Source organism: Sinocyclocheilus grahami, unplaced genomic scaffold (genome assembly GCF_001515645.1).
Source record: "Sinocyclocheilus grahami isolate Dianchi unplaced genomic scaffold, SAMN03320097.WGS_v1.1 scaffold558.1, whole genome shotgun sequence".
NCBI lineage: Eukaryota > Metazoa > Chordata > Actinopteri > Cypriniformes > Cyprinidae > Sinocyclocheilus > Sinocyclocheilus grahami.
This window is the reverse complement of record NW_015505737.1, coordinates 248,057-320,145: the sequence shown is the minus strand read 5'-3', so window position 1 is coordinate 320,145 and position 72,089 is coordinate 248,057. Positions and strand designations below refer to the sequence as shown.

General features: G+C 36.5%; 1 protein-coding gene across 4 annotated transcripts; it reads right to left on the bottom strand.

Moving 5' to 3' along the window:
- Positions 1–31,957: 31,957 nt before the first annotated feature.
- On the bottom strand, positions 31,958–61,160 carry LOC107556196 (zinc finger protein Helios-like). 4 transcript variants are annotated; one of them, XM_016239249.1, is made up of 9 exons: positions 61,032–61,160; positions 60,818–60,946; positions 56,104–56,152; positions 48,781–48,885; positions 44,824–45,018; positions 42,736–42,903; positions 37,832–37,969; positions 35,795–35,923; positions 31,958–34,652 (listed from the first exon to the last, which is right to left on the bottom strand). In XM_016239249.1, the coding sequence occupies exons 3-9, from the start codon at positions 56,135–56,137 to the stop codon at positions 33,925–33,927; spliced, it is 1,497 nt and encodes a 498-aa protein (XP_016094735.1). In that variant the 5' UTR covers positions 56,138–56,152; positions 60,818–60,946; positions 61,032–61,160; the 3' UTR covers positions 31,958–33,924. The 4 variants fall into 4 exon arrangements, with proteins under 4 accessions (XP_016094735.1, XP_016094738.1, XP_016094736.1 ...); XM_016239252.1 differs by having other exon boundaries at positions 44,836–45,018; XM_016239250.1 differs by lacking the exon at positions 61,032–61,160 and having other exon boundaries at positions 60,818–61,014.
- Positions 61,161–72,089: the final 10,929 nt, after the last annotated feature.

Genomic DNA, 72,089 nt, shown 5'->3' with positions numbered 1-72,089 from the left:
TCTTCACTTTGCCATTAACTTTCATTTCACGTTTCTCCATTTTACTCTCATAAATTGCGTAAGCATTCACTTTTCTCGTAAACACTTTCTTTTCAGTGTCTTTTTTCTTCCCTCTAAATCTTTCATTTGCACTCACATTTCCCATCTCTTCTATTTCCCCTCTCTCTGATGTCTCCTTACAAGCTGCCAAATCACCTATAAACGCTCATATCCATAAGAGCTTCATTAGTGGGGACAAAATGTGTCTGTTGTGTGCAGCACAATGAAAATCTGGCTCTAAGAGGGAATACAAACATTTAATTATACAGCAATGACTTAAAAAACAGAGAGAGGAACACTGAAAGAAAGATAAATAAATTAAAGGTGAAGTGTGCAATCTCTGCACCACGAGTGGCAGGAAACGAATCTGCAATCTTTTTCAGATTTTTAAAGTTAATAATTCTAAAGCAAATTCCATGAGTTAAGGGTGGGACTAAATGTTGTTGGCAGATGGGGGTGTTTGAAATGTGTTTGAGAATTGCAATTTGGTGTTATTAGTGGTGCTGAAATTACACACTTCACCTTTAACTCATCAAGTACTTACAAAATTAATTTTGACTGTCCATTCCAGAGATGGACAAAATATTGAAAATCTTAACTAACAGAACGGTTACTTAATGGTGATTAAAAAAACTTTCCAAAAGGTGAATCATTGAGGAATGTACTTGATTAGCTGTGAAACTGGGTTCAGACAAAAACAATTAATTGATTCAATGGCTGACTTTATATATTTATCCAAGTAAATAAATAAGATAATAAATATAAATGAATCAAAGTTGAGTAAACTTCTATAGTGGGGAACAGCATTTCCATTTCCCCCAAATTCAAAATAAACCCACAATACTGTTTCTATGAATTTTATATAGGATCAGGAAGGGGGAGGAGGGGGGGGGGGGGGAGGGGGCTGTTGAGAAATTGATTACCTTAGTCAGAATAAAGAAATATGTCATTTTCCATCACTTCCTCGGGCGTTGTATTAGTTTAGAACAACTCATACAGCAGTTTTATTATTATTATTATTATTATAAATGTGTATTATTATTATTGTTATTTTATTATATAATACCAAGGTAATAAAATAAAAGTACATTGTTATAAATGCCTATTAAAATAATTAAAATAATTCAATAAAAATAGCTAGTTTTACTAATTACCAATAACTGTGCAAATGTGTCATCACAGTCTGTGAAAAAGGAATGAAGACATGTACCAGTGAAATATTAAACATAATAAAGTAATACTTTAAATTTATTTACTTTTTTTTGCTTGTTTTCCTATATTAATAACTGTAGAAATGCATCACCGCAGTCTGTAAAAAGGGTCCATAAATAAACTTTATTAAAAGAAGACATGTACCAGTAAAATATTCAGCGCTAATCCATTCATCCACATATTTGACTGCTCCTCTGTTATTTACTCACACACATTAGCAAATCAAGATTAAGTCCAATCGTGTGCCACAGTCATTTTGAAACAGTCAGTATCGCTCAAAGCCTTCCTGTAATTACATTGTAAATGCAGATTAGCACTGAATATTTTAAAAAAGGATTACAGAGAAAGAGTGCAAGGCATACAGAGAAACTGGCCCTTTAGCAGCCCCTCACAAGAAAGAAAACATGAAATGCTCATTAGAGGGAGGTGCATTTCGTTTATAGCCAAGAACACGAGTCTGTAATTATTCTTTTATTTGTTAAGTTCATTATTCAGGAGTTCGGAAAAAGCGAAAGGGGAGGAGGGCGGGGATTAAATAAGGAGAAACAGCTCACTTAGTTGTCAGCGACCTCAGAGGGAACAACAAGGGAAAAAAAGACAAGAAATTGGGGATGCACAATTAACTTTAATTCCATACAATCGCTTTTAATTCCACGCGCTGCAGTAATGAGTGCGTTTTAGCAAAGATTAGGCCTATATCCATTGTCATACTAATTTCTTCCTTTTGTGGCATGCACAAGAAAAGGGATGAAAGAAGTTGAAAGGAAGAATTAAAGCAGATGGAGGGAGATGCCTGGAGAGCAGGACAACTCTGTATTAAACGATTGGCAGTGTCAATCAGAGCCAATGTTTCGCTTTCTCCATCTCTGTCCTCACTCAGACGAAAATCCTCGGAATGGCACTTATTAACAGGCCCTCTGCTGTTCTTAATTGTAGGCTGACAAAGCCTGTCTTTGGCTTTGGGAGAGAGGGACAAAAGCAGCTCTCAAACATCAAAGTTACGGACGTCTGAACAGCTCATGTACATCTGAATAGCACTTTGTATAATGAGTCAGAGCACTGAACGTTATGAATTTTGTCAGTGCGGAGAGGTGGAACTTGAGTTTGCATGAAACAATAGTGAGTGGCTGTTTGCAGCTGATATGCGTTGCGCTGTTTATTGCCTGCTTGGCTGTCACTCTTTCACCCTTGTCACTTAAATGTGAACAGAACTATTATTAAACTTGACTGTTCATCTAAACTCTGACTCACCAGAAATGGACAAAAACTACAGTCTGCAAATCTGAAAATTAGCGGGAATGTTTAAATTATATCAACAGCAGTGTTGGCTACGACTTTTGGCACTTTTTAACTTGTTTATTGCCGCAGACCTGAATGAGACCTACAGTAAATTGTGTGGTTTGTCAAGAAGATTCAGTTTTAAAGCAACTGTATTGCAAATTTTGCATGGTGGACGATAAAACAAGTGGGGGGAAAAATCCCATTGACATTGAAGTAGAGACCAGAGCCATATGAAGGGATCAACTGTGACTTGGTCCATCTAGCAACCACTCAGAAAACCCTAGCAACTTCATGACAACCTCCCAAAATCATGTTGGCTTTTCCCCCCAAAACAAACTAGTCATACTTTCATACAATAAAACAAACAAAGGTTCAATACAAGTCTCAATCGACAGCACTTGTGTCGCAATGTTGACTGTCACAAAAAATAATTAGCACTTGTCCTTCAAAAAAAAAAAAGCTAATTACAGTGAAAATTCCCTAACAAACCTTTTCTGTGTAGTTATATCCAATTTTAATACACCATAAAATGACTCTAAAATGATGATTTAAACCGCTTTACACTTCAAATAAGTTTTAGCAGAATTAATGTTAAGTGCTAAAATTCTGTTTTATGACCTTTAAAAATTGGCCCCATTTACTTGTGCCTCACCATACTCTGTATTATTTTAAAATAAATATTTTTGTTGTTGTTGTTGTAATCAAAATTATTCCATAAGCACTTTGATTGAGCTTTACTTGCACTGAACATTGCCGTACTCTCAGGCCTTGTTTACACTAGTGCGTTTTAGTTTTAAAACGGCATTTTAAAATGAAAACGTTCCTCGTCTACACAGGCGTTTTCATTGCGTTTCAGAAACATTCTCCGTCCACACTAAACAACCGAAAACGCATATCACATGACCATTCATGCAGGTACAAAATGAGCATGATGTTATTGTTCACACGGTCGTCAAGGATACTCAGAGCGAATGTGGGACAGCCACGCCAAAAAGTCTCAGTTTTGGTCCGTTTACACTGAAACGCAACCCCAGAGTGTTCAAACTAAAACGGGGTCTGCAGCGTTTTCGAAAGCCTCCGTTTTTGAGGGTTGAAAATGCCGGGTTGTGTAAACGACAGGGGTAACTGTAGCAAAAGTCATGCGTGTAAACTTGGCTTCACTTTCTTAGCAGAAAAGGATATTTTGGATTTTCAGAAGAGACATTTTTGGGCACAGAGGAAATCAAAAGATACAAAGAAATGCTCAAAAACATACAGAAGGTGTTGTCATGCTGCAATCGTTCTACTGCCTCTCTTAGCTCAAAATAGTTCGATTCCAGCACATTTTCTTCAAGCTGAGATTGCTTTTGTTTCAATACATCACTGCTGAACTTGTGAAGATGGGAATCAAGAAAACAGCTACATGGGGTCGATCTGGCAATTACTGCTGTACTAGATAAAGAGAAAGCATCCCTAGCCAGCAGAGCTGTGCAGTCCGAGGTTAAATGATTTGAACTTCTGACTTACCGTGTAACTGACCTAGAAAGGAAAATAGCCGACTTCTGTCTGATGTGATTCTCTTAGATACTCAGCGTATGGGAAAAGCTATTGTCAGAATGAACGTTTTGTCTGCAAACAATTTTGCATTATGAATTACACATGAGTTGCCATGTCCTTTTACCCATGGTCAAACACTGCATGTATGAATACTGATAGCGGTTCAGTAATGTGTCGAAGCAATAGAAGATTGTAAACACAGCACGTGAATATAAATTCACACAAGAAAGGCCACAATATAAACACATTCTATTATTTTCTCTCTCCTTCTGTATCTCTCCTTTATGGACACTGTGCGTTATCTGTAAGTGTTAAACTTCATGCTTTATAAAGGCATTTCACACTTCTTGTTGGCACTAACTGTAACACAATTCTGCTTAGTAACTGCTAAAAGGCCATGTAATTTAATTAATTCTAGATGCTGAGAGAAAAAAAAAGTAGTTTGATGAGAGTACACAGGATGTGTTCTAGCGTATTTTTTATTTATTTTTTGGCAATTTTGTAATTGTTGGTCTTTGTACATCTGTCAGATGTTTTTTTTTAGCACCTCACACCTGGGTAAAACTGGGTACAGTTAGTTTTGTTTGTATATTTATAAATAGAGAAGCATGCATATAAATTTGTGTTACATATGTTCTCTCTTTACATAATTATATATGGAAGAGCAAATTTAGTGTTAATGTTGGGCAGCAGAGTAATAATATATCTAAAAATGTGCATGTGCCTCCATATGTCAGTTCCAGCTGATCTAGATATTTAATGCAACACATCCTGTGTGAACAAGACGAACACCATAAAAAGTAATCTTGCTAGAGAATTTTTAAAAGTATAAATCATAATTCTGTCATCGTTTATTTACGTTCATGTTTCTCTCACTGTGCAACACGAAAGAAAAATCTCTGTTTCTATATACAATGAAAGTAAATGTGACAAGATGTTTCTTTTTGGGTGAACTATTCCTTTAAGAAGACATTACCATCTAGGAATGATCCTTGTGCCTCATAAAAATCTCTCAAAGGAGCCAGAGGGCAGCTTTTGTTGGTTAAATCAGTGTAGAAATATATGACAAGAGATAGAGAGAAAGTGACAACGAATAAGCAATGCGTTTTGAGCCTGTAGCAGGTCTACCATGATCAAATCCTCAAACAAATCATCAAATTCCCATTAGCCTCTGGAAGGATGAGGCAGCGCATGTACAGCAGCAGCAGCAGTCAGTCAGTGCAGCTCCAGTGGGAGAAAGAGACACATTCAGAGCCAGAGCAGATAGCAACATGCTGCGCAAGGACCCGCCTTCGCTTGGCAGGAGTTGGCGCTCCTAACAGAATCAAAGGCTGCTTTTCTTCCCATTGAGGCACATGGGCTCAGAGGTCAGATTGCCTTTCTTGGACCAAGATGGAGAAAAACTGAATAAATGGGCTTTGTGAGACAATGGGTTATTTCTAGCGTATTTTTTATTTATTTTTTGGCAATTTTGTAATTGTTGGTCTTTGTACATCTGTCAGATGTTTTTTTTTTAGCACCTCACACCTGGGTAAAACTGGGTAAAGTTAGTTTTGTTTGTATATTTATAAATAGAGAAGCATGCATATAAATTTGTGTTACATATGTTCTCTCTTTACATAATTATATATGGAAGAGCAGATTTAGTGTTATTTTGTAATTGTTGGTCTTTGTACATCTGTCAGATGTTTTTTTTTAGCACCTCACACCTGGGTAAAACTGGGTACAGTTAGTTTTGTTTGTATATTTATAAATAGAGAAGCATGCATATAAATTTGTGTTACATATGTTCTCTCTTTACATAATTATATATGGAAGAGCAAATTTAGTGTTAATGTTGGGCAGCAGAGTAATAATATATCTAAAAATGTGCATGTGCCTCCATATGTCAGTTCCAGCTGATCTAGATATTTAATGCAACACATCCTGTGTGAACAAGACGAACACCATAAAAAGTAATCTTGCTAGAGAATTTTTAAAAGTATAAATCATAATTCTGTCATCGTTTATTTACGTTCATGTTTCTCTCACTGTGCAACACGAAAGAAAAATCTCTGTTTCTATATACAATGAAAGTAAATGTGACAAGATGTTTCTTTTTGGGTGAACTATTCCTTTAAGAAGACATTACCATCTAGGAATGATCCTTGTGCCTCATAAAAATCTCTCAAAGGAGCCAGAGGGCAGCTTTTGTTGGTTAAATCAGTGTAGAAATATATGACAAGAGATAGAGAGAAAGTGACAACGAATAAGCAATGCGTTTTGAGCCTGTAGCAGGTCTACCATGATCAAATCCTCAAACAAATCATCAAATTCCCATTAGCCTCTGGAAGGATGAGGCAGCGCATGTACAGCAGCAGCAGCAGTCAGTCAGTGCAGCTCCAGTGGGAGAAAGAGACACATTCAGAGCCAGAGCAGATAGCAACATGCTGCGCAAGGACCCGCCTTCGCTTGGCAGGAGTTGGCGCTCCTAACAGAATCAAAGGCTGCTTTTCTTCCCATTGAGGCACATGGGCTCAGAGGTCAGATTGCCTTTCTTGGACCAAGATGGAGAAAAACTGAATAAATGGGCTTTGTGAGACAATGGGTTATTGCTGTGTGGGCAGGCTTTTGTAGCACTGTGGCCTCTCATTTTGATGAAATAAAAAGGGAGCGAGTGATGCTCTGCTTCGACTGCCACGATAAAAGTAAATACTTCACCCTTCTTTGTTGATAGGGCTTCCTGTCTGTGCCACACCATGTAAACATTTACATGTACTGTGAACTTGAGATGTGGCTGCCTGGAAATAAATATGCAATGCTTTACAAACAAGTCTGTCATATCATAAGCCACAGACGGAGTTACATTTTATAAAGTATATATAAAAAAAAGATTTGAGTAAACAACAGTGTTAAAAAAGCAGTGATTAAAAAGCATTCCATTAGGGAAAGACAGCAAACTCAAAATGTATTTAATAGAGTGGTGAAACTTTTCCAGAAAGCAAGGGAAAAGGAGAGAAGATTCCCGTGGGATACTTTGGCCTCATATGGGCCTGATCAGAATAGACGGAGGTGAGGTAAGAAAACGTACTTTCCCACAGTCATCAAAAACTGAATATTTTTTCCAACTGAATACTAAAAAATTAAAAAATCTTTATTAGTTACATTTAGAATAATATTTAACTTAATGTCTTTCCTTGATTTAAACATGCACTTTTTCAAAGCAAGGTTTTTATGCAATCTACATACAGAAACGTAATACCTAAAATGGTGTTAATCTAGTTCAGTTTGGCTCAAATTTAAGGATTTTTTTCTCAACATTAAGAGTATATACAGAGTACACTATATTATTCACTTCTCATGCTTGTTACACAGCTCCATTGTAACAGGGAATCCATCCAAGAAAAAGATCAGATAGAGAGAAGGAGAGTTAAATTGCTGAACGATTAATTTTCATCAGCAGCCAGTCTCACTGACGGGACTTAATCCAAAACTAAGCCGATTAACAAACTGATATTTGTGTTCCTACTATTCCCCACAAGTCTTGCTACTGGCACGGCTCCTAAATGTCATGGAAGAAACTGATTTAAATTCACAGCCGTCTTCAGACAGACTGAAGCGATAATCGATACAGATCACAATAATGAGTAATAGAGCCAACTAAACAACAGCACACTGCAGTGGTCAGATCTCTCATCATCATAATCATTAATGCTTTTATTAACTCTGCAATCAACAGAAAGACACACTTCAAGATTTGCACATATTACAACCTGCAACTGATGAGAAACAACAAGAACTCCCGAAAATGAACATATTATTGACCAAAACAAGAGTACTTGATTTTAATATTTTTTTTAATATATACTTAACATTAAATATCTTATTTATCCATAATATTCAACTATGTATTTATGCAATTATAGACTGTTTTTAGACTTACTTATACTTTATTATATTTGGGTAGTTAAAACTGACATGCTTCAGTTTATAGGCTAAAACTGTCATGCATATGAAAAGTATATGTCATATGCCAAACTTCTTTTAATCACTTTTAATTATATTTTTACCTTCACATGTTCTTTTCAAATGCAGCCTTGCCATTGAACATTTTGAACTACCCAACAATTGTTCAGTGTAAAACAATTTCAGTTAAAATGGTTGTTGTTTTTGTTAAGGTTAATGTTCTTCACACCTGCACTTTCAAAACAGTTCTTCTGAAACTTAAAAAGACTTGTCATCACAAAATAATTTCTGCTACTGTTGCAAGCAAAAGCAAACAATCCGGAGCTATACACTATACCATTTCTTTTCGAAATAAATGTGTTATTTACTTTTAACTACTGTAACTTTGCAGAATATCCTACAATGGTGTTTTTGTTTTACCTGTAAACCCATTAACCCATCGCTCTCCCTTCAGGCTTTTAAATTGATTTAATCTAAAATAACAATTGGATGATCAGCATCGTGTCTCCTCCGGCAGCGCAGCGGAGCGCAGAAGCGCGTCAGGAGCGCGTGCCTTTGCCAATGACACTGAGATCAGTACTGAACCATAAGACCTGATTACTTTGTGCTCTTTACCTGCTTTCGATTAGACATCTGAAATGGCTCGATTTTACCCGCTCGTTAATATTCAGTGTGTCTAATCGTAACAAAAAAGAACTGATTAGAGGTGAAAACGAACAACGCAAACCGCGCATAAAGACACAAGAGAATCCTTTTAAATAGCTTCAATGTTTTCAAATTCATCAAATGGCGTATCAAGTTTTCTTGGATTCTTTTAATGAGGTCAGTTCAGCTCGACTGTGATAGAGGATCGGTGGCTAGAGCATCATTTATACTACTAAATCGATATTGAGGTTTCATATATTGATGAATGTACCTATTGTGGATGGATCTACGTTTGAAAATTAAGTCACGATGACTATTCATCAATGGATGTGCTTGCGTGTGTGTGTGTGTGTGCATGTTTATGTGGTTTGAGGACACAAATTTGTATAATAATATGGGTATGACATAGGTATTACAACGAGAAGGTGTTTTATGAGGACATTTTCAGTGTCCCCGTAATTCAAAAGGCTTATAAATAATTCAGAATGAGTTTTTTTGAAAATCTAAAAATGCAGAAAGTTTCCTGTGAGGGGTAGGTTTAGGGGTAGGGTTGGTGTAGGGCAATAGAAAATATGGTTTGTACAGTATAAAAACCATTACGCCTATGGAAAGTCCCCATAAATCATAAAAACAAACCTGTGTGTGTGTAAGAGAGAGAGAGAGAGAGAGTGTGTATGCATTTTATTTTATATTACTGCATACTGCAACTATTGTTTTAATAACACTGTTTTTAACGTCATATTATATACTTGGATTTTAGATTATTTGCATGCATATACATAAGAAAAACTATAATGCCAATAAAGTACAGAGAGAGAGAGAGAGATTTGTGATTCAGACTATCTCGGTTCATATACTACCACCATGTGGAGATCTGAACACCACATTGATGTGTGTTCAGTTTATTCTTAAGTCATAAAACATATTTTCCTTTCAAACACAGGGAGTCAGTTTAGTTGAGTACACTTTTCAATAAAAACACATTCGAAACAGACCATGAGTTCCCACCATAATGACACAATAAAACAGCTTACATAAAACAGTGTTTTTGCATGTCTACATCGAAAAATGTAAAGGGTAAGAAATAAAATATGGTGCATCTGATTGCACGCTGACATTTCAAGTTTACGTTTTCTTTCCAGCCCCCGAAAAGGCAACTATAAAGCAGTCACACGCACCAGAGGTTCGACTCGAGGCAACAGAAGTGACTTTTCACATGCATGAGAAGCAATGACCACTCAAACTCTTTTTCAGACAGTGTACGGGCTGAGAATGACAAAACAAACGTCCAGTGAGACTTGAATGCCCCTTTCAGTGCCACTTCAACAGTGCCATTCTGCGCTATCAGTGCCACTGCTCCAACTGTATGCCAGCCTATTTCACATCAACACACATAGAGACTCTATGCATGAAATCTATGCATCATTGTGGTGGTGTATGAATGGCACTCATTTACCATCACAACAACGCACGCACACTTCAGGATTTTATTGTTAAGAGAGATTAACAGGCACCAAAATGGTTCCTCGCACCAGAGGATGGGTACTGCGAGAAGCTTCCACAAAAAGTAAGCAGAGGTGCGTGCGCGAGACGCATAAACACCTTTGCGCACGAGACGATGGTCAGTCGTTTACTCACCTTGCTGCGAGTCGCTCAGACGGACCGCCACAGAAGTGAGGTTACTTCTAAAACTGTAAAATTAACAGTATTTTACTGTAAAATTACATGAAATATCTGGTTAGATATTTTACAGTTTGTCCCAGTTTGTCCCTGTACCTGTAAGTTCGGGAACTTACTGTTAACCTATTAACAGTTTTTTTCCGTAGCGTTTTTTTACAAAATTTTACAGTTAAAATTACAATTATTTTTTACAGTGTATATATATATATATATATATATATATATAAAACATAATCTCCATATTATATAAAGTGTATACATATATACACATACATACAGATTCATATAGATAGAATTAAATATTAACAAAAAAGCCCATTAATTATTATATATACATATATGTATATATATATATATATATATACTAATATATATATATATTTTATATAATCACACTGTGGTGGTGATTACAAGAAACCAGGAACTGGTCGACCTAAAATATCTTATGCACTTTCATTTTCACTTTTAAATTTCATTTTCACTGCACCCTTATTCCTGTAAACTCTTTTCACATTTCTGATGGAGTCAATTTGACAGCTCATTCTGCTGGAGTGTGGCGTAGCTGCATAGTTACTATAGTTCTGACCTTTCACCACAGGAGGGAGTCATAACCACACCTCTGGGGTTACGAGGGTCAGAGCCAGCAGGAGATCAAGCTGTTTCCACCCAAGCATCCAGCCCTGCAAATGACATTGGCTTTTTCTCCTTCTTATCATTATATGCAGACGACAAGCTCTTTTAAAGAAGTAACTAAGTTTTTAAAACACCGGCTGTCACTTAACAAGACACTTTCCTGTTCTCATTTGTCAGCTCAAGCCCAAACAACACAATTAAGCGACAAAATATTCAAATGGGCTTTTTTGTTTCTTTATTAAATCTGACAAATGACAATATCTTCCAGACGCTCTCAATCGCATAATTCATTCTCCGGATTAGGAGAGTGAATAGCAGAGGTTCCGCTGGTTGGCAAAAACACCCTTGATGCCGGGTGTAGAGCTTATCTAATACATGACTCCATGATTTGTTTAATGGATGAGAGTTAGCTGTGAAAGGACCGCCAATAAAACCTGAGCCTCCAGAGGCCCTTCCGTGTATAATGATTCCAGACACACAATATCCAAGTAATGAAGCGGCTTTATCAAACTAGGCAGAGCTTATTTCCACCCAGTGTCCTTCTCTCCCCTGCTATCTCCCATTACACTTGCTGCATTCAAACGGCATCGACGCTCAACAGCCTGCCACAAAAGACCAACAGCAACATGCACCAGAGAATTGGGCTAGTTAATTTCGGGAAAAACTTAAATGATTCACATTCTGGAAATACTATTTCCTGACAGACCGTCAGAATCACTAGAGATTATATCAGACTGTATTATGGCTACATGGTTCAGGGTACAAACTGAACTGAAATAATAACACAGGTGTTAGTTATAAAAGCAAAAAAAGCAGTCCTATTAAAGTATCAATCTATGTAAAAACGCATTGCATCACATAAAACATAATGTCCTTTAAATATAGGCTGCACATGAAGCGGGGTTATCTTATCGAGTAAACTCCATATAGAAATATGTTTGCATTTAATTTCCTGTCTGAACAAACATTTCACTCTTTAAAGAAATAGTTCACCCAAAAATTTGAATTTCAAGAAATTTAACTCACCCTCAGGCCATTCATGATGAGTTTTTTTCTTTATCGAAACAGATTTCAAGAAATTTAGCATTACATCACTTTGCTCACCAATGGATCCTCTACAGTGAATGGGTGCCGTCAAAATGAGAGTTCATACACCTGATAAAAACATTGCAATAATCCACAAGCTGTACACACGACTCCGGTCCATTGGTTAAAATTATGTGAAGCCAAAGCTGCGTGTTTGTTATAAATAGATCCATCAAGATGTTTTCAACTTCAAACTGTTACTTCTGGCTTAAATACGAGTCCTCTAACCATAATATTGCTTTCTCCAGTAAAATGTTGTCTCGTCTGAATCAGGAGAGAAATATGCACAGATCAATCACCATTTACAACAATTCTAAACAATTACGTCAGTGGATTTTGATGTGAGAGGACAACAGGGACTTTTTCACTGGACACATTACTATGGATTATGGACTGGTATTTTGGCCTGAAATGACGGTTTAAAGTTAAAACGTTTGAATTATGAATTTGTTTCTCACTTCACAAGATGTTAATTGATGGACTGGAGGGATGTGGATTACTTGAGGATTATTGTGATTTTTTTTTTCAGCAGTTTGAACTCTCATTCTGACGGCACCCATTCACTGCAGATGATCAAGTGATCTTGGATGACCTGAGGGTGAGTAAACATTCAGCAAATTTTTATTTTTGGATGAACTACTCCTTCTAGTAAATCAAGTCCATCTAGTAAACTCTATAGAGTACTATAGTTGTGTTTAATTTCCTGTCTGAACAAACATTTGACTCTTTAACTGAACTGAATCGGTCTACGATGAACTGCGGAGAACAAATGATCCGTTTTTGAGAAAATAACTGAGCTGAATGACACAGAATTAAATTTACTATCTCAGGCCATAATCGAGATCAATACATCACAATGTACAAATTACCAACTTATGACATAATTATGCTCTTTTGAATGAGTCTGCATTCAGTAATCTAAATCTGCTTTAAACGTTTGATGATCTGTTCCTTTTTTAATGGCCCGGAGTCAATTGACAAATTGTCGTCTTTAGGCAGCTTAGATCTGGAGTCGCTGAGCAATGAGAAGCATTACCGAATTACACACACACCATTACGTGGCCACTGCCATCACTAACCACCCTCATCAGATCTAAGAAGAGGATTCAGTGACTGTGTAATTGTTTTCCATTCGGTGAATGCTCTCTGCTACCATCTCATTGCAAGAGTTTTCTGACTCAGGTTCTCGCTGTTTTCATCTGATCAGACCTTTCATAACAAACATTTACCCACAAAACACATACAGAGATGTATGAATGTATTGCTGTGTGAATAAGAGAGTCTTTGGTTTAGCTAAGAGCTGATTAATAATAGCAGCCTGTGTGAAGATGTTGTCAATTGGGTTTTAAATTACTTGAACAGAGAACGGAATCATAGGCAAACAGACTGATGAAATATAATTGTAATGATTCGTACGCCTTCTCCAAAAGCGCTTCTGCTTGTTAATTTAAGTGTGCTTTAACAGCGATCTTGTGACTCCAGACCATTAAGATGATGGCAAGATTTGCTATAGGATGCTGCCATCTTCAGGACCACAGAGGCACTAAAGAGAGGGTGATAAATGTGGCTCAAAGTCCACAGATTATAAATACTTAACATTAAAGGAACACAAATTGACTTTACTTTCCACTGTGAAAATGTTTTACCTCCAAAGAAAGAAATAGTTCTTTCGAAAATATGTATAAAATGATGAAGACTCCATATCAAGCCATAGCAATGACCAAGAAAAAAACCGTTTGTGTATGTTTTAAAGGAATAGTTCACCCAAAAAAAGAAAAGAAAGAAAATTAGCTGAAATTTTGAGAAATTTTGGCCGGAAGCAATGGTTTAAAGTTCAAATTCATGTTACAATGAACAAACAAACTCATCTACATCTTGGATGGCCTAAGAGTGAGTACATTTTAATTTTAGGTGACCTATGTGTTCAGGGTACCCCCACACTAAGCCAAGCCAAATTATATTTTATAAAGAAATTATAAAAAAAAAATAAAATAAATAAAATTCCATGACCTTACATACTAACAACAGAAACACAGAGACATGATGTACAGCAAATAAATAAAAGAAAATTCACACAAAAATCTGATACTTTGTCCTTATCCACTCGCAAAAAAAATCTAAAGAAATTTCTAAAACCTAAGCCTCATAATCTTGCTCTCTGCCAAAACTCTGAAATCTCATTTTAAGCATTTAATTTAGACCTAAATAAAAATGCTGTGGCATGTTTGACATCAATGATAGATAATTAAAAAAATATATATAATAATAATAAAAGCATTATTTCTAGTTAATTTTTCATTAACAAAGTGCTGGTTTGCATATGAAGGATAGAAAATTATTTAACTTAGATTAATTTAGCTTTTTAAATATTTTTCAATAAATTAAAAATATTTCACTTGGATCTCAAATTTCAGTGTTTCTCACACATAGGCAATCTACTGTATGGCTTCAGAAAGCTCAGGAGATAATAGTGCAATGAATCATATGGACAATTTCTCATTTTGTCTTCCATGCAAAACAAATAGCAGCAAACACTAAAATTAAAGATTCCAATAAATTATTGGCAACTATGGATCAATGAAGATCCTTTAACATCAACAGACCACGTCCCCACCAACAAAAAAAAAAGGTTCTTCTATGCCATTGCTGTGAAAACTCCCTTTTGGAGCCTTTATTTTTTTGTATGAGAGTGAGTAAATAATGACAGAGCTGTCTTTTTGGATGTTCCTTCAAAACACTATGCACTTCCATATTGTTTTGTGAAATGATGACATCTGCTGGACACTTGGGAACAAAACAATCCACTAGTTTGGTAATGGGGGGGAAAAAACGAATGAAGAAAGCCGGAGACTAATATTTAACAAGAACAGAAAACAAAACAAACCAAAAAAAGCCTCTGCCACTTGGAGGCAGCATCAGTCTCAGAGTGTTTTGTACATGGCTTCAGCTGGTGTGAAAACATGCACTCTGCATTTTGAGCAGACACAAAAATTGTACAATGCAAAAGACAGAGACAAGTAAACACCGAAAGTTCAATTCCAGCTTGTTACATAATTAGGCTACACCAGTTGCTTTGACATTAGGGTAAAGAGGGCCACTGAAAAGTCATGCACGTATCTATTTCTCACAGATAAAAGGTCTGAGAAACCTGCTCTGAGTCTCCATAAAAAGACAAGAGTGCAGTCCTGCGGTCTCGAGCGGCTCGGGGTATATGGACCTGATGGTTCACATTCACAGCTATCACTATTTCTGTACTGATAGAGCAGGAGGTTAACACCATGTTCATCATGTGTGCACGCTCTCGTATGTGTCTGTATGTACAAACGGGATCACAAGCTTGACTCTGTACGTAAGGGTATGTATTTGTAAGCGTGAGTACGTTTGCACGTTTGCACGTGTGCATGAGTGATTTTGTCCATGCACAAGTGTCGTTTCTGTACACTAAGACTTTCCACTATCACACAATTAAGTCACTCCCACCACTTAACCACCAGCAGCATCCACAGTCTACACAATTTCCTAATTATTCAACCTACATCTCTTGTGATGAAAGAACCTTACAGTCATGCTCATACAGTCAGTTCCTCGAAGTGGAGGCCATGGTTGAAGAAACGGTCTGAGTTACCAGCTAACAGCACATACAAACCACAGTCTTCATACTGCATGTTCACCACAGATCAACTGTTCTTTTATTTTATTATTGTCATTATTTATGAACTTATCGTCATCATCGAAAGCAGAGAGAGGGAATGAGCTATAACATTCAACACTGACTCACATGTGAACGGGAATCCAAGGCCATACGATTCAACACCTGAAACTCAAGTGAACTCGGTTCGTTTACTATCTGCACTATGTGTAGTGAGTCAGTCAAATAATCTGGTTTGGGGTTTATTTTACCTCAAACCCTGAGTATCAAGCCTCTGCAATTTATTAAGTCTTAAATGCACTATTTTACGTTTAACAGACGCTACAAATTTCAGGAAAATGAAAGATTAAAGTTTAAAAAGGGCCAGATGACTAAACATAGAAGCTCTCCATTCAAACAGTAGCCGAACGCAGGTGACGTCATCGGAATATTCCCAAACTATATTGTGACTGGTCTTCTTTCTAACATATATTTTCATACTGGATTGTGATTCGCTTGTCCTCCTTCTATGTGAACCGGTTAGTTCGGATAGCTCGTTTCAGTAAATCGGTTAAAAAACGATTCACCGGTTCTTTTGAATCCACGAGGTCAATGCCATTTATTTTAGTAGACAAATTGCGGTTGTATTTTATATTTAGCACTATATACTTTAACCAAATTGATCATGATCAATTATCAGTTTGTTTCTACCTGATGGTTTTCCTCCTTCCTTCCTAACAGGTTAAAGGCACAATATGTATGATTTTTTTAATTAAAATATCCAAAAACCACTAGAACAGTGTTATATATTAAAATTAGAAATAAGCAATTTTAACTAGTGACACGGGCCGTGTCTATAGTGTCAATGTGTCGCCTGCCAATGACGTCATAACCCCTCGATTTCCGGTTTTGTTTTGTAGAAAACACGGAAACACCAAAGACGCTTTAATGTGTTGTGCGTTTTAATAGACTGGTGACGACCGCACAGAGTTGCATTATAACTGAACTTTCAAATGTATCTAGTATGATAAACCAGCGCTGCTTTTTTTCCCACATTCGCACGACCGGAAGGAGCGGAAGCGTTCAACTGTGGCATAAATAAAAGCTCTGCTGCTTTCGAGCCATGTGTCACGCTCGTTCAGCGGCCTCGTTTCGCTTCGACAGCTTTCAGTCTCACCCTGCTTCATTCTACTACGTTAATAAATCATTAGCTCATCCATGAACATGATTTCTGCCCGAGTGCCGTCGGATTGCATCGGCTGTGGGGATGAAGACCACAACTCCCATGATTCCCCACTCAGTCACGGAGTCATCTCTTTATTTATTTTGAATACACGCCCTCTAGCGGCGAAAATTACATATTGTGCCTTTAAAGTGCACAAATCTTTTGTATATTGTTCAAGTGAATCATTAACATGAATAGCCTTAAAACAACAATTCATTCAAATCAAACATCACTACTACAATGTAAGGCCTCAGGAGGCCTAGTAGGTGGTTGTGTGTATGTGTAACCCATGCCATGCATGTGTGTTGATTGCTCTATCCATCTGTCACTTCCAAGTCAGATCAAGTAGGCTATCATAGTCACTATCTTTATTATTATCTTTGTAGAATCTGAAATAAATATGGGGTCTCCTTTAAACAGTGTTTAAACAATTAATTGCTTCATATTTTATGTTTTTTGGGCTCGGATTAACATATCCATCTCTTGCCATGCCTCCTCAAAAAATCCCTCCTCAAATGTTTGAAATCCCGATGTGCTGCTGATAGTACGACATCTGGTTCCTTCTGTCAGGGCAGAAACAATTGCTTTTAAATAATACTCCACCCAACCTGTGTGCCTGTGCCATTTGCTCAAGTGTCTCAGATCTGACCTGCCATAACCTCTCACTGATCGCGCCATTCACAGACAACCAATACCAGCCCACACACTACTTTATCCACAGTTACCTACTACCAAAAGTCTTCCTACTCATTACAGTACAGTGGAGAAACAGCGGTCGCTGTGACATTTGGAGAAGAAGGCAAGATGCCAAATGAAAGAGGTAAAGTTTGTCACACCATACGCTTATGTGGGCTAGACAGTACAAGTGATGTAATCATAGAGCTGCACGACCAAAAGGTTGGAATTTTATCGAATTTACGTTTCTTGTGATCTTAAAAAACCTTTTGATCTCAAGGCTTTTAAGGCTGTAATGTTTGAAAATAAATAAATAAATAAATTGTACCTACATATGAATTTCTTTAAAAAAATTAATTATTGAAAACACTGAAACTGATGCAGATGGTGAAACAAAAGCAGTCAATAAGTTTCAACATGAGCTCCTTTGAAGCTGTTGATGAAGCATAGTCCACGATGGAACCAGGGTTATTATAGTTAGCAAAAACGAAAACAATAATAATTATAGAGAGAGAGAGTGAGAGACTAATAATTAAAACTGAAACTAAAAATAATAATAATAATAATAAACCATATACAAATAATAAAAAATACCTTCAAAAATACACAAACTTACTAAAACTTTAACTAAAATGAAATAAGAATTTCAAGTATTAATAAAAACTAGTATGTCAATAATACTAAAATAATACTAGATGGATTTCATGAAATGATTTGTGAGAAGCCCAGAATGTTTTTCAAAAAGTAGTGAAAATCTAAAAGCTAAAATACAAAATACCAGGTTTTATTTATCATTAGTTTAATATTTTATAATGGTTTAATATTAATTTTATTTAATTATTTTATGTTATACTAATAAAAAAGTAATATATATGAATCAAGTTAAATTTAACTTTTAATTTATGTTATGTTGACATGCTCCTGGAAATGCTTCTACACTGTTGTTTTTCATTGCTTATTTGTTTTTAATTAATTACATTTTTAATGTTACTCAATTCAATATTATATTTTAAACTTTACATTAAATTAAATATTAATTAAAACATTTATTAAATTGTTTTGTGTTATTTTGACAAGTGTCTGGAAACGCTTCCACAGTGTCAGGGATGTCTTTGAGATAAGGGTTTGCTGAGTAAGTGACAGCACACTCCATACAGAGATGTGAGACCAGTGTTAGGCCTTTGGTTGTCACAGCTAACCGGCTCCTCAGCTCCTCTGTGGTTACGTTCCACTGACCTTTTCAGTCCGCAACGCTCAAACGCCTGCTCAGGATGTGAGAGTGTGAACAGAGCAAGCAAGTCTCTAACACTCAGATTCTGAGGCCTAGTGTTTGCCTAGTGTATAGCACGATACCGCGCGCCAGGGGTCTGTGTGATCGAACAGAGGTCAAAACTTGCACTTCATGACATCCACCCATGAATTCTCACTCCTACTTGCATCCTAAAATACCTTCTGAATGTCATCAAGGGGTTGTCAGATGTGTTGGGAGATGTCATCTTCATTTTGTTTCCTGTTTTCACTTCAGCTATTGACAGCTGTGCACCCATTTTTATCAAACCACTGTTTCACAGTTTTCCTCCAGTTATCTGTCTCTCTCTCCCCACACATACAACTCCCTCCAGCCTTCTCTCACTTTCCTCCACCTCTCCACAGATGTCTCTTTCCACACATCTCCTTTCAGCCGGGCTCCACACAGGTGCAAACACACAAGCCTAGGTTTTTCTGCCTGTGCCGTTGAAGTTCATTCCCTCCTCATGCGAGTGCAAAGTTCTCTGCGAGCTTTAGGGTTCTGCAATCATATTTTGGTGCTCTTTTGGCCTGTTTTGCCCTAAATGGGTCCTGCTTTGGGAGTTTCCCCTTGGCAGTGGCTGTATGAATTTGGTGAGTGGTAGGAAGGAAAGTGGAAGCCCCCCTCCCGCTCCTCCTTCCTCCTCTCGCTTCAGATTGCGACCTAGCCTAAACACAAACCAGCCAATACCCATGCAGAGGCCTTTGCAGCAGCCTCTTTCTCTCTCTCCTTCTTTCTCTGTTCTATTTTCTTCTTATTTTTCTTTCTTTCACACTCAGCACAGGAAATAGCACTCCTCAGCCCCTTCAGACAAACCAAGATGGAGGTGTAGCATCCCCATAGCTAGGTGAAGGTGATATTACAGGGCAGAGAGCGTCAGGCAATGAGTAGTTTGGAGGCAACAGTCCTCTGAGGTGCTCATGTAGCATTTACTTACCCTTATGATGTTGCAAGCAACACTGATGTTGAGAAACAACAGAAGATCTTAGGAAGAAGGTCTGAGCTTCTGTTTTCCATGCAAGTGGATGGTGATTTAAACTGACAAAATTAAAAAGTGAAGCTATGCAACTGTCACCGGTAGGCCACAAGACAATAACAAAGTGACCAATAGAATATGTCCAGATTAAATTAATTCTGCACATATTCATATTCTATAAAGATTTTTTAATGGACACAAAGTAATTACTTATTCAAAATAAGTACCTACTCAGAGAGTATGCGATTTTGGGCACAGCCAGAGAGTACCAAAAAAAAAAAAAGTGATAGTGATAGGGAAAAATTATGATTTGGGAGGAAACAAATATTGTTCAGTGTTTTTGCATTCTCACACAAAAGTTGCATTCCTCTTGTTCCCTGAGAAACTTTGTGTTCACTCACAAAAGAATTGAAGTAAAGTTTTTCCTCCCACCTTGTATTATTTCCATCACAATAGTTTTTTGAGAAAATGCAGTTTCGCAGGGGACGCAAATGTTTTGGAAGATAATGGAAACACTTTGCAAGCAAACACGAAGGCTGAATCCAAAATTGCATACTTCCCTAAATATTGCAGGCAACAGAGTAGTGAACAGAGTAGTATGTCCGAATTCAGTGTTCATAAAACAGTACGCAAAAAACAACTTGATGACCTACAATTTCCAGCAAGATTCTAAAGTGGACGTGTAATGGACACTTTACTATCCCATGAGGCCCCTGGAGAGGACTTGTGAATGACAGTGAAGCGACACAACAACTGATGCTGGTAGGTTACTTGACAATGACAACATTACGGATATTGTATGTCTGGATATTAATACTATTTTTTTTACATATTTTTTAATGACCACTCAGTAATTATTAAAAAAAAAACTTACTTAGAGAGTATGTAATTTAGGACACAACCAGTGATTTTCATTGGAACGCAAAAAGTTTTACGAGAGAACTCAAAACATCCCTTTAGGGGCTTCGTATGTCCATACAACTCATATGATAGCTTTGTATGACGAACAGACCAAAATTTAAGTTTTAAGCTAATATTTTGTTTTATCAAACTTTTTTTTTGATTGGTCACATGACAAGCAAGAACCAATGCTGTTTCACGTTAACTATGTCAGTTACGGAAATGAAAATAGAGTACAAAAAAGTTGTAATCCAATTTAGCATCCGTCAAATCCTATGTTGCCTACCGACAAACCTTGTCTAGTTTCCACGACTCTCTTAATGTCGCCATCTAGCGCCATTAAGAGAGCTGGCTTTAGCTATGTTACATTGAAAGTAGTTGACAACAGTGCCACTATCTTCCACAGAGATAATCATACACATTTAGAACCACACGAGAACACATAAATAAAGAAGTACTTTAATTTTACGTGAATTTCCTTAACAAATGTGGATGACAAGCTGACACTTTACTTCTGAGACTATACAGCTCAACAAACGGTAACACATATACGCAACATGCAATATTACAATAAAATGTAAACCTACAATACATTATGTATACACTCCAAAACCATTTCACACACTTTGTAGTCCTAGCGTGTATCTAGAGAGTAATTTGATCCCCAACCACAAAGCATGTTGGGTAACCAGCAGTGTGTGTCGCAGTATAAATGGCCATCTACTTTCATTGTATGGAAAACAGAAGCTCAGATATTATGAATGAAAGTTTGTGTTTCATGGAAAAAAGAAACTACTATTAAACATGAAAGTAATGATAAAATGCTTATTTTCTGGGTGAACTATTTGTTAAATCAAGACTTGGGAGTAGATCACGCCCAAGTTTTCTTTTTAGTTTTCACCAAAGTGGCTTCAGGCACAATGTTGACAGCACATATTGTTCCTCTCTCACAGATATTCACCTCTCCTGAGTCTGTGTAGGATTACAACAGTAGCTGCAGGCACTTAAGATACTGGCCTTGCTTTCCTGAGGCTTTGTAAGAAAGGATACTGGCTGTTGGGACTCCATGACAGTGGCAGTAAACCGCCCACACCAGTGCAGCTGGATTCTCCAGACACTCCCAGTGTTAAACACTGAATGACAATTGTTCTGTTTTTCCCACATCATTTTCATAACTCGAGTAAATAGACACCATGACCGTCATGACTATTAAGATTTGAGCTCTGTACATTTTTCGGATGTTCTGTCATAGCATACGCTAAATCCTGGCATCTGACTGTGGAGGTGTGTGGAGCGTTGGTCTTATGAAGGCATGCATTTTAATAGGGTGTGTTCTCCAGTGCAATGGATGGCACAAAGGCCAGCTAAGACAACCCCCACACTGCTGGGCTGGAAAAACTGGAATGGGAGTCACCTGTGATGATTGCACAACAATCCTGAAGATATTTCTGGGTCACAGTGATCAGTTTTTATCTACCAACACAACAATCATCCAAATGTTGGCACGCTTCACTGGAGCCCTCATAAAGCTGACTCATCTGATTGGTTCTGATCATCAGAGAGAAGAGGGAAGCGTGAAAAAAGGTTGAGTGTTCCAAAATATAAACCATGTTCCATTGAATTCAGCTGGAAGTTTCAAGAGATGAGTGACGTCCATTCATAAACTGAAAAATGAGACGTAATCTTTGTTAAAAGACACTAAATGCAAAAGAAAGATCTTGTTGCATGCTATTCTGATATATACCATTCAAAAGTTTAGGGTTGGTAAGATTTTGATGTTTTTGAAAGCATGCTGCATTTATTTGATCATAAATACAGGAATATTGTGAAATATTATTAACATTTTCTGAATTTTTAGTAGTCATTACAAATGAAATCACTTCAGAAATCATTCTAACATGCTGATTTGGTGCTCAAACAAATCTCTTATTATTATCAGTGTTGAAAGATTGTGCTGCTTAAGAATTTATTTGAAAAATAAATATTTTGTAATAGAAATCTGTTACTTTTCATCAATTGAATGCATCCTTGCTGAATAAAAGTAGTCATTTCGTTCAAGCTCACCAAACTTTTGAACAGTAGTGTAAATTTATAGTATATTTAGATCATATTTATATTTAGATTATAGTATCATTAAAACCCATCATCAAAACCTATGCAAGGCAAATGTATAGTGAAGGTTACAAGAAAGTTATACGGTTCTTTCCATTCTGACGCTCAAGTTGTGTGAAAATATTGAAATAAGGAAGCAACAAAATGCCACAGAGTAAGTTCACACTTAGCTGAGGGCTCATTGTACATTTGCCGCAGCACGAGGGCTAAAGGCCAAGAGCATTTTATGGCACAAGTCACACATCTGCTTTAACTCTCCTTCACACTGTGGTAGACTCTGGTCTGCAGCTTCCCTAAGATTTTACACAGATAAAATGTGAGACATGAACATCCTCACTTGTTAATGTACTACCAGCCTTCAGCACTAACCGATGCTGCAAGTAACTAACAAACAGAAGCAATACTGCTCATTCATTGCCATAGTTTGCACAAAAATGAAATCATCTGTTATCATTTACTCAACCTCATGTCATTTCAAAAATGAGAGTTTCTTTCTTCTGTGAAACATAAAAATATTTTTTGAGAAATGTGTTTTTGTCCTTACAATGGAATTCAATGCTCACCAAAACAGTTTAGTTACAAACATTTTTCAAAACATGTTCATTTGTGTTTCACAGAAAGAAAAAAGAAAGTCATATAGGTTTGGAACAACATGAGTGTGAGAGCTGATTTTTGGGTGAACCTTTACCAACATTATCAATAGGAAGTAGCTCAAACTATTTGCAAAACAGCATAGCTTTTCCAGTAAACATCTACTTCTTACAATCATTAGTGTTTTAATGTGACAAAATACTACATTTCTATTTTATGGTCATATTGAAGGTTTGCTGTGTTTGCACTTGTTGCTTTATAGCACAGCTTGTCTCATAGCATTGTGAAATCTAATTCACTCATGTGATCTAATCGATTTGTTTGGATAATTTGTGTTAATGAACTGCTTTACTTCTTTTTTTATATCAAAATATTATGCTAAATGCTGTTGTTAATCACTATCATCCCCCTCAGTTATATAGATTAAGGTGTATTATAGCTTTTGTAGTTGTATTTAGTGTAAATGTATCCGTCAGTGCTGTTACCAATTGATGATTCATTCAAAATCCTCATTGTTTAGTGACACATTTCTGATTTCATGACAAATAACGTAATCTGGTGTATATTTCGTTTTATAAAAAGATATCCCCACCTCCATAGCTTAAGTTGTTAGCTACTTTTTGTTTGTAGTTTTTAGCTAACAAGCTAAAAGATTAGCTTGTGAAGCAAGAGCTTCCCTAAGAATGGCACTAACAGTCCTCAGAAGTGAAGTTTGACTTTTTCTAGTATATTCAAAACTTTATGATATACTCCGATACAATATCTTACAGATTAATATACAGAAAAGCTCTCATATTGTGTGTCTTTAAAATATTATTTGCCTGTATGAGCCAGTGCATTGGCAACACTCCTAAAATCAAATCTAGAAAAAAAAAGAAAGAGAGATAAAGCTCACCTTCACCGTTAAGGGTATGAGTCATGTTCAGACAAGATCAGGCCAGCAACCTTTCAAAAAAAAAAAAGAGACAGAAAGACAGTAGCAAACTGACAAAACCCCAAACAATAAGGAGGGCTGAGTGGAGGTTTAGAGATATTCTGTTGCAATCATGTCTTAACCAACACAACCCCTTCAATGCAAACATATCTCTATCATCGCTCTGCAACTGCACGCATCTCTGGGGGGCTTTGACATTGCGGGCACACAGAATCGAGCAGGACTTTGATGCATGTGGACTTTGAGAGGTAGAGGGGATGCCAGCATTGCTGCATAGAAAGCCACAGTTTTTTTTACTTTAAACCGCATAAACACATTTCATTACACCAAATACACAAAATAATGTTCTTTTTAGCAGCATCATATGACCCCTTTAAGCAAATATGTTTTATCAGTCTTTTTTTGAGTGGTCACATGATAAGCGAGGACTTATACTGTTTGATGTTAACCATGTCAATGTGTTAAGGAAAATATATTTTTTAAACAGTCTTAATGGGGTTGTTTACGTATATACAAAGAATATCAAAAGAGCTCAATGTTCTTTAAAGCATCCACAGAAATCAAACTTACAAAGCTGCCAATTTAGCAACTTTTCAGACGCCTTTAACAACTTTTTTTCAAAAAATTCACCTATAGTGACAAATCTAGTAACTTCTAGTAACTTCTTGGACAAACCTTATCTAGTTTCCAACACTTGCTGGTATGATGCCACATTTAGCGAGCAGGTTTCCATTGAAAGTAGTTTGGCAACAGTGCCACTGTCCTCCACAGAAAAAGTCACTCACATTTAGAACTACATGGGAACACAAAAATGAAGAAGTACTAGAATTTTAAGGGGAACTATCCCTAACAAATGTGGATGACAGCCGGCACTTTACTTCTGGGACTACAAAGCTCAACACCAGTAACATACACAACATGCAATATTACAGTAAAATGGAAACCTACAATATGTTATGAATACCCACCAAAAACCATTTCACACACTTTTATAGTCCTAGCGAGTAACTCTGTCTAATTTGATCCCAACCACAAAGCATGTTGGGTAACCAGCAGTGTCATAGCATATGTGGTCATCTACATCTACTACCTCACGGATATTATGAATTCAATTTTCTGTTTCATGAAAAAAAAAAAATAATATTGAACATGAAAGTAATAATAAAATGCTTATTTTCTTGGTTAACTATTTTTTAAGTCAAGACTTGGTAGATCACACCCAAGCTTTCTTTTTAGTTTTCATGAAAGTGGCTTCAGGCACAATGTTGACAGCACATATTGTTCCTCTCTCACAGATATTCACCTCTCCTGAGTCTGTGTAGGATTACAACAGTAGCTGCAGGCACTTAAGATACTGGCCTTGCTTTCCTGAGGCTTTGTAAGAAAGGATACTGGCTGTTGGGACTCCATGACAGTGGCAGTAAACCGCCCACACCAGTGCAGCTGGATTCTCCAGACACTCCCAGTGTTAAACACTGAATGACAATTGTTCTGTTTTTCCCACATCATTTTCATAACTCGAGTAAATAGACACCATGACCGTCATGACTATTAAGATTTGAGCTCTGTACATTTTTCGGATGTTCTGTCATAGCATACGCTAAATCCTGGCATCTGACTGTGGAGGTGTGTGGAGCGTTGGTCTTATGAAGGCATGCATTTTAATAGGGTGTGTTCTCCAGTGCAATGGATGGCACAAAGGCCAGCTAAGACAACCCCCACACTGCTGGGCTGGAAAAACTGGAATGGGAGTCACCTGTGATGATTGCACAACAATCCTGAAGATATTTCTGGGTCACGGTGATCAGTTTTTATCTACAAACACACCAATCATCCAAATGTTGGCACGCTTCACTGGAGCCCTCATAAAGCTGACTCATCTGATTGGTTCTGATCATCAGAGAGAAGAGGGAAGCGTGAAAAAAGGTTGAGTGTTCCAAAATATAAACCATGTTCCATTGAATTCAGCTGGAAGTTTCAAGAGATGAGTGACGTCCATTCATAAACTGAAAAATGAGACGTAATCTTTGTTAAAAGACACTAAATGCAAAAGAAAGATCTTGTTGCATGCTATTCTGATATATACCATTCAAAAGTTTAGGGTTGGTAAGATTTTGATGTTTTTGAAAGCATGCTGCATTTATTTGATCATAAATACAGGAATATTGTGAAATATTATTAACATTTTCTGAATTTTTAGTAGTCATTACAAATGAAATCACTTCAGAAATCATTCTAACATGCTGATTTGGTGCTCAAACAAATCTCTTATTATTATCAGTGTTGAAAGATTGTGCTGCTTAAGAATTTATTTGAAAAATATATATTTTGTAATAGAAATCTGTTACTTTTCATCAATTGAATGCATCCTTGCTGAATAAAAGTAGTCATTTCGTTCAAGCTCACCAAACTTTTGAACAGTAGTGTAAATTTATAGTATATTTAGATCATATTTAGATTTAGATTATAGTATCATTAAAACCCATCATCAAAACCTATGCAAGGCAAATGTATAGTGAAGGTTACAAGAAAGTTATACGGTTCTTTCCATTCTGACGCTCAAGTTGTGTGAAAATATTGAAATAAGGAAGCAACAAAATGCCACAGAGTAAGTTCACACTTAGCTGAGGGCTCATTGTACATTTGCCGCAGCACGAGGGCTAAAGGCCAAGAGCATTTTATGGCACAAGTCACACATCTGCTTTAACTCTCCTTCACACTGTGGTAGACTCTGGTCTGCAGCTTCCCTAAGATTTTACACAGATAAAATGTGAGACATGAACATCCTCACTTGTTAATGTACTACCAGCCTTCAGCACTAACCGATGCTGCAAGTAACTAACAAACAGAAGCAATACTGCTCATTCATTGCCATAGTTTGCACAAAAATGAAATCATCTGTTATCATTTACTCAACCTCATGTCATTTCAAAAATGAGAGTTTCTTTCTTCTGTGAAACATAAAAATATTTTTTGAGAAATGTGTTTTTGTCCTTACAATGGAATTCAATGCTCACCAAAACAGTTTAGTTACAAACATTTTTCAAAACATGTTCATTTGTGTTTCACAGAAAGAAAAAAGAAAGTCATATAGGTTTGGAACAACATGAGTGTGAGAGCTGATTTTTGGGTGAACCTTTACCAACATTATCAATAGGAAGTAGCTCAAACTATTTGCAAAACAGCATAGCTTTTCCAGTAAACATCTACTTCTTACAATCATTAGTGTTTTAATGTGACAAAATACTACATTTCTATTTTATGGTCATATTGAAGGTTTGCTGTGTTTGCACTTGTTGCTTTATAGCACAGCTTGTCTCATAGCATTGTGAAATCTAATTCACTCATGTGATCTAATCGATTTGTTTGGATAATTTGTGTTAATGAACTGCTTTACTTCTTTTTTTATATCAAAATATTATGCTAAATGCTGTTGTTAATCACTATCATCCCCCTCAGTTATATAGATTAAGGTGTATTATAGCTTTTGTAGTTGTATTTAGTGTAAATGTATCCGTCAGTGCTGTTACCAATTGATGATTCATTCAAAATCCTCATTGTTTAGTGCCACATTTCTGATTTCATGACAAATAACGTAATCTGGTGTATATTTCGTTTTATAAAAAGATATCCCCACCTCCATAGCTTAAGTTGTTAGCTACTTTTTGTTTGTAGTTTTTAGCTAACAAGCTAAAAGATTAGCTTGTGAAGCAAGAGCTTCCCTAAGAATGGCACTAACAGTCCTCAGAAGTGAAGTTTGACTTTTTCTAGTATATTCAAAACTTTATGATATACTCCGATACAATATCTTACAGATTAATATACAGAAAAGCTCTCATATTGTGTGTCTTTAAAATATGATTTGCCTGTATGAGCCAGTGCATTGGCAACACTCCTAAAATCAAATCTAGAAAAAAAAAGAAAGAGAGATAAAGCTCACCTTCACCGTTAAGGGTATGAGTCATGTTCAGACAAGATCAGGCCAGCAACCTTTCAAAAAAAAAAAAGAGACAGAAAGACAGTAGCAAACTGACAAAACCCCAAACAATAAGGAGGGCTGAGTGGAGGTTTAGAGATATTCTGTTGCAATCATGTCTTAACCAACACAACCCCTTCAATGCAAACATATCTCTATCATCGCTCTGCAACTGCACGCATCTCTGGGGGGCTTTGACATTGCGGGCACACAGAATCGAGCAGGACTTTGATGCATGTGGACTTTGAGAGGTAGAGGGGATGCCAGCATTGCTGCATAGAAAGCCACAGACAAGGAGGTACCCACCGTCACCTGGCATTTGGAGCATCACTCAAGAAACACACAAGCCAAAGCAAAGGTCACAGACTGTGACAAGAAGCAGCTTCTTTGCAATGCTGGTAGAGCCCCGGCAGGTTCATTGCTGTTAGAGGTCCCTTGAGGGCCTCTCAGAACACATCCAGTGTAAAATAAACATGATCGCATGTCTGTGTCCAGATAAAACATTTAAAAGTCCTGCTCCAGCAGACGCTTGCAGGTAGATAATACCTGGCTTCACCTGTCAGTCAAACTAGCGTCAGTCAGAAAGCTTTGAAAGATAGTAATTAAAGGCAATTAAAATGAAGCAATAAGGTACAAATGTGTTAGATTAAGTTTTAAAGAACACAGTTAAGCTTAACAAACAGCCTCGGGAGCCTCATTGCTTTAAAAAAAAAAAAAAAGGTTAATATTACAAAAATATCAGGGACAAATTTTATTTTTAGCACAACTGAAACGTAGACCAATCAGCAGTCAGGACCCAAACTATCTGGTTTATAATAACTTTTAAATATTAAAAGGGTCATATGATGCCATTTCAAGTTTTCCTTTCTCTTCGGAGTGTTACAAGCTGTTTGTGAATAGATAAGATCCCTAAATCTTTTAAACATGGCCCCATGTCTACGTCACTGTGTGGGAAGATTTGCATAACACCGCCCAAATGTTCACGCAAATAAAGAAGGCATAACTTTGATTCTCGCTGTAGTATTGTTGCCATTGCCGCTGCCGCCATGTCGTAGAGACGCTGTGTGTTTCGTTGTGAAAGCAAAACTACTTTGTTTGGTCTTCCAAAAGAGGACACGACTAGAAATCAGTGGTTAAGTTGTATTTACAACACTGTTCCAGAACAGTTCAACCCAAATATTCAGATATGTGCAGCGCATTTTACGGAGGACTGTTTCCTGAACCTGGGAGAGTAGACTACAATGCCGTCTGTTCTTACTCACAGCCTGTAAGTACGTTTTCATATTTAAAGAATTTGTCACTGACGATTCAAATGCGAGCTTTGAGCAGTGTAGAGTAGGGCTTGTTGTTTGTTGTTTCTCCGATCATAAATGCAGACATGGTTTTATGTTACGCGGTGCGATGCAATGCGTAAAAAAAACAGTATAAGTCATTATAATCAGTAATTATGTCCCCACGGAATGCAACAAATGTCTTGTTTGTAATGGGTTTTATTGTTTTTGTCTCATCGCGGCGGGACACGGCATCACAATATGGTGAGAGGCGTAACATTTCTGTCACACGCTTGAGTTATTTGGCCAATCACAACACACTGGATAGCTTTAATAAAACTCATTTCTAATGTATCTATTTTGTTAGCACTTAAAGAAATATAGATTTATTTTGCAGTAATAAATTAATAACTTACTGATTTCTATTACTTACATTATTTAATATGATTATATATTATTTATTGTAACACAGTACCCATTGGAAATACACATACTACTGTTCAAAGTTTGGGGTTGCTAACATTTAAATTATTTTAATATTTTGAAAGAAGCCTTTTATGCTCACCAAGGATCCATTTATTTGATCAAACACACAATAAAAGCAATACTGTAAAATACTAATTAAAATAACTGTGATATATTGTATTATATCTTAAACTGTAATTTATCCATGTGATGACAAAGCTGAATTTTTAGCAGCCATTAGCCTACTCCAGTCTTCAGTGTCACATCATCCTTCAGAAATCATTCTAATATGCTGATTTGGTGCACAAAAAAACATTATCAATGTTGAAAACAGTTGTGCTGCTTAATATTTATGTGGAAAATTAATACAAATGAATTAAAGTATTAATTCCTTTAAAAAATCTTTTTTTTTAAACTTTTGAATGGTAGTGTATATTAAAGTATTTACTGCTTTCTTTATCACCCAGTAATAGTATTATCAGTCTCTTGCTGTTTTTTCCTGTAACACTGCATGTGTTTGTTGGTCTGATTTTGACATACGCTCTCTCAGGCTGCTGAGCATATTTGCAAACGGAGAGGGGCAGTGGAAAGAAAAGAGATGGCCTTTGACAAAAACCACAAGTCCTTCAAAAAAAAACGAAAAAGAAAATAAAAGAAAGAAGGGTGGGGGTGGGGGTGGGGGGGCTCATTCTATGTAAGACCACATATCTATTCTCAGTACAAGATCGAGAGATTCACACAAGCAACAATATAAACACCACACAACCATGTGAAAACAGTTCTGTGTGAAAATAAGAAGGAAACGAGCGGAACAGACAGCAACAGGTTCAGATGATGACAGTATTTAATGCAGAAAAGCCCATGCTTCAAAACCAACATAGAATGACACACTTTCCTTAAAGATGCCAAGGTTACAAAAGTCAATCTTAGAAAGAGTTTTACATCAGTAAACCTTGGTCTTACTTATAAGATTTCTATCTTTAAAAATGTAAATATATATATTTATTTGGATATCTGACTTTGGATTTCAAGTCAAATAGTACTAAACAATTCAATATTAATTCAAATCTCTCCAACAGTTCCATACAAATGCCTTACAAGAAGATTTTTGACAACACTGTACCTGAGAAAACCCCCCAAAAGCGAACCGACACACAGCAAAAGATAACCCCCTTTCAACATTTTTACCAAAATATACTGCATATAATTCATCCATTTATTCACTTATATAAAAATACACTGCAATCCCTTGTTTTACGGTTTGTACGGTCCACAGTGAATAAGAACAGTTAAAAAACACCTTTCGCTCACCAAAAAATATATATTTACACAGATGAGAAAATAGCAGTCCCATACACTTTAAGGTAAAAAGTGAAACCTGACTCTAGAGTGCCTTTCTTGTCATTTCAAGTACTCTCCACTCCCAAAAGTGTGGACTCATCGTAAGAACACGTTTTGCTCATGTGCTCTTGTTCATTCGGGTTGTAAACATAGTCTTCCATCAATGTTTCCTTCACCTTGTTCCTTTTTTGGAGAGAAAAAAAAACAATGTCTAATATACAATAAGCTTTGATAATAATTCTATAAAATGCCCTGGAATTGTGGAGCACAGTCATTGCCTGCATGTGACACCAATCCCAAAAAAAAAAAAACTAAAATGCCAAAAGAATTTCATGCTTCACAAGAACGAATACAATTCTTCAATATATTTTAGGTGGTGTGTGTGTGTGTGTGTGTGTGTGTGTGTGTGTGAGAGATTTGTGACATTTTATGGAGGTGTAAAAAGGCAAAGCTATATTTTAAAGAACAATACAATGACATGTTCAAACAATATGAATGCATTTCTATCAGTGATGTTGTGCCTTTTAAGTCTTTTTCCTCATAACGTTTAAAGGGCATATTCACAGTTTTTTTTTTTTGTGGAGTTTTTCTCAAAGCAGAAAAGACAAAAGCAAAGCTTTATAAAACAATAGGTACAACAAAGTCTGATAGTGATGTAAGGCTATTTTAGAGCTGACATAAAAGCCCAACAAATGTGCAAGGGAGGTTTTGAACATCGTGAAGGCTGCGATTGTACACTTTAAGCCATACACATCGATTAAAGCTGGATTTATGGTTGTGCTACAGAATGCTTGATGTAAATATTCAACAACATTGAATACAGAAAAAATAATGAAAGAAGGGAAGAGAAACAGGAAGGGAGAGTAAACGGCTATGTGAACATTCAAAACTGTCTACATTTTTACGACCGATTTCAATGCTCTGAAAACAATGAGAAATAAGTCTCTGCATCAAGTATGGGAAAACTGTTAAGGGTTAGAGGAGGCTAAACATTGTCTGATTAATAAACCGCGTTTTATCTTCTAAAGCTCTTGTGCAGTCCGGGTTAGCGATGAAATCTCAACGACAATCTTCTAACATCTATAAAAAGCTGTTGTTTTATTAAAAGATCTGCCTTGTTCTGTTACCAGGCAGATTATTTTGCCAATTATCACTGTGCAATGGTTATAAATTTTTTTCTCTGTGTCCAAAAAAATTATAAAATGTATTAGCTAACTAGAGTCAAACCAAAAATGCATATGCTGTGCATTTATGTGCATATTTCAGATCTCAGTTCTTAGAAAGCTCAATAACAAATACATAGGTCCATGTGTGGGGCCAAGAAAACTACATTTGTTGACTGAAAAAGAAAATAAATCTAAACTCTTTTTTGAGTTTGTGCTGTAACACTCAAGACAGTCAGAGGGGTTTGATTTAATGAGGCATTAATAATGAGGCATTTGGTCTTAAGGCTGAATGAAATTAACAGATTTCAATCAAAGTATGGCAACCCTGTTATTAAAGCATGGTAATATAGGTGCAGACTTGTTCCCTGTTGAATCACAGATGACAATATACTAGCTAAACAGAACACTGACCTTTGTTCGCTTTATCAATAGCATGGAAATAGCATATTTTCGCCCAAGGCCTCAAGCTAATAGTGCAAAAACAGGTTTATCAAGGCATGTTGCAGTGCTGTTTTCAGCTAAGTGCATAAGAACGCAAGAGATGATAGTAAGTGTGCAACAGCAGCAAAACACAGCGTGGAAAACTCATCGGTCCTTAGCATGGCAAAAGTATCACTGTCTCCTGTTAAAATCCACGAGACACATGGGGGATTGTCATCAACACTTCATTAAAATGTGTCCGAAAGATTTGTGCCACCCTACAGGACTGCTTTTGTGAAACTTGAATAGCACCGATATGAGGACATTAGCAAGCTCATACGCCCCGTAACTTCATCGAAAGGGAGCGAGTGATGAGAAAAGATGCTAAAACGATACAAAACACAAAATCGTTCAAAACATCAGCAAGGCACTAAGAAGCCACAGCAGCAAGAAGCTATGAATTAAAGTCTTTTTTTTTGTATGCAAAACTAAGCGGTCTAGTTCTCCAGTGGTCCTCTGCTTGCTTGGTTTACCTGTAATATTGATCAAGGTCCATGAAACAAGAATGACAGCATGCATCAATGTAATACAGATGACAAATAAGAGAAAGAACTCCACAACTTTAGATAACATTTAGCTGCTCTGTTGGAAGTTTCAGCACATATACAACAATAAACTCTGTGTGGGGTGAAAAAAATTAAAATAACTTTAAAACGAAACATTCACAACATAAACAAATTCATCCCCTCACCCAGAACAAAAATCTTCAAACAGCTCCAAAATGAAAACTTTCTATTGGACCCAAACCTTCATATATCTGCCGATTGGTGCTCACGTAATGCTTCGTCAGTAAACTGATGCTGTCTGCATTAAACTGACTGCGAGAATGCGTGGGATTCTTAACGAAAGGTGTGTTCTCCGCGGACGATGTGAGAGGAGAACTCGTAGCGATCTTTGCTGCAGTGGCCACAGATGTTGCACTCGAGTGGGTCTCTGTAACCGTGGCAACCCATGTGGATGGTGTACATGACGTGGTCCAGGAACAGGATGCGGCAGTGTTCGCACTGGAACACCCTCAGCTCCTGGCCTTCGCGGCTGAAGACGCGGATGCTGTCCCTGGCGGCGACGCGGCCAGCATCAATCACCCTGCCTTCCTCTGCCCGGCCAAACCCCGGGCTGGATCTTGTCCTGGGCCCGGCGCCGCTGAGCTTGTCCCGGGGGCTGCTCCGTGCCGAATCGGCTGAATCCTGTCCACTGTTGCATGGGGACCCGTCTCGGGCCGATTGAGGATTCTTGGGCCTGAGCAAGGGGATCGCGCCATTGGTTGGGTGTGGGAACTCTGGGTTCGGGTGGGGCAACGGAGGAGCCTCTCGACTGCTGGGACGGTCCATGCGTGGGCCAAGCGGATACATCGGATGGAAGAGCGGGTTCACCATAGGCAGCACTTCAGCCATGGAGAGGGATGGGTGATGGACCATAGGCCTCAAGGAGTCGGAGCCCAAGTAGCTGATCGCATTGCTAATGGAGTGGTCCATCAATTGGGCATGCATCATCTCAGCTTCCTTCTCATATTTGGGGCCCATCTCATAGCTCAGCTCGGGGTACGAATAGCGAACCATTTTCTCACCTTAACAGACAATGCAATAAAAGATACATCAGGAACAGCCCCAAAGTACTTTCCATCATGATTGAAAAAGAGACTAACCTTGCAATTTACTGTAAAAAGTGGATTTAAAATGCTGTTACTATGTTTGTGTTGCATTAATGATGGAAAGCCCCGTTTGGAGACTGAAGTGAGAACATTTAACCCCTGCATAATATGGATGCGGTAAACTGCTCTGGCGTAGTCAGTAAAAGCAATGGCAAAGTTACAGGTGTGCAAAAACCACAGAATGAAAAAAAAACAACTCCTACTCAACCCTTTTTTTTCTCTCTCTCTCTCTCTTTCACTTTAATACTTAGTTTGATTTCCGCAGATATTGTCATTACAACGCATGTAATGAGTTTCATTTCAAATAATGTTTGTCTCTGATAAAGTCGTGCTACTGTGCATAAATTTTTATCTCTCTTAAGAGATCTTCCATTACAATTTAACTATCTCTTTATTTTTTTAAATGTGAGTTCTGCTCTCTGTTCCTTCATGTGGAAACTCAGCGTTTACTAAACGGTTGCATGTGGTATTTCAGCTCCAAAACCTGCATGTTACTCACTAACCACCGGCAATCCAGTTTAACCAGGCGCTAAATACTCTGAAATAGTAATGTGCTGTATTTAAATAAGTCATTGTCTTTATTTATAAGCACAAATACACTTACTTTCTCAAATAGACCTATTACAGCTTGTGCCTAATTCACAAAACCCCACCATATTTGCCTGACACAATTACCGTTGCTTCTGTAGAAAGTAGAAGATACTTTTTTTTATTACTAAAAATCGTTTTTTTTACATTTGTAATGATTATGGTGGATACAATTTATGAAATGATGATTAAAGATTGAAAAGTTATAATCAGATACATGTGCTTTAGACAAGCTTTCTTTCAGCATTTTAAACATATTTTTGGCTGTGAATGTGCTGTTACCCGATTTAAAACAATGCAGAGAGCATATTCATTTTGTATTATGCACATACAGGAACTTTATGTGTGAGGTTGAAAATGTTTCTTGCACAATGTGACCTGCCTACATTCATTAGCACCGCTTGAACTTTGAAGATCAGTATGTTGCATACAGTAGATTCAACCACATTTACTGCTGAGGTGACACTTACCCACAAACTTCTGTGGCGTGGTGCTCTTCCGTTTACCCACATTCCCCTGCAGTCTTTCAATTACAGGAGGCCGGTCGAAAGCAGCCATCCCAGCTGACTCCAGTGGCCTCTGCTCCTTTGGTACCTCCCCTGGTAAAAAACAATAAAACAGTTCAGCATATCAACAAAGCTGGTCCATAAAACCTGGAGAAAACTATTTGCTAGCATTCCCATTCATCTCAAAGTTTCACAGACAGATTGTTTTGAGCCGTAAATGTTATGAATCTAATTTGTCAAGACAACACTGATTTTAGCTAGAATGATAATTTTGAATGAGTTTCAATGGATAAAGAAGCTTCTTGCTGTCAGATGGTGTGGTTCGGACCATCTACCAATAGAGGCTTACCATGCTAACCAGCAAAACCCCTTGGTGTCAACAAAAACGTACCCCATATGTGTTCAATGTAGCAAATCGATGTTAGAAATTCATGTTTTGTTTTGTTTTTTCATTTCCAAGAAAAATACCTACGGTGGCCGAGAAGTGCAAAACAAATCACAATTCTGAAAACAAAATAACAAATTACAAACGCAAATGCAAGTCTAAAAAACAAAATAACAATTCAGAAAGCACAACAACAATTCAGAAAACATTATAACAAGTCAGACAACACAATGACAAATTCGAAAACAAAATAACAAGTCAGAAAACACAACGACAAATCAGACAAACCGGAAGAGGTAGGTATAGTTTGAGACAGTGCCATTGGTTTGGGATTACTCACCGCTGACTGGACAAGACATCTGTCAATTAACGTATACAGGAAAAACCAGTCGAAGAACAGCAGAGTCCTGGTAGAAAGTTCGGAGATGGTATTAAAGTAGCTCAGTTTAAATGTATTGTATGAATTGCCCTTACTATGGAGTTAAAAATACGGAGTGTATATTTACATTCAGTTACCCGGGTTCGATCCCGCCTTTTGCCAAACTTTTTTTTCCTCCCTTTTCAAGCAGATAATTGCCACTATTTGCAACAAGTAGTATACTTGATAGTAGAAATCCTGCTATTTTAACAGTGTAAATAGGTATTTGCACTTAGTGTAAATAGCATAATGCTAAAAATACTGCTATTTTCACTTAGTGTAAATATAATCCATTGCTAATACGAGATTTGAAAAGGGAGGAAAAAAAGTTAGGCAAAAGACGGGATCGAACCCAGGTCGATCGCGTCAAAAAGCCAAAGACACACGCTTATCCATCTGCGCCACTGGAGCTGATGATTTACAGCCACTTTTAACTAAATGTAAATAGACACCCCGTATTTTTTATTCCATAGTAAGGGCAATTCATACAATACATTTAAACTGAGCTACTTTAATACCATCTCCAAACTTTCTACCACGACTCTGCTGTTCTTCGGCTGGTTCTTCCTGTATACGTTGATTGACAGATGTCTCGTCCAGTCAGCGGTGAGTAATCCCAAACCAATGGCGCTGTCTCAAACTATACCTACCTCTTCCGGTTTGTCTGATTTGTTGTTGTGTTTTCTGACTTGTTAATTTGTTTTCGAATCTGTCATTTTGTTTTCTGACTTGTTATAATTTTTTCTGAATTGTTGTTGTGTTTTCTGAATTGTTATTTAGTTTTTTAGACTTGCATTTGCGTTTGTAATTTGTTATTTGTTTTCAGAATTGTGATTTGTTTAGCACTTCTCGGCCACCATACATACCAGCTTGTGGAACACCACTGTGTCATCCAACACCGTTATAGATACACACACACATATATATATATATATATAACACAACATAGATAAGACAGGGGCTAACCATGCTAACCAGCAAAACCTTGACCACTTGGTCTCAACAAAATGTACCCCACAAATGTTACGTGAAGCAATTCTATGCTAATAACTAATATTGTTTTTATTCCAAGAAACATATCAGCTTGTGGAATACCGTTGTGTCACCGAAATGTTTTCACAATCATTCACAATAACACTAGATCAATGAGGCGGAAAACCATCATCTTACATTCTCAATGAAGTCATGAGCCACTCACCTGGATACAGGCCAGGATTGGAGGTGGAGTTCATGCCGACGCTCTGCAAGTAATTATGACACCGTTCTTTGTGCTCCTCCAATGACGTGCGCTGCTTGTAGCTCCGCCCACAGTAGTTACACTTGTGTGGTTTGCCCACTAAAAAGACATCAAAGAGTAGCAAAATAAGTATTAATTTGTAAAATAACTCATTCAGACCACTCACACAAATGAGTTTTGGTCTCCAACTAAGTAAGCGAGAAAGTGGGCACAGATTTTCGCAATGATGCAACCACTACAACATGGTGAGGGAGTTAGCTCCATAGAATTACATATGAGAGTAGTAGTATTCGATTTGTATTTGTTTTATCATCATCCATCTGTTATTGGCACCACAAGTGATGACTTGGAAATTCTCTTTGAACAATAAACAGAAACGGAGTGAGTGTTTCTCCTCAGCCGGATAAGGTGTGAAGTGATTCACAGTCAGTTCCACTAAGATTAGGTCAGTGCAAGGGCGATAATGCGGGACAGAACCTCCCAAGAAAGATGCAAAAGGAACAAGCACCTTGTCCTTCCATCGTGGGCAGAGGAGAGTAGGAGGAGGACGATGCTTAGCCTCCAGAAACAGATGTGAGTTTTCCAAAAGCTAATGGAATGATTCATTCATCGATTCATTCCGAGCTTCATTCATCAATTGGTTGAGTCATTCATTTATCTGTCATGTTTTTCTCATTCACTCATCAGTATCAAATCGGAACATAGCCCACCGTTACATCTGCGCTGTTCTGTTATGTCAGCTAAAAACCTAATTGAATTTGAGAGAGGGGCTGCTTTTAGCTCTGTGGTCAATCCTCTGGTAAAAGGGACTTTCAGAATTATTCATAAAGAGCGTGGCAGTGAAACAAAACAGCCTAGTGAATTGAGTCATACTGTATGAACATAGTTAACCAGTCAGTCTCTTACTGCACGTGAGAAAATAATGAAAATTCACACCTGTTACTAGCAAGCCTGTGGGATTACCTGTAAAGTGTGCCAATTTTAAAAATACCCCCTACACTTTTCGGTAACCCTCTTCAAAGCGCCATAGTGCTTTCAATCTGAAGCAAACAGTGAAAGTGACACAGCTACTGACTGAGATGCTGTGAAGTGACCTTTCACATGTAGAACGCATGTCAAACAACAGAGGCCCTGTCACTTTTGTGGGAAAGGATGGATTACAGCAACAGAAAACAATAGCTTCGGTCCACCTGGAATACAATGTATCATAAACCAATTAATTCACTGAAGTTTCAGATTCAGTGGGTTGAAATTGTTTAGTGTAACTAAGCTCTAATTGAAAAATAAAACAAAATATATATTTTTTTTAAATGTTAAAATATTAAAATACAATAGTGTTATATAAAATAATAATTATATAAAATAATTTATAAACTGTATTTTATTCATAAAAATAAAAAATAAACTAAATATTTTACAATGTTATTTTAAAATAAATATAAATAATATTATAAAATAAAATACTGTATTTTATTTATAGAAAAATAAAAAACAAAATATTTAAAAAAGAATATAAAATATTGTTATATAATATTATTTACATATAAAATAATATATACTATAATTTATTATTTATGAATTTTCTTCATATACAAATGATTATCAATTTATAATATTAGAATATATGATATTAGAAGAAAATAAAAATATATAAAATAACAAAGATACACATAAAATATAAATGTATATGCTTATATGGCATTCACGTGAACTGTCACACCATATCAACTGTGAAGAATGCTTAAATGTGCTTATTATTATTACTACATTTAAACAGTCTAGTTTTTTTAATTTTGGGGTCTTTATATGTCAGTGGGTGACTGTAAAAAAAAAGGTGACATTTTTTGTTACACTTTCAATATGTCTAATAAACAGGAGGTTTTAAAAATGTACTTGTGCACATGACAGCACATCAGAAATGGTTTGGAGCAGACAGACAGAGGATATAGTGAATCCACACTGACAAATCTACACTATAAATGGAAAAAAAAGAGAACTGAATTGTTTGGTTCAATGAACTGTCACAAACACCTGCAAACTGCAAAGTCTGGGACAGGCAATCATGCTAATATGTGATGAAGAGAAAGATTCGAACTTGTGCAGTGTGAAAGAAATGCAACAAGCAGTTTTATCGATTAATAGCAGCTGTTCAAAACCCTATGAGTTCCTATAGCAAAGTTTGGACGATTCAGAAAATAAAAATCCCTGTCTAAGCACTTATTCAATTGCAAATTCATGCACATATAGTGCTGCATTAAAGCCCTCTAAACCGCATCCATTCGGGTTGAAAACAGGAAACAGTGAGATGAGGATGACATTTCATTTCAAGTAAATGCCTATCAATTGTAGAGCATCAGCAAAAGTGCTCAAGTTACTCAACTGGTAGTTAAACATGAACCCAGCTTAAAGCATCCACTCCCTGAATCAAACGTTAGCCACTCACATCACATTTCCTATTTTACTAAGCTGCCAAAGCAACCCAGAGCAAAGTCACCAACATTATGACACACGCCTAAAACTGTGGTGCAACATATGCTGTTTCAGTTTCATCTTTTAGAGCACGTCTGTGGTCTGCTTGCATGCATATGGATTCCAGTGACAGGCGTTTGTCAACGATCAGATAGCCAAAGTTTTGCACGATTTTACTCCCTCTTAACTTAACTTTCCTGGGCTGTTTGCCTCCAATCCTCCTGTTGGCAAGGGCCAGAAAGGAAGAGGCCCTTCATGTGGCGCCCGCTGCCCAAGACCTGCAAAGTCACTCCCATTCCGCTCCAACTGAGGTGGCTGGCGGGAAGGCGGACAGGTCACTGAGGAGCGGGGATGGACTTACGGAAAAAAGGGCGAGACCACCCTGGTCGGCATTGCTTCTTAAGTCCTTGAATTACTCATTAAAATGGCTCCAGCAACAACTACATGTCTCACACTGTGGTAGAACAAAGCTTTCTTGTGGCATCTCCTTACTAAGCCTATAGAAAAGGAAATGCAAATGAGTTAATGACTCTCATCGGCCACAAACGTTTATATGCTGAGGTAGTTTGGTGCGTGGGCTTTGGTGGTAAAAGTTCTCACACTGACATTTTTTATCAATATGATATACCACAACACACACACACACCACAAATTTTGCATAGTTAGTTAGTTAGTTATTAAATGATGGAGAATCTATACTACCAGGCTGGATACACCTACTCAATCTGTATCATGACTACGATTGAATAGTCAACACAACTATGAAATAAGACAAACGGAGGAACTTAGTGACCAAAAAAAAGTTTTACATTTAAATGTTTTGTAAAGAAATTCATGCATAGGCACAATTTACTGTTAAAATGTTTGTGGTTAGCAAGACTGTATTCGTTCTTTTGATACATTTATTCAGTAATGCCGATTTAAATCGATCAAAAGTGACATTTATAATCTTTTGAATTACCAAAATCAGCATATTATAATGATTTTTGAAGGATTATGTAATACTAAAGACTTGAGTAATGGCTGCTGAAATTTCAGCTCTGAATCACAGGAATAAATTAAATGAAAAAATATATTAAAATAGAAATAATATTTTACAATATTACTGCTTTTACAGTATTTTCAATCAAATAAATTAAACAAAAATATTTTAAAATACACAACGGGATTGTATTTAATATATAATTATATCAATTTCAAGATCAAAAGACTAATTTAAAATATTTAAGCACATATATATGACCCTGGACCACAAAACCAGTCTTAAGTCGCTGGGGTATATTTGTAGCAATAGCCAAAAATGCATTGTATGGGTCAAAATGATTGATTTTTCTTTTATGCCAAAAATCATTCGGATATTAAGTAAAGATCATGTTTCATGAAAATATTTTGTAAATTTCCTACTGTAAGTATATTCAAACTTAATTTTTGATTAGTAATATGCATTGCTAAGAACTTAATTTGGATAACTTTAAATACAATTTTCTCAATATTTTTTTTTTTTGCACCCTCAGATTCCAGATTTTCAAATAGTTGTATCTCGGCCAAATATTATCCTATCCTAACAAACCATACATCAATGGAAAGCGTATTTATGCAGCTTTCAGATGATGTATAAATATCAGTTTCAAAAAATTTTTGAGGTTTTGTGGCCCAGGGTCACATATTTAGATCAAATGGTTTTTAAAATCATGAGAAGCAAATTCAGTCAATTGTGTGAACAAAAACATAGTGGTCATCATCCCTAAAACCTGTGACCATCAGCGCATATGGGAAACCAAAATGTAGCTATGTCTTTAAGAATTATTTCATATATTCTGCCCACAAAAACAGGACACCACAGACATCAGCTGCCCTGCCTAAAAACTGTGCTATCCCTGCGCTGTGATTAGAGCTGCAAAACAGGAAATGACAAAAGTCGAAGAAAGGCAGAAAAACACGATGAGAGTGATAGGTCGCTCCTGCTCTCCCTGTGCATTTTAACCAAGCCGTCCCTGAGTGACAGCTCGTGAAGTTCCGAGCCGAACGCTGATGGTATCATATGACCCGGATCTTCAATGTGGAGGACTAGACAACTGATGGTGGGCTGATATGAAACTGGGTTAGAGAGTGATGCTTCACCAAAGCGACACTTCCCTTTGGTTGACAGAGAGCATTTCCTTTGGTGAAGCGACGCAAGACTTGCAGGCAACACAACAGCATGTCCTAGGTGGCCTCACAGAAGTGTTTGCTCTATACACCTCCCTCAGGACAGAACAGCTCTGTTCGGTTTCTCCAGAGCATGTCAGCTGCACAGAACCGCAATCGTTTTCTAGGCTATGGCACACATTAACACCACACTACTGCCCATAAATGTGTCTTCTTATAGCAATTGCATAGAGCTGTGGGAGCCTGACCTGAGTGTGTGCGCAGATGTCCGCTCAGGGCATCACGGCGGCGGCAAGCGTAGCTGCAGAACGGGCATTTGAAGGGCTTCTCTGCCGTGTGGAGTTTGATGTGTCTCAGTAGGTTGCCTTTTTGAGTGAATGAAACCCCACACTGGTTACACTGGAACGGCCGGTCACCTGATGGACAGAGGATGAAAAGAGTCACGAACAAGAGACACATGCTAATCACTCGTTGAGCTAATGTTTAAAAAACATATAAATACTGCAGTGTTTTCAGTGTTGCTGTCTTTATATAGACTTTTTTACCATGCAGCACATGCAGGGACTGCTGTTTCCACTAGGGGTTGGCTGATAAATTGAATATAAAAATATAAAATGAAGCAACATTGAGGCATTTCAATAGCGGCTTTGATATAAACTTCAGTGGAAAAAAATGGTGTAATATTTTTAAAATGTATTTACAAGAATCAGTCTATTTAAAAAAACTCGTTAGCACCATCACTCACTCGTAGTGTGGCCTTTTTCCTATTAAAATGTAAACAACCATCTGCCCATTTTTACATCACCCAAAAGATTCACAAAAAAAATCTCAAGGTATTTGCATATATACTGCTGGTTACATAGGTGAATATAAATACAACTAAAAATTACTTGGAAAATTCAGCTTCACCCTCACATGTATACATTTAAAAATATATTAAAATATAAAACATGTATTTTAAATTGTACTAATATTTCACAATATTATTGTTTTTACTGAAAATACTTTTCAAAAACATTTTTAAAAATCGTACAGAAGATTTTGAATGGTAGTACATTTAGTAAAAAAAAGTGTTGAACTTGAAAGATATCTATATTTTTGTTGTCTTTTCCTTATTAATTGCACATCGATTTTGAGTTTTCTTGGCTAAAGTGACTGTTTGGTTGAAATAATGTTTCTCTGATTGAAAAGATTCATCTTTTTAAATAGTTGTTTTGAGTAAATATACACGCAGTTACACAAATACATTTTAATAACAGAAGAAAGTTTCAAAAATAAATGATATATACATTTTAGGTGTATCACCCAGCTCTATTGCCACCACAGAATATCGCGCACTAGCTGTTGGTTAAACATAGTATTACGTAAATGATACCATGTGACCTCCATCATTGCCACTGCCACAAGATGAGCACTTCTAAGGATCTAACGAATCTAAAAAATATATATTTTTCACAGTTATGATAACTGCTAAATCTATCGGATACAATTCTTTGTTGATTATATACCTAATTATGATGAATTAATTGGATTACTCATGTATTAGACAGACCTGCTGTGTGAGCACCTGCTCTAAATATAGCCTGTGACTCTCATTTGATGGACACATAAAAAGTTCAATTATCAGTTTCTCTAACGCCAACTTGAGCACCAGGATGTTGCCATGGATTGATTAGTTGAACGTTTTCTCATTGTGAGCGGAGATGAAAGCCTGGAAAAGTGAAATATGACCCTGTCCTGTTAGCGTGTTGTATGGCAGTATCAACGTCAGCCCAGGGCTTGGGAACAGGTTGTGGAGGATTCCTGGGATGTTTTCCCTGAGAATAATTCCTAGTCTTAACTATTGTCTTCTTACAGAACAGCTACCTGCTCCACACCCTTTTAACACTGAAAAAAGGAAGAACGCATAAGTGACAAGCCTTGGTCACGAAAGGGTTTTTCTATTTTAATGGGAAGTCAGTGAAATGTGTTCTGTCGAAACTTACTTGAGAAGTGTCACAATCAATTTAGGCAAATAAATTGCACTTTGAATTGTTGGATTATGGTACTTTTCATAAAATGAACAAGATATAATTAAAATAAAAATATATTTTTCTTTTATAAAATAAATATTGGCCTACTTATCTTTAAAAAATATATAAGGTATTATATTTTACCATTTACCATTTTATTTAGGGTTACCACACTTTCATTTCATTTATGATTACGCTTATGTATTCTGACTGAAATATATTCTGACTATAAACACACACACACACACATTTCATTGATATTTGGAATTTGGAAAGTCATTTTGCTAAATATTTTTAATATAATTTATATTTTATCATATTTACCATTATATTTACCATTTGGCAGTCTTATCCCCGTCTCACTTTGCACTTCTGTTCCTGGCCCAGCATCTTGTAAGTTATTTGGGCTGTCAATCATGGGCTCCTCCAATCCAGAGCCTTCTTCACCGCTGTGACCCGCCTCATCCGGCCTTCTCTCTGTCTCCTCCTCAGTACCTTCCTCCTGTTTGATTGTGCGTGCTGTAAGAAAACATTCAAGCTTTTAAACAAGTTTTCAACCATTACACACCACAAAAGTCAGTCTTCATCGCCCACTTATTAATTAATAAGTGTTAATTAATACTCTTTTGAAATCACTGGTTACTATGACAGCACAGTGACCAAGAAATCTGTCCTCCAACACGATAACAGCATCGGGATGACAGCAAACAGGAAAAAAAGGCAGACGCAGCTGCAGTCTCTAGGGTAGCAAGGCAAACGGTGGGCAGGTGGAGTTCTACATGACTGACAGTGGGAGACAGTTTAGAGGAGGTGGGCCAGCGCTTTGGTCTGGACTGAGCGAGCCTCTCCATTTATCGCAGCGCGCAGGCTGTCAAGCACCTCCAGGGAGGCCACCCCCACATGTGCAGACACACAGAGCGTGACAAAAATAGACATGTAAAGGGACGTATAAACACATAGCGACACGTAAACACGCGACAGCCTGGCCCTCAAATTTTCCGTCTCAACCACGCACACTCTCCAGGTTTCACGACAGGTGGAAAAAGAGCAGGCAGCTTTCTGCGCCATCCAGACAAACCTGTTTGTAATTTTACCGTAAGTTTAATCTCAGGGCGAGAGTTTAAGACTAAGCTTTGATTCACCTCCGTCTTTCCCGTCTGTATGAGTGTTGTCCCTCAGGCAAAGCGCTCTGCTGCTTCACTAGATTTGAGTCACAGTCTGCGAGTATGACTGAAATCTCTCTGATCCCCCTAAAAAAGGTCAGCAGGTCCCAATCTTTGCAGACACTCACAACAGAGCAATATCACTCATAAATGCTATTCGGATGAGACTAGTTTTCCCTGAGGACGTAAATGTGTGTTTCACAAACAAACTCTGTGATTTTATTCTTGTCAGAATTGCATTTTTTCCTCTCAAGCAATCTTGGTAAAAATTACGAAGCAAATTACCCACTTTTTTCGACTTCTCCTGATTTGTATTGACCTTGGAATACTGTAACTAAGGCTAAATTTGTCGTTGTGCACCATAGTGCAACCTCATTATGGATTTTCCTTTTTGCCAACTTGTAATTCTAGGTAAAACAGCTGATGACTCAAGTACTCATCCTATTGAATGTAGAAAGAAAAATTAATTAAATCTATAAGGAAAGTCTAATCAGTCTGATTGTGAGGTAAACTCCATTAATTCATCTATTAAGTATATTATATTATATTATATATAGCATATCAGAAGGATCGTGATGCAGAAGACTGGAGTAATGGCTGCTGAGAATTCATCTTTCCCATCACAGGAATAAATTATACATTTTTAAGTATCTTAAAAAAAGAAAACAGTTTATTTAAATTCTAATAATATTTCACAATATTACAGTTTTATTGTGCTTTTGATCAAATAAATGCATGGTGAGCATAAAATATTTCTTTCAAAAATATTTCAAAAATATTAATTATTCCAAACTATATATAAATGTTAATTATAAGTTATAAATCTTAATTATTCCAAAAAATATTTAGGTATAATTTGTAATAATTGGTATAAAAAAACAATATAATTATATTTTATTAAAAATGGCACATTTTAGAGCACATGACCTACTGAAACGTCCTCATCCAATACACACTCCCACTCTGGTGTTAACTAATAAGTTTAGAAAATCCCTTCCAAATAAAGTTATACATATAAGAACAACGACTAGCAAAATTACTGTCAAATGTATCAAACATCTGTTTGAATATCTCGGCCTAGAAACTGTTTACACACGATAACCTGCAGGTTCACAGAGCTTTTGAAAGATAAGTGCTGTGTGGCAGTGCCACACGATAACCCTAACTTCACCCGCTGGCACTTCCAACGAAGTATTACAAGCGTACTTGCTTAATATTGCACAAGAGATCTTCACTTTCAAAGAAACACGTATGACTCGCATGAAGAATGGCAAGCCTCGGTGCACAAAATAAAAACTTGCTCTATACTCACAAATGCAAATGCAGTGCAATCCTGTCAACTCATCACAATCTAACACCATTACCTTAATGTGTCGAGACACGTATGTTTTTTCCAATTTCTATGTCCATTCTGTCAATCACTGACCTCAGAAAACAGCTGCCTGTGGTTTAATATCTCTAGCATACACGTTATAGTGTTTATGATGGCTGCAGCTGAGTGAACTTGAAATGGTTGCCGGGACAACATAAAGAATCCTTTAGCATTCTCATCATCAACTGATCAAAGGAAATGAATGAGAACAAAACGCACTCAGTTCTGAGGATACATACACCCGAGCCAGCGGCTAACAGGCTCACATGACAAAAGCAGAGTAAACCGACATAGATGCATTAATAATGTGTCAGGTCTCTTTCGATTTTTCTATTAAATTTCACATTTGCTGAAAGTTCTTATGGCAAAAGGCAATGTCTAAACCTTGAATATTGAATTATCCTTTGAGTAATTTCTGCACAGAATGATATATTCGAGTCTGTGCATCCCTCCACCTCCAAGTGCAAGCTTGGGGTTAACTAAACCAAATGTGTAGATTAGACTTCTCTTTACCCAGTAACATGTTTCTCAATGTCCTGTGCAACATGACCAATAAATTATCTAGAAGAACAATCTCCATCTGGGATCATGGTCTGCACCTCCATCTTCAGTGGCAGGTGCTTCCCTTTTCTCAGTATGCACGCTCATGCTGACGAGCCCTCCATCAAACCAGCAGTTGATTTTGAGGAAGGGACATGTCACAGACTGGGCCTATCCCGTCAGGTCACAGATAAAGCTGCAACTTCTATTTTTTATACTGCAAGATAAAGGTCCTTCCTCTGTCCCTTGCAAGCTGATGCTAACTCATTTCTCCTTTTTCAGATCTTTTGCAATAGAAATTGAGATACTGTACTTCTTATTCTAATGCTAAAGGGATTGTTAACCAAACATGACAATTCTGTCATAATTTACTGTCTTATTTCAGGGCTAAAAATATGTAAATATGACTTAAGTGCTATATTTAAAATGTTCTGAAGCCATATAAAAGCTTTGTGTGAAAAACAGATCAATTCAGCATTTACTGATAATCTTCCTCCTTTAGTAAGTTGTTAACATGACAACTGCTGCAACTGAGTCAATGAGTTTATTCAAATCATTCAAAACAAGTTTTATTAACTGAATCAGTGATTCCCTAAAATCTAAGTCAAAAGAACGATTCACTTGTAAAACAGATATCGTTACTTCAGCCTTAGATCTCCTTGGCGTGTTTGTGAGAGATGTTTTCATTGAATAATGACTGAAATGTGGTCCTTTTCCTCACATAAAGATATTATATAATTCGGAAGACATTAGATATAGTCATATGGCCTACATTTCAGAACTTTGCTTCCTTTTTTAAGCCTAAAAAGCTCCAGTCATGATCTTTTGTGTGGCACGAAATGAAAGAAATGTCATACAGTTTCGGATAAGGTACAAAGCTGTCACTGGGGAGGTACCCTAAGGTACAAAAGCTAAAAGGTCTTTGTACCCCCCACCCCCTACCAAATGGTACATATTAGTACCATAAATGGTACTTTAAAAATAAACCTTATAAAGTACATATGAGTACCTTTTCGATTTTGTACCTTAGGGTAATGCTTTTGTATCTTAGGGTAATGCTTGAGTGCATGAGCGTGAGTAGGCTACATAATAGAAACGTCATTTTGGGTGAACTATCCCTTTAAGATAATCTAATCAATGCACCACATCTAAGAAAGTCAAATGAAAACATGTATTGCTGGGAGTGGACTTGACAGGCCTACTCACCAGCAGGGGAATTAGGACTTTGGGAATGTTGGCCATTGGGTGTGCTGGTTGACAGGTCCACCAGCATTCTCGAGTTCTCCTTCCTGGGAGAGCAGTCGCCATTACCTAGGAGACAGACAGAAACAAGTGCACTGAGAACATCGCCAAATGCAGCTCTGAACTCAGATCTATACAAGCAGACAGTTCAAGGAAGACCTTTCATAATCACTGCACTTGGAAATTATCAGTCAAAGAAGAAACTGAATAAACTGCAACAAAAACTCTTCTAGATTTATTTCTTACTGTCATTTCTTACTCAAATATACTTTCAACTGTACGTTACTGTTCAAAACAGTTTTTTTATACTTTTTACAACAATCTACTGTTTACAACTCTATTACTGTTCTGATCTGAGATGGTGATTGGTTGATACAGTGTTCACACATTATATCAAGTGAAACACATTTACTTAGTCACAGTATTGTATAGTCACTCACTTAGTCACTGTATTGTATACCACTCATAACATAATGTTATTTTTTACATGTCAGGACTACAGTAGTCAACTTTTGAAGTGGATCAAAACCTTTCATCAAAGTTGTCCTAAAACCTAAAACCAAAACGCGTTCTTGTCTTAGGACAACTTTGATGAACTTTTTTGATCCACTTCAAATGTTGACTACTGTATATCATCTAGAAGAAAGATGAATGTGCTTAATAAAACCATGTAGACTTCTGTTTAAAACTCAAATCTACTGTAGTCTGCTTCCTATTTACTACTCTAAAACTTAAATATACTAAAAAAAAAAGTCAGGTAAACTAAGAAATGTGGTTAACGTTATAGCTAATCTAAATTAACTGATTTATTGAACAGGATGTTTTTAATTGCATTATGTAATACTGACACATAATAAAATATTATATAAAATGTTATAATGCATATAAAATATTTATATAATATAATACAGTTACTGAATTAAACATGTTTTTTTCAGGTAAGCTGTGGTCCATCTAAATAAATTGATTTACTCATTAAAAAAATTATGAATGTATACATATTTTTATTTGACTCGAAATATGATTTATCATTTAAAATTATATTTATAAAATAGCAAAATTACTGAATCAACCTGACTGATTAATTCACACAACAACTGCTTATATTCAGTTTCTGCACTTTTTAATACTCTTAAGGGATATCCATTTAAAATGATCCTTCATAATACTCATTGATAACTTGGTAAAGGAGAGCAACATATCCAATGGTTTTCAGGTACTGTATACACTAGCACCCATCTCTGTTACGAGAGCTGAAATTTCTCTAGGGTCAGTGACCAGCTCAACACTTCAGTTTACAGAGACAGTGTGCCATCATTTCATGTGGGGAGAGCTTGTTAAGCTTTCAGCCACATCCTTAAGATTCAGATTGGATTTCCTCATCTCTCTGCACCCGCCACACACCGGCTTCGGGAAATAATATGGCTTCAGCGCATCCACTCAGGGGGAGCGATTTCTGCTCCCTGATCCCGTTACCCACTGACCCCTTCAGAGCCAAACACTCAATACAACAGCAACAACATTAGACGGCTCTTAATGTCTGCATTATGCATATACACAACCACCGAGGGCGGTATTACGGCTTAGATCATTCCTTGAACTCCACGTTTATGACTGGAAAGTACCTTGGATGTCACAGTTAAACTGGCTGTTATATCTCTAACCAGCGTACTAAATCTAGTCAGTCCCTCCTTCAAACAGGTTTGTTGGGTAGCAGAGTCAGTCTGTCAAAGGGCTTTAAAACAGTATTCATGGCATTTTAATGATTAATTTGCCTGTGTTGTTCTTGTGAATCAACAGGTCCTTTTTCAATCCCCAAACTATTTTAACTTTCATGCCCTATAAAAGTTTTACATTTGTGATTAAAGTAAATGAATCAGTAAATGAGGGCCTTTGAGGTATATCAGGCGACAGATGTCTGTGCTGTCATGCTGGCAGACAGACACTGTCATTCTGACAGGGAGAGCGACTCAGGGAGACGCAGCCAATGACACAATCCCAAAGCCCGTCTCCGGTTACAGTGCCGGGGTTGAGGGAAATCTCAGGTAACCGGCTGTCCCTTGGCAACGGGAAACAAGCAGCCACTCCGATTTGAGTGACGGCTGAGGGGAGGATTTTCCATAACAGAGCGCTGTGTCTGATGGCCTCCTGTACTGAGAAAGGTTCTCAGGAAAAGAGATCTGTGAGAGTAAACTAAACTCTTGTACAGTAGCGACTGAAACCGCTCTCTTATCCCACATCTAAACCGAACCCTGATAAATATAATTTCCAATGCCAAGCACATGCTACAAGACATAAGTTTATTACCCTGTGCGTGTTTAAAGACTCACAGCTTGTCTTTAAAACTTGTCTTTAGATGAATTTATAGTTATATATACGTAATTTTTTTTCTCTCTCATGCTTGCCAATGCTCCATTTATTTGATCAAAAATACAGTAAAAACAGTAATATTGCTAAATATTATTAAATGTATTTAATGTAAAATAACAGCTTTTAATTGCAATATATTTAACATTTTTAATTTATTCCTGTGCTGCAAAGCTGAATTTTCAGCATCATTACACCAGTCTTCAGTGTCACTTGATCCTTTGGAAATCATTCTAAAATGCTGATTTGCTGCTCAAGAAACATTTATTATTATCAATGTTGAAAAAAGTTGTACTGCCTAGTATTTTTTTGTGGAAACCCTGATACTTTTATTTCAGGATTCTTTGATAAATAGAATGTTTAAAAGAACAGGATTTATATGAAATAGAAATTGTTAATAGAAAATATAATACATGTCTTTACTCTCACTTTTGATAAATTTAAAGCATCCTTGATGAATAAAAGTATTAATTTCCTTAAAAAAAAATCTTACTGACTTCTAATTGGTAGTATATTATAAATTACACAAAAATATTTTATATTTGTTTCTTTTTTGGGTCCAGCTTCCCAATTACGCAGTCTTGCAGTCTGTGTTTGGCTCTGCTATCAAACGAACAATCTCTGATGCACTTTAATATGTGGTTTTCAGTTTTACAATGATTCCACTTTGTTTAATTTGTTCTACAAATCACACTGACATTCCCACACATATGATTGTTGATGGCCCGAGAGCTCTTTTGTAATGACGGCCTACAGCATAGTGTTTATATTAATAAAGCTACCATCTTCCCCCGTGTAGTGATGCATGACGAAAATCCGTAGGCCCTTTGGAGACTACTGGAGTGACTACAGGTCTGGCCTGTGACACTGCTGAGTTGGCTTCAGCGCATCCACTCAGGGGGAGCGATTCCTGCTCCCTGATCCCGTTACCCACTGACCCCTTCAGAGCCAAACACTCAATACAACAGCAACAACATTAGACGGCTCTTAATGTCTGCATTATGCATATACACAACCACCGAGGGCGGTATTACGGCTTAGATCATTCCTTGAACTCCACGTTTATGACTGGAAAGTACCTTGGATGTCACAGTTAAACTGGCTGTTATATCTCTAACCAGCGTACTAAATCTAGTCAGTCCCTCCTTCAAACAGGTTTGTTGGGTAGCAGAGTCAGTCTGTCAAAGGGCTTTAAAACAGTATTCATGGCATTTTAATGATTAATTTGCCTGTGTTGTTCTTGTGAATCAACAGGTCCTTTTTCAATCCCCAAACTATTTTAACTTTCATGCCCTATAAAAGGTTTACATTTGTGATTAAAGTAAATGAATCAGTAAATGAGGGCCTTTGAGGTATATCAGGCGACAGATGTCTGTGCTGTCATGCTGGCAGACAGACACTGTCATTCTGACAGGGAGAGCGACTCAGGGAGACGCAGCCAATGACACAATCCCAAAGCCCGTCTCCGGTTACAGTGCCGGGGTTGAGGGAAATCTCAGGTAACCGGCTGTCCCTTGGCAACGGGAAACAAGCAGCCACTCCGATTTGAGTGACGGCTGAGGGGAGGATTTTCCATAACAGAGCGCTGTGTCTGATGGCCTCCTGTACTGAGAAAGGTTCTCAGGAAAAGAGATCTGTGAGAGTAAACTAAACTCTTGTACAGTAGCGACTGAAACCACTCTCTTATCCCACATCTAAACCGAACCATGATAAATATCATTTCTAATGTCAAGCGCACGCTACAAGACCCTGTGCGTGTTTAAAGACTCACAGCTTGTCTTTAAAACTTGTCTTTAGATGAATTTATAGATATATATACGTAGTTTTTTTTCTCTCTCATGCTTGCCAATGCTCCATTTATTTGATCAAAAATACAGTAAAAACAGTAATATTGCTAAATATTATTAAATGTATTTAATGTAAAATAACAGCTTTTAATTGCAATATATTTAACATTTTTAATTTATTCCTGTGCTGCAAAGCTGAATTTTCAGCATCATTACACCAGTCTTCAGTGTCACTTGATCCTTTGGAAATCATTCTAAAATGCTGATTTGCTGCTCAAGAAACATTTATTATTATCAATGTTGAAAAAAGTTGTACTGCCTAGTATTTTTTTGTGGAAACCCTGATACTTTTATTTCAGGATTCTTTGATAAATAGAATGTTTAAAAGAACAGGATTTATATGAAATAGAAATTGTTAATAGAAAACATAATACATGTCTTTACTCTCACTTTTGATAAATTTAAAGCATCCTTGATGAATAAAAGTATTCATTTCCTTAAAAAAAATCTTACTGACTTCTAATTGGTAGTATATTATAAATTACACAAAAATATTTTATATTTGTTTCTTTTTTGGGTCCAGCTTCCCAATTACGCAGTCTTGCAGTCTGTGTTTGGCTCTGCTATCAAACGAACAATCTCTGATGCACTTTAATATGTGGTTTTCAGTTTTACAATGATTCCACTTTGTTTAATTTGTTCTACAAATCACACTGACATTCCCACACATATGATTGTTGATGGCCCGAGAGCTCTTTTGTAATGACGGCCTACAGCATAGTGTTTATATTAATAAAGCTACCATCTTCCCCCGTGTAGTGATGCATGACGAAAATCCGTAGGCCCTTTGGAGACTACTGGAGTGACTACAGGTCTGGCCTGTGACACTGCTGAGTCAGAATCAGATCCCGATTCACTCATTCGCTAAAACTGTGTGTATACCAATCAAACAGCAACCTACAGAAAGGACTGTTCCATGCACTATTTTTTAGTGGATCGATGAGGAAAATAATTGGGGGTGTTTTCAATAGTGGCCCACGGGTTCAAGTCAACGTGAAACGCAACAAGTGTGACTTCTATAATGATTTTAGAGTGAAATGGGATAATCAATGAGAAAAAAAAAAAGATTTGTATTCATCACGTATTGGTTGAAGCATAAAAAGTGGATGTTGAATACTGGGAAAAAGTTCAATTTAACTAAAAATGATAAATACTTTTTTTCATGTACCCATGAATCATATGATAAATAATACATATAAATATGGTCCATTTGGATTTCATGTTAACTTTAAGTTCTGGATGACACTGAAGTGATTTGTGCATCATGTTTGCCGCCGGCTCTATTCCAGTAGTGGGGGTGGAGCTTGGAGGCAGGTTCTGTGTCAGAGTGCCGATACTAGTAAAAAAAAAGAGGAGTTTTAAACAGGAACGCTTCTCCCAGGAAACAGAGTGATTGGTTGTGGCATGTCGTAGATGCTAAAGTTCGAGAGTGGATCAGGTTTATCCTGTCCGTCCACACACCTCCAAACCATCCTTCCACATCAAACACAAAACACTTTCCCACTCACACTCCTCACCACCTGCCACCACTGAATTGCTCTTGTTTAAAAGGACAAGCTGAAGGGGACAAGGTCTTATTAGCATATCAATGGCAGTTTACTGTACAAAAGGTTGAAGTATTAGCTTGTGACCTGAGATTAACAATCTTAAGACTGTCTTTTTTAGGAAACAGAAACCAGGCTGCTGTTCATGTATTCCCAAATATCACTACGTGGTTATAAAGAAAAGAAGAAAATATGTAAATGATGTGAAAATAAGCTAAATATTGCTGTAAAGACACTTCATATTTTACTCTTTTCTGAAATGTGATAATGCTATTCAAAAATAGCATGATTGAATACTGAACTGTGGATCAGTATTCAATCATGTTTTTAAATATAGCAAGCCTTTTAAGAAAGGAAAAAGCCTCTCAAAGTCTATGGAACCAAGTTAAACTGTAAACTTTTCATTTTCCAAGACACCTGCGAGATTTTTTTAGATGAGGGACGTTTTATCAGCATGTTCCATCTGAGGGAATCTGCCGGGGGAGTGAACGGGCTTGGAGGTACCACTGTGCACCTGGTACTGAAGCCCCGTCCAGATAACCAAATTCAAGAGGAGCCAAGAGTCAATGCAGTTAGCTTTTGAACGGGATCTTGGGGGCAGCTAGAGTGCTTGACTACTGCACATATTCATAAAGCAGAACTGGCTTACAGTACAGCTGCAGACCAACTCCCACAGTGCTGCTGGATTTAGATAGCATATCTAAAATAAATCAATACACATGCAAAATAAAGCAACAAATTATGTTTACACTGCAAAAAAATGTAAGCTTTTAGATGACCAGGATATCCAAACCAAAAGCATTCCTTGATAAACCTTGATCCAAATATGTGAAACTCATTTTAAGAAGTCAGAGCAAAAAGACATTATCAATGCGCTCAAGTCTAAACCTAATGAAGCGTGTGCTATACACAAACCCAGCATGAGAGAAGCAGGTGATATGATAAAATCACTGTGATGGCGGAACTGCTTGACTATTTTAGGTCTGTATGTGCTCTGATTGATTACAGTAAAACTATTACTGTGCTATTATTTTTCAGTTTATGTTCCAATGTCTTCAGTTAGCTGTCCCATAAAAGAATTCCATAGCAGGCAACACTGAGGAAATCTATAAACAAATAAAACTCAAAATGCATGCAACAGACATAATTCATAAAGAATACTCTCCAACGTCACATTTTTTACTATAACTAAAGGTTAAAAAAAAAAAAATTATTAACTTGATAGGCATGAAATCCCTCAAAAGTACCTTTTAATATGCTTTTTTATGTGCTAAATTAAGGTTGCTTATATTTTCTTGAATATGGCAATACGCAAAAAACTAAAACTCAAAATGCATGCAACAGACATAATTCATAAAGAATACTCTCCAACGTCACATTTTTTACTATAACTAAAGGTTAAAAAAAAAATTATTAACTTGATAGGCATGAAATCCCTCAAAAGTACCTTTTAATATGCTTTTTTATGTGCTAAATTAAGGTTGCTTATATTTTCTTGAATATGGCAATACGCAAAAAACCTTACTTACTTGCAATATAGTCATCCGATGCCTCCATGTCCATATTCAGGGGGCAGAACTGTGGAATGAAGATGAGTTATAAATTAGATGAAGGATCCTGTATTATTCTGTGTGAGTTTATTGTAAAAATGGTCATTTGACAAACATTACAGCCACAGGTTTCTTTAAATAATTGTTGTGAATATTTAAATATCTTGTGAAATTGAATGTAGAGAATAAGAATGTATTTTAAAAAGAAAGGAGTGACCAAGAAATTATATCATAATTTGGTTTGTATCTTAAATTATGCAACACCAAGGTACAAACACTAGGCATTCAATGTCGACAGTTTTTGTAATATATTTTTCATTTCCAAATCAGCAAACCAGTATCTCTGGGACATAAACAAGCTGCTGTGCAAAAATACACAAATGTACGATTCCTCAACTTTTCTGTTTCTGAACTGAATGCAACTGTCTATATTACTGCCATGTATACTCAAAACAGTTAAACATGTTTTATATAAAACATATCTAAATTGTCTTGTGAAGCATTAGGGAAGTGACAACTTCCTGGTTAGGCATAAAGAGATACATGCAAAGTGTGAAAATTGCCATGTTTTCACTGAGTTTCAGGTCCTTCTATTGAAATATATGTCTAAAATTAAATGCCTGGACAGAGCAAGTGAGGTGTGAAAATAATGTCTCATTGGATGTATACCGTCCATCAGATCATATCAAACTAACCTCATTGCTGGACAGAAATACGTTAAACCAAGATATAACATATTCTATAACTTATACAGCTTTAATTTAAGTAAACAAAAACAATAAACCTAAGGCTTATATTAGAGCACAGTCTAATATAAAAAAAAAATGTCTTCAAAATTTTACGGAGACAACTGATCACAGCATTAATAATGCGTTTACTGGATTAATAATGTAGAACAGACTTGGAGGAATGTAATTTTCACTAATGGTGACAAATAAAATAAGAACATGAAAAAAAAATAATTCCATGACGTTTATTAGGACAGTATCATAAATAAGAGCGACTGCACGCTGTTTGTGTTTTGCTGATAGATGGAAAGTGCACAAATGGCTCCATGTGCATGTGTACACAATCTCTTAACCAAGACCCAAATTATCCTTACAGAACCTCACTTATGTCACAGAGTAGGGAATTTACAAGCACTGGGTCAGTTTTGGAAAGAGAGATCTGATATTTTCTATATTAAACAACTTTAAAATGTTGAATAACTAATTATTATGATTTAGCTCATAAAGCACTGACATTAGTATTTGTACGAACAAATTTGGTTGGAACAGTATTTCTAAACCTATTAAGGGACTATCAAGTCAACCAATTAAGTAGCTTGATAGTAAGTAAAAAATAAATAAATGCACTAAACAGAAAACAACAGTTTGAATAATAGAATAATACAATTATTTCTCTGCTCTGCACTCTTACACAATTCTCTGTGCAAAATGCACACTCTTAAAAGCATTAATAACCATAATGTGCACATATTGCATTAAAAACTAATAAGTCAGTAAACTATAAAGTTAGTGTTTTGCTACCCAAACAGCCCTCATCAAGTCAGGAATCACACAATATCATGAGCCATCTTTCCTAAAATTCCATAAATCATAAGGAATAATCTGACATTACACAAAAGTGCACCTGGATACTCTGACCCTGATCAAAATATCTGAAGTAAACAAGACACAAATTAAAGCTTCTTGATATGGAAATACAACCAGATTGGTAGAAGAAATTAACCCTCAAATTAAATGCACTAAACAACAACAACAGTGTGATGAAATGTCATGCAAAGCATTAGGAGTGAAGTTGGCCATATGTATGGTGCCGCACTTCTCCAGGGGCCACGCGTGTGCACAGCCTTCAGCCAGTACTACAGCATAACACTACCAACCCCTATTAATTCCCCAATATCAACAGATTGAGCCATCTTTCCTAAAATTCCATAAATCATAAGGAATAATCTGACATTACACAAAAGTGCACCTGGATACTCTGACCCTGATCAAAATATCTGAAGTAAACAAGACACAAATTAAAGCTTCTTGATATGGAAATACAACCAGATTGGTAGAAGAAATTAACCCTCAAATTAAATGCACTAAACAACAACAACAGTGTGATGAAATGTCATGCAAAGCATTAGGAGTGAAGTTGGCCATATGTATGGTGCCGCACTTCTCCAGGGGCCACGCGTGTGCACACAGCCTTCAGCCAGTACTACAGCATAACACTACCAACCCCTATTAATTCCCCAATATCAACAGACGAATTCAAAAAATAATTCCTAATTACACTCCTTTGAGATTTAATGGAAGTTATATGCATTATATGGGTCAATGACGAATAAGGATGTCTCAAATTATAAAAAAAGAGAACTGCTAAAAATCAAATGCAAAACACATGTACTTTGTTCTTAGAAATGTAATCTTTGGCATTACATTGGTTGGACACATTAAAAAAATAAATATATTTTTCTTCAAGAATTTAATTTAATGACTAAAATTGTCATGTGGTGTAACCATCAAGCAAAAACTACTAAAATACTGTTTCTGCACCACATTATCATTATTTTCACTGAAGTTTTATAACATTTAAATCTTCAACCTATATTCTTCCAAGTTAAAATTGAGGAATATCATGGATTATTATACTTGAACTAAACGAAACAAAATATCTTCATAAAAAGGTCAAAATATATGAAGAATATATGACCCACAGTTATGAGGGTTTACAGGGGTCTCTGCTTTATGGTTGTCACATGAAAACAAAATGGCTTCCTGCATGTTGGTTATGCCACTGACTTGTTGTTTGAAATAATAATATTATATATTTGTAATAATCTCATTTGTTTAATAATAATAATAAATTAATAAATACTAATAAAAGACTTACCAAACTAATTACACCAATAATGTCAAGAACTTTAATGACACTTTTTATGATACTTTTTCTTTTTACAGTCTCCGAACAGTTACATTATATAGACTTTTTTTTTTTTACTTTAAGCCCCACAAAAAGGAAGAAAGTAAAGCAAGAGAGAAAGAAATATTATCAAAATGACTTTGATTAAGACATGTTCATTATAGAGGATGTGTAGCTACTCAAGAACTGTTGATAAAGTTACTAGACCCGGACAAAAATTTGAGTCACATCATTGACCCATAAACAGATATTAATATAGATTTGATATACATGTGTCACTTTAGCTATGTAGCAGTATTAATGCACAATGGAAAAAGAAGTATTTAACTGTCAGCATTATAATATAGAAAAACGTCTTTCCGGACTTTAATTGAACTACAAGACTCTACGAGGTATTAACAATACAAGACGAAACGTTTACCTTTTTGTTTGGTCTCCCCCCTGTGAAAACGCAAATAAGTGTCCAAAGAAATCCTTGCGTAAAAACAATCGATTATTTCCAATGACAGAGGCTTTTCAGTCTCTACTGTGATGATGAAGTCCTCTGATGACTGTCATTTTCAACTGGAGTTCATATTGGTCACAAACAGGGGACGATCTTGCATCAAAATTTTAAAAAAGAAGAAAAAAAGTTAGGAAGCAAGCTTGGGTTTGTATGATTTGATGACTTCCTTTGCGCCGAACAAGCCCGTCAGCTTTTCCATTTCACACGCGTCTAAGCGCTTTTCCCCCGACTATTAGATTTCTTCCTCTGATCTGAAACTGCTTTGACATAGTGAAGTGAAACCTGTGCCTGTTCAACACCTGGGTCAACCGATGTCAGGCTGGGGCGAATACTCAACTGGATCCACCGGTTCCAAGGGAATTAAGCCATAAATAAGGAAATGATGGGAACTGCCTACAACAGGCTTAGAGCCCAATATTTCCACCTGTCTGACACTCCGTCAAAGGTTGCGGGATGACTGTGTGCGTGTTTTCTATATGCTTCATGTGCAGCTCAGTGTATCAGCATTCATGTTACACATAGCCGATAGTAGGCTAATTCTCATCAATTTAAATGCATACTCTTGGCAGAGGCGTCATTACTTCTAATGCGCAAAGAATGCGGCAATTCATTCATTTATCTACAAACACGAGTCATAATAAATATTGATAAAAGTGCGGATTATAGGGGGGTTTATGGTGTCAATTATTTAAAAAATGGGGGAGGGGGTCTTAAAAGTACGTAGCTACCGTTTTCCATGTAAGTATATGATTCATAAGCATTTGAAAGTACAACGTTTACTTGTTTACAAATCCGTTTGCCTGAAAAATTATCATAACTTATCACGTTAATACAGATTTCCCTATCATATACATCTAGACTATATATAACGTATTTATTTATCGGGAGATTATTTACGATTATCTGTATGTGCGCTAGAGGCGCCAAAACTTGAATCTCAACTGATTGCCCAACATTTTTTCGAACAAAATGAATTCCCCTAGATTTCTACTATTCACACAGATAGCGACGAATATTTTCGCAATGGCAGACCACTGTACGAAATCAATTCAAGTCATAAATAATGACAATAGTTATGTTTTATGCGGGACAGACCGCAAGCAAGCACCTGTTGCTATGGTTACCTCAATTAGCGGCAGGGCTCATTTCTGTTCGCAAGCGATACATTTAGGGCACTCTGATTTGTAATATTCGCACTTGTAACTTGTCAAATAACTTTTGTGCTTACTAAAACGTTGCTTGAAAACGCTGCTGAAACGCACGGATACTTACACGTAAAAAGAACAAACACTTTCAGGCCCCACACCTTCTTCTTTAACCTGTTTTGAGGGGTTCAACCCTTTTAACAGGTGGGTTCAAACTCCCCCTTAATTCGCACCCTGATCCGGACGCGTCCTGGACCTGTCAAAACAGAATACACAGACGCATAAACCCTTTAAACAGAGAAAGGGAAACCTTGACATTCGCAACGGACGTTTTAGCTTACCTTTAGCAATGGACGGGGTGACACACATCCATCTCACCTGATATGGAGCTCCAGACAGCGACTAAATGCTGTGTATCCACCGCAGTGCGATAGACGCGCAGCAATAGTGATTCCCTTCGCCTGCTTCCTCCATCTTCAGAACGGACAGCAGCGAGCGACCGGCTGACTCAGAGAAACGGATCTATCAGTGCCACTCGGTAATCGACTAGACGCCTTATCACTACATTTAAAATGCGTTTGGCATGATCTCCACTATTTAGGTATCTACAGGAAAGCAAAACAGAAGAGAAATTGGAATTAAACCTGTTATTCCAAACCCCGTGGCATGCTCAAATATATCCACACCTTATGTAACAAAGTATTGTCATTATTAACAGTATAAGCCTCTATTACGAATATCAGGTGATTCTAGAATCTAGATGTAATGACCACTGCTGGGTTGTTGTCCTTACACATCCTTATATGCCTCTTCACTGGTCCCTTAGCCTATATTAGGCTACATAGTTTTCACTTTAAATAGTTTTTTCAAACATGCTTCTAATGGGGAGAAAGAAGGTGAGAAACGAGTCACAATTATTAGAGGCAAATTGATTTTTATGTTAAAAAAGATTCAGGGTGGGCATCAGTTTAAATGGCAGTAATTCTTCTCTTGGGCCCCCTCTACTGACCGGAGCGAGACATACACCACTGACCTAGTTGGAATCCTGTCAGAACTGTGGAGAGCTGGTGATGTAAGTACTTTTTGCAAATGCTGAGGAAATCACACATTACTAAAATTTGTATCAATACAATACATATCAGATACAATTTTAAGATAGATCTTTATATATATATATATATAAACCTTTAAGCAGTAATTTCAGTAAGTATACAGTCAGCGAAACCAGCGCCACTAATGATGTTGTCATTTTCTTTATCATCTTTGGAGAGTGAATCAGTGCGGTCATTGGGATCTGCATAAGAATGTCATTGAGATGTTTCACTGAAATGAATAATTTATAACAGAAGGAAACGAAGCAGGTCATATTAGTCATGAAAGGTTGTGCACTTCCAATTTTCATTGTTTCTTTTACAGTAAATTGCAGATGTGGGTATTAAAATGTATTACTGTAAGAGGGCTGCATTTATTTTATTCAAAAAAAAAAAAAAATTCCATTTCACTAATCACTCTTACCTTAACTATTTGCTGATGTGAACCGAAACATACCTGTTCAATGCCTGGATCAATGTAAAGGTTTTAACTTTAAAATGTTTTAAGAATGTGTGCTATGTTTTATGCACACACAAAAAAAGTTTAATCGGTGTTTTGATCAATCAAAATTCAAATCAAATCAGGTGAAAAAGAAATGAAAATGAAAAAAAGAACAAATTTTACAACAGTAAAAAAATTGGGGGAAAAAAATTAACAATACTTGATTTGCTTTGATCAGTTTAATAAGGTCACCATTTAAAATGGTTTAAGAAATAGTGCTATTGTTAATGCATACAGTCTGCAGTGAATGGGTGCCGTCAGAATGAGAGTCCAAACAGCTGATATAGACATCACAATAATCCACAAGTAATCCACATGACTCAGTCCATCAATGAACTTTTTGTGAAGTGAAAAGCTGCTCATTTATAAGAAACAAATCCACCATTAAGCTGTTGCAGAGTCCTCTATCCATAATATTGCTTTCTCCAGTGAAAAAGTTGTCTCATATATATCAGGAGTGAAACAGTGGATGGACTTTTTCACTGGAGGAAGTGTTATTATGGATTGTTGACTAGTATTTTGTCCAGAAGCAATGGTTTGAAGTTAAGACATGATGGATTTGTTTCTTTCAAACATGCAGCTTTTAGCTTCATTGTTGATGGACTAGAGTTGTGTTGATTGTGTCAGATCAAGATTAGGGTGTGGGTGCTCAAATGTTTTCACTTATTCAATAATTACTGAAAAACAATCAACAATACTGAAAAATCTATTTAATCACCTTAAAAGTGAAAATCATAAACAAGTATAACAAATGTATGGTAATTTGAAGAATTTTAGTTAGCCACATAAAATGTAAATCAAGTTAACTCAAAATTGATATTTTGTTCTTACACTCCAATAGATTAATACATGAAAAGTTTGCAGTGCATTTCAACAGCAGGTGTTTAAGCACATGCAGTTGCTTATTAGTGTTTTGACACACACACACACACACACACACAGGTTTGTTTTTGTGAAAAGTGGGGACATCCCATAGGCGTAATGGTTTTTATACTGTACAGACCGTATATTCTATTGCCCTACACCAACCCTACCCCTAAACCTACCCCTTACAGGAAACTTTGTGCTATTTCAGATTTTCAATACACTCTATTCTGTGTGATTTATAAGCGTTTTGAAAAGTGGGGACATGGGGTAATGTCCTGAAAAGTCACCTTCTCCTTGTAATACCTATGTCATACCTTTGTCATTATACAAATTTATGTCCTCATTTGTCACAAAAACGCGCGCACACACACACACACACACACACAAATGGGCCTTAAAGACCTTTAAGCCCTTTGTACACTGCAATCAATGAAATTACACACCCGTCAGTCTATTACTCTTCCTCAAGGTGTTCATTGTACAATAATAGTAACATTTTGGATTCCTACTGGGCACAAAAAAAAAGAATCATAATTCACTACCTGCCAATCAGTCTTTTCAACTCTAGAATAAACTTTCCTGTTCATTCCTGCAGCAGTTTATCTCACTTCTTTCAGTATTGTTACTCTTGGGTACCCTCTATTTTTCTCAACTAGATTCACACCAACATACCTCGTATAGATAAAATAAGATTATATTGTCTCTATCTATCAGGGTAAGACGACAGAATAAGGATTTTACAAAGAAAATACAGAGCCAAAAGATGTCTGAATTAGGATGAACTATTTCTCTGGAACAATCATCTTCTATGATTTCAGTATGATTCAAAATAATGTCTCAGATATATATGGTTCCTCTGTTCACTGGTTGAGTTATGGCGACCGATTTCTTCAGATGATTTTACAGCATTACCTATGAGTGTGGTCCCTTCTGTTTTTAATAATCAGAACTATTCTGTGGCATGAGTCCTTATGTTTCTAAAAGCATTTAATTATTCTTCATTTAAAAAAAGTTGAGGAGGCTATATCGGGATTGAGAGGTCTCAAAATATGAAACACCCAAGTAAAAATCTGACAAAAGTGTGGATCATATGATTGAGCTTGACAATCATGGTTGCAAAAACTTTTGAAACTTCTGAAACATGGTTGTTTCAGACAAGAAGTGGAGTCTCATTACCTCTAAACCGAAACGAAGGAATTTGTTTCATCTTCATCTGCATTTGCGTATAACAACATGCAACACATATTCAAGCTTAAATGTGTCACAAAACCACTGATTAGAAAAACAGCCTAAACCACAAGCCTCGTTTTCCTCATATTTTAATTGAGAATGTTTTTTTTTGTTTTTTTTGCACTCACCTCCCCCGGTTTCAACCCTCTGTACCCCAAAGCGCACACACATAAAAAAAACATACAGATATGTATGAACAACAACTGTCACTGCAGTCTTTCTGATGTTTTGTACTGTATTTGTGCTCTTTATATTTGATGTAGCTACTGTTTTGCTCCAGTATCTTGTTCTGATGGACTCAAATCTATCTATGTATACCCAAGCATGCATACCGTACACTCACAAACCACCCTAAAGAAAGCTTTTTGCATTTTTATAATGAAAAAAAAAAAGTTGTTTTATATAACTGAAGATATCCAAAAGTGAGGTTTATGCCACATTTAGCATACACACACACACACACACACACACACTTAATCAACCTGTATTAACTCACCACAGATACTTTTGTCATCAGACTTATAGTCTCTGCACACAGAAAGAGAACCAAAGAAAAACCTCAGATAGGTTTGAGTTTCAGACACCCACACTGAGATCACATGTACTGAGGTTGGATCTCTGCACAGCCCTGCACCTGAGGATGGATGGCCATAGATGTGAAAATGTTTGAAAGCATGTGAGAGTGTGCAGGGTGCACATCAGTGTGCACTTCTCTCGCACTGACTCACTTTTAAACAGGAAACATCTTCATACCCAAGACTGGAACACAACCCAAGGTCTTTCACAGGAGAAAGCCATTTCCTGCTTTTGACTAAATGAGGCATCTCGAGCATATTAATGTTGCACATAGGAAGCATTTCACTGCCTAGTGACAACTCATTATATACACTATAAACACTTTAAAGGAGACAGACATGTATGATTACTTTGTATGAGACATGTATGATTAAAGATGTTTTCTCTGTTTTGGAGGGATGATTATGTTATATGTAAATCATACCCTATTTATTGCATCAATTTTTGTTAATACTTTACTATATTTAAGGGTGGATAATTTTATCAGTTGTTTATTGCAACAATACATAACTACAATAACTTTGTCTAGTGCGCTTATGAAAGTTTATAGCATGATTTGTGAAAATGTAACTATACTGAATGACATGGCTTAGACTTCTTCATGGCTAGTTTTTGCGTATTTCATTTAATTCTGTAAACTAACTGTTCTACAGATCTGTGTGTACTAATGATAAATGCTACTGTTTTGACAGTGTTGATAACGTTTATGACAGATAAAGCGTTTCCCTTACCAAATGCCGTATCCTGTCAGCAAAAACCTGTCCATGGGCTTTTTTGATTGCTTTCAGTTAAGTGAAAGTCGATGCAGTGTTGCCAGATATTGATACTAAAACAAACAAAAAACTAAAACTAAATAAAAATAAAAATAAACCGAAATTATTTCCAATCTTTTGCAAATAAGATAAGAAAAAGATATGACTCTAAACTGCAACTTCCTACTTTATTAACTTTCTAAAGTGTTAAATTAAGTGGAAAAGACAAGTTCAAAACGCTTATACCGGTAATAGCTGGATCTGGCTGGACCCGCGCCCTCACTCACAACTCTCTCAGCCTCGTTCACTCCGCCAGCGTCTCGCAGCGATCATTTTCATAACAGGGACGCTAAACATTCTTGCAAACTGTCTGAACTGAATTATACATGTCATGCAGGCATTCATATGAGGAGTTTAACAGCAAATTAGTAATTCAAAGAACAAATTTTATTTTTGAACTGGACCTCGGTGGCCTAGCTGGTTACGGGCCTGCTTAGAGTAGGAATAAGAATACACTACTGTTCAGAAATTTGGGGTTGGTATAGGATTTTTTAATGTCTTTGAAATAAGTCTCTTATGTTCACCAAGCCTGTATTCATTTGATCAAAAATACAGTAAAACAGTAATACTGTGAAATATTATTAGAATTTTTGTGACATAATTAATGTCTTTACTGTCAGTTTTTATCAATTTAACGAGTGCTTGTTGAATAATAGTAACCATATATATATAAAGCCCAGACAAATACACACACAAACCCTCACATAGTACCTTTAGATACAACAGAGTTGTATCTCTTTGGGTAAATATCTATTTCTGTGTTTCCTAAACTAAATCAATTTCAGAAACAACCCTTTTCATTTTTAATTTTAGTTTTAGTTTTTTTTACCACAAATGTTTAGTTGAATTGTGGACCAGGCTTTTGATTGAACCACTCCAGAACATAGGCTTTTTGATTTTGAGCCACTCCAGTGTGGTTTTTGCTTCATGTCATTATGTTCCATGTTGGAACATAAATCACCCACAAAGAGTCATAGTGCTCTTGTAGATCGAAGCATGCTTTCCTCCAGGACGTTTCTTTACTTTGTCCATCGATGCTTCTCTTGGTTTTTATGGGTTGTACAGCTCCTGATGAAGAAAAGTTATTAGAAACTGTGATGTTAAGAAAATATTGTTTTAGTGACATGTGGTCAAGTATGGTGACCCATACTCGGAATTAGTGCTCTGCATTTAACCCATCCTAAGTGCACACACACAGCAGTGAACACACACCGTGAACACACACCCGGAGCAGTGGGCAGCCATTTTTTGCTGCGGTGCCCAGGGAGCATTTGGGGGCCTTGCTCAAGGGCACCTCAGTCATGGTATTGAAGGTGGGAGAGAGCGCTATACATTCACTCACCCCACAGACAATCCCTGCTGGTACGAGACTCGAACCCGCAACCTTTGGGTTACGAGTCCAACTCTCTAACCATTAGGCCTGAAAACTTCTGGATCTGAGAATATTCCTTCAATGTGCCTTTTACCAAAATATAAGAGAGGACGTGAGGTTTTTGAACAAAATCAAGGCATTTAAACATGCAGTTTAATCCATAATGCTTTCATGCTGTTACACCATGTTCAAGGAGAGTGGATGCTTACAGTAAATCTTCCATTAAGAAAAGGATATGTAGCCGTGGGTAGCTACTAGATGGCACTATTGATCTTCCAGATACTCCAGCTAAACAAAATTCAATATTCTCACAGCATGTTAAGTAATAAGCTCATTGTCCTAACTCAATCTCCTCACATCCTAAAGATTTCATCAGATAAATTACTTAATTATTTGACCTTCTTTCTCCTCTTAAAAGAGGACTGAACCATAGATATGATGAGGAAAAAGAGACAAAACATTACCATTAAACTTGTGCTTCCATACTTATTTTTTTTAATATAACATAAACCCTGTTCAATCATGTTAGATGAATGTTTTCTGTCATTTTGCCTAAGGCAGCGAAATATAGATCTAAAACAAGCTGATGTGAAACAAATTCAAAGCAGAAACCAGGTATCATAGTACAAAAAGACAAAACAGCAACAGGGATTGCACAATAATTCACAGTGAGATTTGTTCATGACTGTCATATGTCCTGACATATGTATTCTCTGTCTGCCTTATTGATCTAGACATATTTCCCAGCTGCCTCCTCTGTCACAGGTTTCCTAATGTCTGTCAGTGGAGGTAGAGCTGAATATGTCTGAAAATCATATAATAAAATGAGACACCAGAGGTAAAAAAGTGCCTACAATAAGTCGCCCCTTAGAACCTTGTTACAGCAAGGAACAATGATGTATATAACTGTGAACTGTACATTGCAACCTGTGCCACAGCAGCATGCACCCTTCATATGTCTGGCTTTTTTAAGAGTGTGGGAAGAAGAAGAAATTGTTGGTTGAAAAAAACCCAATCATATTGCATATCGGCACTGGCATTATGCCCGAAGGCATGTAATAGACTCAACAATCTGGATGGATTCTACAGTCAACGACTTGCAGACAGATAACAGGATGAACATAATGTGTGCAAAAGAAAGCTCAAAATGCATTTACAGGACCCATCAAAAATATTAAACACATGCAGGAGATACAAGCTGCCAATTTTTTTTTACTTTAAACTTATGCAAATGTAACCACATTGATCATATTGGTCAGGAGGACCAGGGTTAGCAATGTGCTCCGATCATGCGGCAGAAGAAACTTTTTTGCTCTGTGCAAGCCATTACAAATTACAGTAGTGTAAGTTAGAAGTCTAAGTCAGTCAGTAAAATTTTGTTAAAATAAATTAATACTTTTAGTCAGCATGGATGTATTAAATTAACCAAAAGTGACAGAAAAGAAATGTATATGGTTACAAGTGATTTCTATTTCAAATAAATGCTGTTCTTTTGAATGTTTTCTTCAAAGTATTGTATCACTGTTTCCACAAAAAGTATTAAGTAGCAACTGTTTTCAGAGACTGGAGTAATGGCTGCTGAAAATTCAACTTTGCCATTGCAGGAATTAATGAATAAGTAAATAAGTAAATAAGTAAGTAAATTAAATACAAAACACTGTAATAATTCCATATGTTTACTGTATTTTTGATCAAGTAAGTCCTAGCATTTTCCATTTTGTTGTGCTAGCAAAAAAGGAATACTATTTTGAAAACAGCTGCCATGCTATTGAAACATTGCATTAGTAGCATGCTGCTTATAGTTAATTTTTTCCCACTGTTGCAAATGAGCCTTGAATAGTGTGAGCCGTTCTAAGTGTGGGTCTATTGTTACAGGAGAGTTGAGTTCCTAAAAAAAATTCTAACAGTATGCTATTGTGAGAATGAAGCCAACCGTTTGCCATAGCATGAGCCTGATGTAGGTTACCTACACTTCTATTAGGCCATACATAGGAATCATGAGTTGACCCACAGGCACTGCATTGAGTCACTGAGACCACAAAAGTGATTACCATCACCTGCTGACTTTATCAACACCACATTTAGAGTTGTAGCAAACAACAGCCCCTGAGAGCTACACCTCATTTTAAGTGTGCTAAAATAACACCAGGATGGAGGACACAAAATCGGACCACTCATTTTAGGCCAATAAACGATGATCAACAGGCATACTAAATACTGAGATTGCACATTACAGGTTTCCGTGTGATGTGACGAGCTATTACTCAATAGTCAAGATATTTTAAAGGAATAGTTACCATAATAATGAAACATTTGTGTCATTGTTCACTCTCATGTAATTCAAAACCAATATTACTTTCTTCCAAATACAAATGAGAAATCATGAATCCAATTCTGATGAAAGAGAACATAACTTCACAAAAGTATCAAATATGATTTCTACTATTTGACTTGGTGACTATATTTCAAAACTTGTGAAGCCATATGATAGTTCTGTATGTTGGTTCTATGGTAAAGGGTAAGTTCAAAGATTTTTTTAGCGAGCGTTGTTTTGTTACAATGTCGGTAGTATAAGTAAATTAACAATATGTATTATTTTTTCATGTTACCTGCACCAAGATATTCTCATTTATTTGTCAGCAAAAGTCTGCCGGATGATGTAAAATGCTTTATCCACGGGACTTTTGACAGTTCCAGGGCTTTTGTGAGCATTTTTTATCTCCATTAATGTATAGTCTAAATGAGCCCAGTGCATTATGGGTGTTGCGGTTTTCTAACCTTTTTCTAGACAGTCAACTTTTATTAAAACCCCATTTTGCCAGCAGCGAATTTCCCCTTTAAATTTATTGTCATATCAGCTTCACAGGCTATTACATAGCAGATAGAGAGTCAATATTCAACAGACAATATGATAAATACAAACAATTAAAAAAATGTAACTTAAAAATGAGAAAAAACACTAAACAATTTTGTATATACAGCTTAGAACAACTTACAAAATAAGCCCTTCGAAGTTTGATAGATTTTTTTTTGAGAGATTTAAGTCATTATTCACAATCAGATATGTCCAATTCGTTAATAAAAATTTGGATCTTTTCAATTAATCAGTTTATAGTTTCAAAGTTAGTCACAATGGTCTAAATGATTTGTTCACAAAACGGATCTGGTTCTCTGAGTAAGTTCATCTCACTGACTCACTGACCCAGTCACAGTTGTTAACAGCTCACTGGAGGGACTAAGTGAATAATAACTTTCAGTCTAGCTATTGTATGGTTTCAGAATACTTAGAATTTAGCACACAAGTTGTATGGACCACTTTTATTTACTGGTTGAACCGTTTCTTTAAAGTCGTGGTAATGTTGTGAAGATTAAAAACACCAAAAAGTGACTAAATTCACGACTGCATAATCTCCTGTCATGGGAGACTTAAACTACTTCAGTCTGTGTGCATTGAATGTATTTAATACACAAGTTTCACAATTTGAGTTGAATTACTGAAATAAATGAACTTTTCCCCGACACAATCTTTATAACAAGGGCTGCTTATGAAAGGCAGTTTTCTCAAGGTCAGCACTCTTTCTCTTTGTATACTGGCAAAAGAAAGAATTACTCCCAGGTGAGTGCTTCCTTTCTCTGTAAAATCTCTTAAAGGGAGTTCAAGAGAGCATGTTAAGTTACTTAAATGTGTTGTACAGCAGCAGTGGTACAGAGGCTATGATATTTTAATCCTACTAACAGCATTATAAGCTTTCTTCAGCATGTCAGTACATTTATTGAGGCTAAAGGTCCTATACCCCAAAGGAAAGGCCCGGCACTCATATTTCTGGTAGTATTACAGTCTGTAATGAAATGTAGATCCAGCTGTTACATATGAAATTCAGGAAAATGGTATATAATGCTTCATTAATCCAAACCTGTAAAAATACTGTACAAACTTTTGTTGCTGATAAGATAAAAATACACTCAAATGTTTATTTATAAATTTTTTTCAGTCTGATCTTTGCCACCTACCATCTTTGCTCATTGTTTGAATAGCTAATCATATTGAACTAAACAAATATATATATATATTTCATTTATGTGAATATTTGTCTCCCAGGGGTGACAGTGATTTTTTTTCCTCTAAAGGATGGAAAAAGACTGAAACTGTACATAGTATAGATCATTTCAGTGAAGTGAAACATTATGAATCATAGTGGTCATAATCTACACTTCTGCGCATTGACTCCGTCATGCTGTTAGACTACAAACACATTCTTTTTTTTAGTCGTGGAAAAAAATAAAACATACACACATACATACATCTATACATCCATATATTTTACACTACAGATGGACTTTCCAACAGTAAATTTGGCCACAAATGAGGTAAGGGTTTACAGGAATCCTCAACAACTGCATTCATTGTAAGACTATTCACAGAAATCCTGCTTGGTTCATAGAGATGGGGTTTTAACTGTAAACTGACATAAAAGTTTTTTGTATTGAAATTCTCAGAAGCTCTTATCTCTGTTGCTTGTTTGCAGAAATAAAAAAATTTGGAAAGTTAATAACTGCAGTGAAAAGCTGCATTCTGTTATTCTGATTCTAATGACCGTGATGAACATTTACTGTGCAAAGTTGTCTAAATATCTACAGTGTTGAAAATGGATTATTAAACCACTAAAAATATAGCAAATGTTTTAAAAAATGCCAGAAACTTTTTTATTTTATATCGCAACTGTTTCCCATAGACAGAACTGAGATACATTTTATCTGCTGACAAAAAGACAATAATCTCAAATGTATCGCTGTTGAGTTTCAGAAAACATTTCAATAATGTCTCAAGCTGCATGTGCTCAGATTTTCCAAATGCCAAAGTTGGCAAGATTTTAACATGAAATCCAATAATTTCTCATTCCAAATCATAATTTATTTTCAAATGTCTGTGATAAGCATTTACAAAGTAG

Coding starts and splice junctions, on each gene's coding strand:
- LOC107556196 (XM_016239249.1), bottom strand. CDS start 56,137: ATGGACATGGAGGCATCGGATGACTATATTGCAA. Junction 45,019..48,780: donor AAGTCCTAATTCCCCTGCTG/GTGAGTAGGCCT, acceptor GTTTTCTTACAG/CACGCACAATCAAACAGGAG. Junction 34,653..35,794: donor CACGCCACAGAAGTTTGTGG/GTAAGTGTCACC, acceptor TTGTCTGTTAAG/GTGAGAAAATGGTTCGCTAT.